Here is a 72089-nt window from a genome sequence, read left to right as displayed (position 1 = left end):
ATAAAAATTCACTCTACCTTCCTCTCCTAATAGTGTTAAAGCCCTCATAATGCAATTTTCCCATCTTCAACTTCACAATGCAGAAAACTTGAAATTCAGTGTACTCTATCTTCTTGTCCAAATTCTTTTTTGTTCCTTATGTAAGTGTGTGTAACTACAAAAACCCCAGTTGATGATGCATGAGCTCTAGATAGCTTCAAAATTGCATTGTTTGAGGCTAAGAAATGGTGTTTTAATACTTTCAAATTTGGTATCCTCCGCTTTCAGACATACATACAGAGCAAATTTAACACGGTGAATGTCCTAGCAGGGGAATTGTTCTATTCTCCAAAGATGGACAGAATGGGGAGAAAGGTAAAGAGGAGTAGCCAGGAGGCTCCCGTTCCTTGGACCATACTCCACAGGGAGAGAATCTTCAAGGCAGTGCTGATCCAACCAGAGACAGCCTTAGTTATTTTCTTAGTTACCACCTGGTAAACAGATGATTGAGTTTAAAAATGCAACATCACAGAGAGAAGATGCCCCTGCAAAGAATAAGGGGCTTTTTTTCAACCAAAGGCACACTGATCAATATAAGTAAAGTACAAGTTTCACAGAAAAATAAGAATGGCTGGAATCTGCCTTGAGTAATTCAAAACCAAAATTTATATTACATAAGACCACAGTCTTTATAAAAGAGTGACCCACAGTGCTTTCTCCATAATATAAAAAGGTAAGCAGTAATTATTTTACCCTGTTTATTTTATGGCACTGTATATGTGTAATTTAAGATTCAAAAGTCATTGGGGCGCCTGGGTGGCTCGGTTGGTTAAGTGTCCGACTTTGGCTCAGGTCATGATCTAACGGTTGGTGGGTTCAAGCTCTGCATCGGGCTCTGTGCAGACAGCTCAGAGCCAGGAGCCTGATTCAGATTTTGTGTCTCTTTCCCTCTTTGTCTTACCCCACTCGTGCTCTGTCTCTTTCTCTTTCTCAAGAACAAATAAACATTAAAAAAAATTTAAATAAAAAGAATCAAAAGTCATGAAGCAAAATACTTTCTTCTAATCAGATCCCTTTATGAGATAAATCTTCTGAATTTGAAATATAATGACAAGAAGAGTTCTAATTATGGAATAAAAATTAAAGCATAGTATCATAAGCGTCAAATTAGTTTATGTAGGAACTATACAATCTATAACTACAAGTAATCAATCCTTCATTTTCATAACAGAAAGTGAGATATAAAATGGACACAAAATCCTCTTGCCATTGTAAAAAGTTTTCTATTTCTTAGTTGTATTTATGTTATTAGAATATTAAATTCAAAACTGTGTTTCCTAGAGAATGTTCTATGAAGCCCATTGAGGGCTTTTTTTCTTTTTTTTGAGTATAGTTGCCATACAAATGCACAATGTTGCATTCGTTTCAAGTGTACAACATAGTGATTCAACAACTCTATACCTTATGCTCTGCTCACCACAAGTGTAGCCACCGTCTGTCACAAGACAATGCTGCAAAGCCCATTCGTTTTGATTAAGAGAATGGACTCTGGCATTATATGGGTGAATTTGAAGTCTGGTTGCATCCTGCCTTCCTGATATTGGGCAAGTTACTTAACCCCTCTATGCCTCTGCCTCTTTAAGCAACGTGTGAACAGTAACAGTGCCTATTTCATTTAGAATGCAATAAAATGAGAGGCACCTGGGTGGCTCAGTCAGTTAAGCATCCCACTTTGACTTAGATCTCACCATTGGTAAGTTCGAGCCCTGCATCAGGATCTCTGCTGTCAGCTCAGAGTCTGCTTTGGATCCTCTGTCTCCCTCCCTCTCTCTCTGCTCCCCCCCAGCATTCTCATGCACTCACTTGCTCTCTCTCTCTCTCTCACAAAAATAATCATTAAAAAATTTATAGAATGCAATAAAATGAAATTACGTGGGGAAAGCCATTAACGGGGTGGTTCGCACATAATAAATGTTCCAAACTTGTTAACAGTAAAAAATAGTTTCAAATAATCAGGACTCTCCACTCTGCATAGCTATACTCATCCCTGCTAAAATAGAAACGTTGGTAAAGGAAGAACTGAACTTCCCATAATAAGACTGCAAAATACCATTACTTGTTGTTGTTTTTTTTAATTTTTTGCTTTATTTATTTTTCAGAAGAGAGAGAGAGAGAGAGAGAGAGAGAGCATGAGCTGGAGTGGGTGGGGGCAGTGCAGAGAAAGAGGGAGGCACAGAATCGGAAGCGGGCTCCAGGCTCTGAGCCATCAGCACAGAGTCCGACCAGGGCTTGAACTCACGAACTATAAGATCATGACCTGAGCTGAAGTCGGACACTTAACCGACTGAGCTACCCAGGCGCCCCTACCATTAATTGTTAATAAAGAGAATATATCAGTTTCAGAAAGGAAAATAATCAAAGGAAGTTATCTCTGAGGATGCTTTCATATATTAAATAGGATTTGAGTTAGACTTTCACATTTAATTTTTCTCCTGTATTTACATACACAAGTCTACTTCTCTTATTAGCTTAAAGTACAGAACCCTGGCACAGATGGGGGAAAAAAACTAAAAATGAAAGCCCATTAAATTAGAATGTTTTTTAAAAATTTTTCCGTAGGTTTTGCTTCTGGTTTAGATCTATACAGCAGGAAGAGTTCACTAATTTCAAACTCAGTTTTTCTGCCAGAACACTACCCTGTACATTCATTCTCTCCCCCATTAGATTAAGAAAAGATTATTTCAGGGCAGGACAGAAGATGAGCGAAGCTCAAAAGAAAAAAAAAAGATGTATGTTAAAATCATAATAATGAATACAATAAGTATGATCATTATCATAAAAATGCTTAATCAAACTATCAGTTATTTTAAGTACAGTGATTAAACTATGTTACTTACTCCACAAACAAACCTTCAAGCTACATGATATCATTACAGCCTATATTTCCAACCAAGGAAAGTTGAGCTCTGATCCTTTAAATAAAAACATATCACCAGACTATATCAAATTTGAATTGTAGGTCACTCAATATCAAGTTCTTTTTTCAGTGAACTTGAATCTAGTTGATTACAGCTTGCTGAAATCAATGGGAAATCATTTTTGCCATTACCTGTGAGGAAGTATTTAAAAACCATTCACCCATGTAAGCCCTTGACTAGCTACTGGAATATGAAACTAAATAAGCACACGAGGGCATTTTGTTCCTAGAGTGTTTTATTTATTTTTTTCTTAAAAGTAAAAATAATGCAATGATTCTATGATACCTCAAAATCTGATGAGCTCTCACATTGGATGTCGCTTCCTTAAGAAATTGTTGGGGCGCCTGGGTGGCTCAGTCGGTTAAGCATCCGACTTCAGCTCAGGTCATGATCTCACGGTTCGTGAGATCGAGCCCCGCATCAGGCTCTGTGCTGACAGCTCAGAGCCTGGAGCCTGCTTTGGATTCTGTGTCTCCCTCTCTCTCTGCCCCTCCCCTGCTCATGCTCTGTCTCTCTCTGTCTCAAAAATAAAAACATGGGCACCTGGGTGTCTTCAGTTGGCTGAGCGTCCAACTTCGGCTCAGGTCATGATCTCGCAGTTCGTGAAATCAAGCCCTGCATCAGTCTCTGGTGCTGACAGCTTGGGGCCTGGAGCCTGCTTCAGATTCTGTGTCCCTCTTTCTTTCCGCCCCACCCCTGCTTGTGCTCTGTCTCTCTCTGTCTTTCAAAAATGAATAAACATAATTTTTTTTTATTTAAAAAATATAAATAAACAAAAACATTAAAAACATTTTTAAGAAATTGTCTTACACTCTCCTAACACCTCGTACTTCTCTCTACATAGATTGCACATTCCCAGGAACACCTGACTGCTGACTTCTGTAGGCTCTGTACAGACGGAAACTGAGCTCATGTTATTTACCATTAGTATCCTCAGTATACTTTGTATTGAATACACTCAGGATTTATTCATAATAAACCACACACACACACACACACACTATATATATATATATATATATATATATATATATATATTTGTTCCTGTACATATTTGTTCCTGTATATATTTGTTCCTATATAATATATGTTCATCAAACATATCTGGGTCACTGAAAATTCAATTCTTTTTCCATTGCAATTTTTTCTGAGGAACTTCTGGAGAAAGAAATATATAGGAAAGATGATATAAAATCATGAAACTTTTGAGAAGATATAAAACGGGGGAGATAACTGCCAAAGTGTGAAAAGAGGAGAAAACAAAGAAAGAGAGATCAGCAAAACAAAGGTAGAGATGATGGCAAGAGAGGATGTGGGGAGCATGTGCTCAGTCCCAGTTTATAGAACATATTATTTGAACCTGAAACGTCCAGGTCCTTGTCCCTCCTCTTGACCGCTCTGAGCCATAAACAGAGAGGAACCAGGAGAGGGCTTTTATCTTCAGGGTATGCCGTGAAAAATTAAAGTCAGAGTAGAGGATTCACTGAACTAAGGAGGGAGGCACTGAGGACGTGTGAAAAGTCAGATAGGCCAAGTATAAATTGTAAATTGCTTCAGTCTTGTGGGATCTGTCCGAGGTGGAAGGAGCCGGCTCTTAAAAGAAGAAAGGGGGGTTGTATTGGAGGAAAAGGAAGGCAAATTTGGAGTCTGAGAAACTGAGGAAGAGACTCAAAACTCATGGCGATACGGGTTTCGGAGTCTGTGACCATCTACGTAAAAGGTCACAGTTTGGCATTAATGAAGGCTAGCTGAAAATCACAAAAAGTGACGCGGTGTCTTTGGATGCAGCGTGGTGGCAGAGAGAGCAAACTTAGGTGGTCTAAAAATGCTTACTTATTGAAGAAGCGGGGTAGAATCCATCTACAGTGCATTTAGTGCTGTGCCTCCCAGTGGTTAGTCAGCTGTAGATATTTAGAAGACAGCTGACCCTTGAATAACAGTTTGAACCGCACGGGTCCACTCGCTCACTGTATGTGGGTTTGTTTTTTTTTTTTGCAGTAGATGCTATAAATGTGTTTTCTTTTTCTTCTGATTTTATTTCTCTAGCTTACTTTATATTTTTTAAAATATTTATTTTTGAGAGACAGACAGAGACGAGTATGCGCGAGGGGGAGAGGCAGAGAGACAGGGAGACAGACTATGATGCAGGCTCCAGGATCTGAGATGTCAGCACAGAGCCCGACGCAGGGTTTGAACTCACAAACCATGAAACCATGGCCTGAGCCAAAGTCAGACGCTCAACCAACTGAGCCACCCAGGCGTCCCTCTCTAGCTTACTTTATTGTATGACTACAGTATATAATACCTATAACATACAAAACATGAGCTAATTGACTGTTTATGTTAGTAACTAAGTTTTGAGGGAGTCAAAAGTTATACCCAGATTTTTGACTGCCTGGGATGGGCTTGGCGCATTTTTCAAGGGTCAACTGTATATATTCATAATACACAGTATTGATTCAAAGTAAGCTATAATATATATTAAAAATATGTATCGATGGATATGTTTATAATTTATATGAAAAGTATATTGTATATTAATTATATATTCAGAAATGCATACTTAGAGGTAAAAGTAAGGTATACAAAAACAGATTTCATATTTTGTCTGGCATTAGATGTGTCAACCCTAAGATCAAATTCCCTCACACCTTTTATTTTCCATTTTCCTTGTTTAATTACTCCATAAAAGCCCTAAACTTATCTGATTATTCCTAAAGTCCTAACATTTGGAATATAAACAGAATTATTAAGATTTTGGAGAGGGGCATGGTAGGGTTAAGGACGTATTACATCAAAATCTTATATAATTTGTTTTACATTCCGAACATATGACTTACTATGTGTGGTACATGATTTCTAACACAACTGTATATGATATGTTAAATGAAGTCTTTTTCTCTGATGGAATCTGGGCAATATTCCCTATTTTCCTGATCAGATTCTAAGTCTCTTTCCCAGTTAGTGAGCAGCCAAGACTGACCTGAGGCAGGGCCTGGCTATGCAGTCCTACTGACCACCTTGCCCTGTGGTTATCTGAGATGGAGTTCACAGAGGAAACGTCAAATCAAACATGAAAGAATCATACAAATTGATTGGAAATTAGAAGGTGCTAGGCATGAACACCTGGGTGGCTCAGTCGGTTAAGCATCCAACTACAGCTCAGGTCACGATCTCGTGGTTTGCAGGTTCTAGCCCCAGATTGGGCCCTCTGCTTTTAACATGGAGACCACTTCAGATTTTCTGTCCCCCTTGCTCTCTGTCCCTCCCCCGTTTATGTGTGTTCTCTCTCTCACTCTCTCTCTCTCAATAATAAACATTAAAAAAAGAAGGTGTTAGGCAGAAAAAAAAAAGACAAATAAAGTACTGTAGATACCAGATCAATCAGGAAAGAGACACATTCCTCATTAGAGAACGTCCTGTATTAATTAGTGCAGTTCTTATCCTAAGAATAGGCTACCTGATGCGTTTTGTTTTTATTTTATTGTTGTTTGTTTTGCTGTGTTATCCATTTATATATGTTATTAATAGCAGCAGGAAGATTAGTGTTTAAGATTACTTTCTGTTTTTGTGTACTGGAATTTGGAGATGTTGGATTTGAAATATATCACCAACAATAGAAAACAAAAAAAAAGAAAAACTGGATATCTATCCTGTGTCAGTGGATTTGAAATCATCTATTTAATATGTCCCATTCTGCAATGGGCCCAGCAGTTGAAGAGAATTCTAAGCCTTGAAATCATTTTCTTTGTAGATGGAATCTAAAGGACAATATCTTCCACGAGGGAATCACACTACATTAATGGATTTCATCCTGCTTGGCTTTTCTGATGTTCCTGACCTCCAAGAGTTTCTTTTTGGGGTGTTTTTGATAATTTATGTGATTATTCTGATGGGAAATAGCCTCATTATCATAATAACGCAGATTGATCCCTCCCTCCGGACTCCCATGTATTTTTTCCTTGGGAACTTTTCTTCCTTGGAAATATGTTATGTGTCAGTCACTGTCCCCAGATTATTAACAGATCTTTGTAGACAAAGTAGAAGTATTTCCTTTCTGGCCTGTGCTACACAAATGTATTTCTTTCTGGTCTTTGGAGCCACCGAGTGCTTTATTTTGACTGCAATGGCTTATGACAGGTATGTCGCCATTTGCAACCCCTTACTCTACCCTCTCATCATGAACAATAGGCTGTGTATCCAATTGGCAGCTGGCTGTTGGATCACTGGAATTCCAGTACACATAGGGTTCACCTACCTAATCTTCTCTCTACCCTTCTGTGGGTCCAATCAGTTGAATCACTTTTTCTGTGACATACCTCCAATACTTAAGCTTGCCTGTGGGGATACTTTTACGATTGAGATATTGGTTTATACAATTGCTGTTCTAGTTGTCACTATTCCTTTTATGTTGATTCTCGGATCTTATGTGAAAATAATCTCAACCATCCTGAAGCTGCCATCAGCCGCTGGGCGAGCCAAGGCATTCTCTACGTGTTCTTCCCACCTTGTGGTTGTGGCTTTATTCTTTGGATCAGGCATCATTTCGTATTTGAGACCAAAGTCCAGCCATTCAACAGGAATGGACAAATTGCTTTCTCTCTTTTACAGCATTGTGACACCAGTGTTTAATCCCATAATATATTGTCTGAGAAACAAAGATGTTTTGGTGGCACTCAAAAAATTCTTACCAAAATGGATTGTAATATGACTCAAAAACATAGCTTTGTAAAATCTATTTTCTTATTTATCACAGTCTCCATCCATTCATGTTGGTTCTTCTCCAACATGACTCTTAATTATTCGATTAAGTGTTGCCATATTCTTATCTCATATTAAGTAAACTCAGCAGTTATTTTTTAATGTTTATTTATTTATTTTGAGAGATAGAGAGAGACAGACAGCATGAGTGGTGGACAGGCAGAGAGAGAGAGGGAAAGAGAGAATCCCAAACAGGCTCTGTGCTGTCAGCCCCAGAGCCTGATGCTGGGTTCAAACTCATGAACCATGAGATCATGACAACCCAAAATCAATAGTTTGACACTTAACCTACTAAGCCAACTAGGTGCCCCACAGTTGTTATTTTTAAACAGTATATTAATACCACATTTAATCCAAAGTATTGAAATATTTAAAACAACACATAGGAGTTATTAAAGGTGCTGTTGCTGCTGCTTTTTGGTAAGATTCCAGAATATGGCCAACATTTTCTGTTTCACAGAAAGATTATTCATTTTTCTATCTCCAGTCCCAACATATTATATGAAAAATATTAGACATCTAGTTAACGTTGTTACATGGAAAGGATGACAAATAATAAAAGTTGAACTACTGATATTTTATCTGCTCATGATTAGTAATCACCTTCTAATCAGGTGAGGTCATGTCAAGAAAGGAAGGATTTGAATCCAATGGTACTAAGTACAGTTGACATGTTACAGATAATTCACATTCAATCTGTTTTTTATTGGTGAATCATCAGCTATTCCCTAAAGCTGAATTCACATATGGAAAAGGGGGCCACATTATCTCCTTTCCAGGATCCAGTTTTCCTCCAGAATGTTAACTAATCTATTTTACTTTTGTCATGTTAATTAGAAGACTTGATGGTAATTTGGACATATAGATTTAAAAGTATAGAAATGATGCAAATGTGGGGAGAAAGAGATAACAGTTTTGGGTAATTGAAATGAGTTTTATATAAAACTATCAAAATGTTAGCTCTGGTGGGGCACCTGGGTGGCTCAGTTGGATAAGCGTTCAACTTCAGCTCTTGTCATGATCTCATGGCTCCAGAGTTCGACCCCCACGTTGGGCTCTGTGCTGACAGCTCAGAGCCTGGACCCTGCTTTGGATTCTGTGTCTCCCTCTCTCTCTGCCCCTCCCTCACTCGTGCTCTGTCTCTGTCTCTCAAAAATAAATAAAAGTTAAAAAAAATGTTAGTTCTGGGCTGTGTGAGTTACATTTCTTATCTCTTCCTCCCTTCTTCAAGTAGAAATCAGCAATTTCCCTTCTTTCTTTTTTTAAAAGAAACTTTCCAGTGTCTTAATGACAAAGAAATAGCTGTGTGGGAAGACAGGAAAGAGTAAATCTGAGCATTAAAGAAGCAAAATTTGATAAAACTCCTATTAGTCAATACTGTTCTTCCCATATCTCTTTCCTCCACACCATCCCGAATTCTGTAAACCTCTGGGCACCAACCATTCCAGGCCCTTGGGTATTCCCAGCAAGCCTTCCATAATATTCCTTTGAAAATACAGAGTACCTTCACTCCCCCTTCACCTTCTCCATCACCATACTGCATTTATCACCAGAGTTTTTTAGAAGGAATAAGAGAGTGTATATAACACAACTTCCCTATGATTCTTCCCTGGCATAAAACTTCAACTTATAGGAAAAAAAGAAAGAAAGAAAAGAAAAGAAAAACAAATGCTAAGAAACAATTATCAAGGTCATCATCGTATAATTTTAGCAAAGCTGGGTCACATTTTGGTAACTCTCACAATATTTCAACCTTTTTAATTATTATTACACTTGTTATGGTGATCTGTGGTCAGCAATCTTTGATGTCTTGGGGTTCCATGACTGCACTCATGTAAGAAGGCAAGTTTAACCAATGAATGTAGTGTGTGTTCTGAAAGCTCCACCGGCTGGTCGTTCACCTGTCTCTCTTCCTCTCCTCAGGCCTCCCTATTCCCTAAGACACAAGAATAGTGAAATTAGGCCTGTTGATAATCCTACAATGGCCTCTAAGTGTTCAAGTGAAAAAAAAGATCACACTTTAAATAGAAAGCTTAGAAATGATTCAGCTTAGTGAAGAAGGTGTGCTTAATGCCAAAAATAGGCTGACAGGCCTCTTGTACCAAACAGCCAAGTTTTTAAATGCAAAAGAGAAGTTCTTAAAGGAAATTAAAAGTGTTTCTCCATTGAACCCAGAAATGATAAGAAAGTGAAACAGCCTTATTGTTGACATGGAGAAAGTTTTAGTTGTCTGGATAGAAGATCAAACCAGCCATGACATTCCCTTATCCCAAAGCTTATCCGAGTGCAAGGCTCTGACTCTCTCCAGTTCTATGAAGGCTGAGAGAGGTAAAACTAGAAAAAAAGTCCGAAGCTAGCAGAGATTGGTTCATGAGGTTAAAGGAAAGAAAACGTCTCCATAACATCAAAGGGCAAGGTAAAGCAACAGAAGCTGATACAGAAGCTTCAGCAAGTTACCAACAAGATCTAGCTAAGATACTAATGAAGGTGGCCTCACTCAACAACAGATTTTTCACCAGAAATGAAACAGCTTTCTACTGGAAGAAGATGCCATCTAGGACTTTCACAGCAGGAGAGGAGAAGTCAATACCTGACTTCAAAACTTCAAAGGACAAGCTGACTCTATCTCATTAGGGGCTAATGCAGCTGCTTGCTTTAAGTTGAAACCAGTCCTCATTTACCATTCTGAAAGTCCTAAGGCCCTTAGGAATTATGCTAATTATGCTAAATCTACTCTGCCTGTGCCCTAGAAATGGGACAACACAGTCTGGATGACAGCACATCTGTTTCCAACGTGGTTACTGACTATTTTACGCCTACAGTTGAGACCTACCACTCAAAAAAAAAAAAAAAAAGATTTCGTTCAAGCTACTACTGCCCATTGACCATGCATCTGATCATCTGAGAGTTTTGATGGAGATGGACAAGATTAGTGTGGTTTCCATGCCTGCTAAGACAATTTAGCAGCTCATGGATCAAGTAATAATTATAACTTCCAAGTTTTATTACCTAAGAAATGCATTTTGTGAAGTGATAGCTGCCATAGATAGGGATCCCTTTGATGGACCTGGGAAAAGTAAACTGAAAAACCTTCTGGAAAGGACTCACCATTCTGCCTTTAGTGGAGGAAGTAGTGGGATTCAAGACTTTAGTGTAGGGGGCCACCCAGATGGCTCAGGCGGTTGAGCGTCCAATTTCAGCTCAGGTCATGATCTCATGGTTCATGGGTTCGAGTCTTGATTCAGGCCCTCTGCTGTGAGTGCAGAACCTGCTTTGGATCCTCTGTTCCCTCTCTCTCTGCCCCTACTCCATTCATACATGTTGCATGCTCTCTCTTCTTCTCTCTCTCTCTCTCTTTCTCTCTTGCTCTCTCTCTCTCTAAAATAAATAAACACTTTAAAAAGAAAAATTTAGGGGCACCTGGGTGGCTCAGTCTGTTAAGCATCTGACTTCAGCTCAGGTCATGGTCTCATGGTTTGTGAGTTCTGGCCCCGTATGTCTCTGCTGACAGCTCAGAGCCTGGAGACTACTTCGCATCCTGTGTCTCCCTCTCTTTCTGCTCCTCCCCCGCTCATGTTCTGTCTCTCAAAAATAAATAAACTTTAAAAAAATTTTAAGAGAAGACTTTGATGAAGGAAGTAACTGCAGATATGGAGGGAATAGAAGAGAGCCAGAATGAGAGGAGGGGCCTGAACGGGTGACTAAATTGCTGCCATCTCATGATCAAACTAACGAATGAGGATATGTTCTTCATGGATGAATAAAGAATGTGTTTTGTTTTGTTTTGTTTTGTTTGAAATGGAAGCTACTCCTGGTGAAGCTTTAAAGATTGTTGGATTGACAACAAAAGATTTAGAACAGTACATAAACATAGGTGATAAAGCTGCAGCAGGTTTTGTGAAGATTGATTCCAATTTGGAAAGTTCTACTGTGGGTAAATGCTAATGAACAGCATCACGTGTGACAGGGAGATCTCTACTGAAAGAGTCTATCGATGCAGCAAATGTCATTGTTGTCTTAATTTAAGAAATTGCCGCAGCCACCCCAGCCTTCAGCACAGCACCCTGATCAGTCAGAAGCCATGAACACTGAGACAAGAATCCACCAGCAAAAAGATTATGACTTGTTGAAAGTTGAGACGATGGTTAGCATTTTTTAGCAATAAAGTATTTTTATTATTATTTTTTAATATTTAGTTTATTTTGCTTTATTGCAATATTCAATTCATTACTGTGTTCTGGAACTGCACCCACAATGTCTCTGAGGTGTCCCTATAATTAACTTTGAAGGAGATCTATCCTTGCAATGCAAATAAAGCCTGCTGAAAGCAGGGCTAAACAGGTGCATGGTAGAGACTCTCTTCTGTACCTTGGATCTTGGGCCTGGGCACTGAGAGGTGGCGGCATCTTCAAGGCCATCACAAGGTGGTAGGAAAACAGAGTCAAAGCTGAGTCTGAACCAAGCCTCTAGGGAAACCTATTAGGATGGGTTGGGGCTTAGTGGTGTAAACAGCCAAATCTGCCAGCTGGCTGTATCTTATCCTGAATGGTGCCTGTCTTTTGTCATTCTTGAGTTTAGGTATAATTTTGATTAATGCTAGTGTCTGCTCTCCATGTTCTATAAGGAAGCAAAAGTAGATTTATGTCCATGCTCTGCATGACGTACTAAAAGGGGGAGAAATGCATCCTCACACACAGCATGGTAGTGCCACCAGGGATTTGAACACATTAGCTGTGGTCCTGGAATCATAGGCTGGGATTAGATTGCCACCAATGGACAGATTTAAGGTTAGATCAGTGTGCTTGATCTGGACTCAGATGCAAATGAATCCTTGAAAAGCAGATTGGGATTATGCAAGCCGTGGTTTTGCTATGAATAAGGCGGCATTTGCTCAAGCTTGTCAGACAGAAGTATAATGTTTGCTTATAACTAAAACTATGACAGATTATCCAATTTGCATTATAGGGAGAAGGAAGATAATATTATACAATTTAGTGTAAAGATACACATACATGGGATTCCATGAGTGTGCACGTGTATGTATGTGTGTAAATAAACCCAATATTTGTATGTTGAAATCTTTTCTCCTAATACTTCAGAAGGTAACTGTACATGGAGACAGGATCTTTGAGGAGGTAATTAACTTAAAATGACGTTGTATTGCCTATGACTGTTAATCTTACAGGAAGAGATTAAGACACTGACATGAGAAAAAAAAATCACCGAGACAATGAATGAATGAAAACTGTCCACCTACAAATGTAGGAGGGAGGCTTCAGGAGAAGTCAACCCTGGCATCACCTTGGCCTTAGGCTTCTCATGTCTGGAGCTGTGAGAAAATTATATATATATATATATATATATATATATATATATATATATATATATATAGTTTAAGCAACCTGTCTGTGGTACTTTGCAATGCAGCCCTAACAAAACAATACAACCAATATGGCATATATACATGTGTTTACATGCACGTATGTGTTTTTCTGTGGATATATATGTTTAAACATAGTGTAATATATATATGTATAATTTTATTAAGAAGTGCTAAACTTAAAAATAAAACAGTCAATTATTTTAGTTGCAAAATGGGTTTATTCAATGTAGCAGAGAATTGTACTTTGGGCCATGCAAGCTATGGTAAAAAAACATTGGCAAGTCCAGAGAAAGAGGAGAAGGACAACTCTTTTATAAAAGACAGAGAGAGTTGGGAAAGGCTCTTGTAAACAAAAGTCTTTAGGAGTAAGTTGAGAGTTCAAGTATAGTGGTTTTGCATTGCGTGAGTTGTGACAGTCCTTGGCTGGCTGGGCTGTAGTCAGGGGAGGAGGAAACCTTTCTTCCTCTTGCTGGGGTAGTAAAGTCTGGAATTCATCCTTTTGGGAATACAAGATACATCTCTTCCTTTTGGTTCTGTTGACCACAAGTGGAAGGACGTAAGTGCTCTCCCTGCTGGCCTCTTGATTCCCATCGTAAATGAGTTTCCCTTTATTCAATTTCACAGAAGCAAATGGATGACAGTTTCTGCTTGTGTAAAAACTGCTTTGGTGGTGAGTTGACTAGGATCTTTATTTACAAATGTCCCAAAATAACAGAAATACACCAATTAATGAAAACAAATCACTTGAATCATAGCTTTTTGTCTGAAGACAGTTCCATTAATTTTCATTTCTTTCAATTTAACGTTTAGTGTGAAAAGTATACTTTATTGGCAAACCAGCTTTTACCAAACATTCTTTTCATTGCATCTTTCACATCTTTGTTCCTCAAACTATAGATGATGGGATTCAGCATAGGAATCACAATCGTGTAAAATACTGACACTATCATATCATGATCCAAAGCATAGCTGGAATTAGGTCTCACATACATGAAGAGAACCGTACCGTGAAAAATTGATACTCCAGTTAGGTGAGAGCCACACGTGGACAAGACCTTCCGCCTCCCTTCAGCGGAATGCATCCTCAGAATGGCCAACAGAATAAAACCATAGGAGACCAGGACTATGAGGATAGTGGATATCTCAATAGATCCCGCAAAGTAAAAGACTAGCAGTTGGTTGATGTGAGTGTCAGAACAAGAAATAGCGAGGAGAGGAGGGATGTCGCAAAAGACGTGTTTAATTTCATTGGATGCGCAGAAGGATAGACTAAAAGTAGCCACGGTGTGTAAAGTAGCATGCAGAAAGCCACCAACATAGCAGGAAATTATGAGCGGCACGTAGACTCTGGGTGACATTCTAACTGAATACAGGAGAGGGTTGTAGATTGCTACATAGCGATCATAAGCCATTGCAGCTAAGATAAAACATTCCGTGGTTCCGAAAGTAACAAAGAGAAACATCTGTGCTGCACATCCAAGGAATGAGATGGCTTTATTCTCTGACAAGAAATTGACTAACATTTTTGGGGTGACAGCTGAAGAGTAGCAGGCATCCAGGAATGATAAGACACTCAGAAAATAGTACATAGGGTTGTGGAGCCGAGAATCCCCAATGACCAATAAAACCATTCCCAAGTTTCCCAACATCGTAAAAAGATAGATTGCTAGAAATAGGAAAAATAGGAAAACTTGCAGCTTAAAATCATTTGTGAAGCCCATCAATATAAATGTCGTGACTTCAGTCACATTTTCCATCTGAATCCTGTATAAATCTAAATCTGATGGCACTGCTGACATTTCAGATTTTATTTATAGGTTTTAAAGACAATACGTCTTTTTTTTTTCTTGGAAAATGCAATCTACTCAATCATAGCCTCATGTCTATTTCTTAGAAGGACATATTGATACCTTTGGCAGTCAAGGAATAGGCAGCAATGAAGAAGTTGGGTCCAAGTGGATGCATCACCCTGTTCAAACAAATTAAATAAATTATTTCATTTCATTGTTGGCTACACTTGCCATGTGAAAAATAGTGGCACTTCTTGTGCTTTGATTCCTAGTTTATTTTCTGCTAAATTTAATGCCCCTTAGTTTCATATTACATCATCTTAAAATTCAGAAAGATAAATAAATATAGGAATTTTGAATACAAAAAATATTATAAGACGAAGCACAGAGCTGAGTACTCTGAGTACTGATCCCAGATATTCTACGACATGCATGCAATGCCTTTGCTTAATGTGCACAGTTGGTAAAATGGGAGCAAATACACTTACATCACAAGATTGGATTGGGTTTGAATGACAAAACCAATGGCAAAATGTTTCCAGATTACCAGAAAATGGGATAAGTTGGACTTATCCAATTTGTTAGATGAGGCAGCCTTTTCCAAATAACTATTTGATGTTCTGTTTTCTAACTGTTATCTCATTTCATTAGTATTTCTAGAACAGTAGTGAACAGAATGGAAGATCTAATGGAGCTACATGCACTTTGTTTGCAAACAAAACCAGAGTCATGTTGTTGTTGTTTCCTTGTTTGTTTACAGCTTTGTTTCTTGAAACACCTGACGGGAAGTTGCCCAGGTTTGGCTTCCATAGTTTATTTTACTGTTATTGTTTTTCAAATTTTAACTTAATATCAATTCAAGACTTTTCTGGACACGTATAGTTATTATCCCTGCAAAGTCCTGGAGTTGTGTTTTGAGACACATTCCTATGAAAACTAATTCATGGCCATTCCTTTACCATGTTATAGTTGCTTACCTGGAGTCTCTATATTTACTCTAAAATAAATATCAACTGATAATAGATAATAAAATTGTTTATTGAAGCTATTGCTAAGAGAATACAATCACCATGTAAGCCAAAATCTTGTGTTTTATTCCTGCTCTATTTTTCTATGCTGTCAAACTGTTTCTCATTCAGTGAAGTATGAAGAAAGGAAAGTGTAGAACAAACAAAATGTTGAAGAGTCATCAGTATCTGGACTGAAAACCTCCATCACTGAAGCAAAATGAAATAGTGCATCTACCATATTTAGGAGCAAGATTTCAGGATGGTGACTGCTGTTTTTCCTCAGCAAAATTGATAAAGGAGTGAAAAATCTGTGGTGCAAAGGACTAGGTTGAATTCAGTGACCTACAAATGATCTATATTCCTAACATAAAACACACTATATTTTTGTTATGTTGAGACTATATTATATATGATTATATATTATATCAAGAATATATACTGTATAGTATATACAATATACTATATTATATCAAGTAGAGAATGATAAAATTAAAAGTATCATCAGAAGGAAAAGAAATCTAGATTTCTTTATTTTCCCTAAAGAAATTCCTCCCAGATTCATGTGGAAAAATTGCTTAGTACATAGAATGAACAGCTTTTTAAGTGTGGAATTACCAGGGCTGCCTGGGTGGTTCAGTTGATTAAGCATCCGACTTCGGCTCAGGTCATGATCTCATGGTTCATGGGTTCAAGCCCCACATCAGGTTCTGTGCTGACAGCTCAGAGTCTGGAGCCTGCTTCAGATTCTGTGTCTACTCTCTCTGCTCCTCCCCTGTTCATGCTCTGTCTCTCTATCAAAACTAAATATTAAAAAAAATTAATAAATGTGGGTTTACCAGACCAAATATATATATACACACATATATATACACATACATATAGACATATATATATACATATATATATGTCTATATGTATGTGTATATATATGTATATATATATATATATATGTACTTGATCCTTAGAGAAATAAAGAGCAAAACAATGTAATTAAGTTAAATATTGACCTCTGTGTTAATTCATACAACTCATATATTACTCATGAAAAAACACATATGTAGGAATTAAGCAGATAGAAGCATGGTGAAAAGAAATTAAAATACGCAACCAAATTTAAAAAAATGTACGAATAGGTGGTCTAGTAAAAGAATCTATTAAAAAATACATGTTGACCTGACGTACATATGGGAAATTCCAACTTTACTACAATTCTAACCTTTACCTATGTGTCTGAAATACCACACTTATGGAAGGTAGAGAACATTATATTTGCTTGGACTCTAAAACCCTGAATTAAAATCTCAGATTTAACACCTAGTAAGACCTTAGACAAATAACTTTATCCTCCTGCCCGAAGAATAACTAAGATTGACCAAAATTTCTGTGGCTGTCTTGTTCAACTACATGAACATGATGTGATTGCAGAGTGCTTATGTATAAGATGCACTAAGATATATTTTATTAAATTCAAGTGTTTGTTATACGTGAGAGATGCATACATATGAAATATGACTTCTAAATTTTATTTAACTACAGAAAAATAGAGTTATAAAACCATTTTTTTTTGCATTTATTTAGTTTTGAGAAACAAAGTGAGACAAAGCGTGAGTGAGGGAGGGAGAGAGAGAGAGAGTAGAGACACAGAATCTGAAGCGGGCTCCAGCCTCCGAGCTGTCAGCATAGAGCCCGATGCGGGCTCGAACTCACAGACCGTGAGATCATGACCTGAGCCGAAGTTGGACGCTCAACCGACTGAGCCACCCAAGTGCCCCTATAAAATCATTTTTTATCAAAGCATTGAGCAATGAAAGGATCCTGAGTATTTCTTCTTTTCTTAGGCATATATGTGTTATATGACACTTACATATTAAAATACCATCTCAGGGACGCCTGGGTGGCTCAGTCGGTTGAGTGTCTGACTTCGGCTCAGGTCATGATCTCACAGTTTGCGGGTTCGAGCACCGCGTCAGGCTCTGTGCTGACAGCTCAGAGACTGGAGCCTGCTTCAGATTCTGTGTCTTCTCCTCTCTCTGTCCCTCCCATGCTCATGCTCTATCTCTCTCTGTCTCTCAATAATAAATAAACGTTCAGAAAAAAAAATTAAATACCATTCTCATAAGTCTAACCCCAATGAATGCCAATATTCTATGGTATCAGACATCTTAAAATGCATCTCTGCCACTACATTGTTTTTGTTTGTTTGTTTCTTTTAAAGTTTATTTATTTTTGAGAGACAGAGAGCACAAGCAAGGGAAGGGCAGAGAGAGAGGGGGAGACACAGAATCTGAAGCAGGCTCCCCACTCAGAGCTGTCAGCACAGAGCTCCACATGGGGCTCAAATCCATGAAGCATAAGATCATGACCTGAGCCTAAGTCAGACACTTAACCAATGAGCCACCCGGGTGCCACTCTGCCACTGCATTCTGACTTTGAGCATATCAGCAAGATAATTGTATGCTGACAATAAATCCCCCTCCTAATTTTGTCCATAATAATTTTCCATAACTCTTGATATCTGATCACATGTGTAGGACAAGTAGGTAGTTTATGAATGAAGTTATATTTTACTCCAAATAATCCTCCATTAGAGCAATTATGTACTTCACTGTAGGGAGCTGGAAGAATGATGGGCAAAAAAATACGAGGTGCATTTATTTCATCCAAGATGGCTCTTCATCAAACAGGCCTTCTGTCAACTATTATTTAAGGAAATAAGAACTGATTGTTTTTACATTTAGCCGATTTCACTTTGAGAGATAGAAGCTTAAAAGACGAAAATATTGGTCCCAAATTAAAAAAAAAAAAAAAGTCAATCTGGGCAACTAAAATCATGCCATGATCTCACTGTTCATGAGATAGAGCCTCAGGTCCAGCTCTGCACGAACAGCACAGAGCTTGCTTGGGATTCTCTCTCTCCCTCTCCCTCCACCGCTCCCCTGCTCATGCTCTCCCTCAATCTTGCTCTCTCACAGTGAATAAATAAACTTAAAAATTGCAGAATCTGGTTTGAGATTTGAGTTCATACCTTCTAAAATATTTTGCAAGTGACGAAAAACTTTTCCTCTTACCTGAGCCGCTCACACAGTTAAGGTATACTATAAATATCAAGCCTTTGGATTTGTATACCCGGTTCTTAAGCCTTTCTTGAAGTCCACGGTGATGCCCTAAGGACAAAACACACTAATTCTCTTCTGGGACAGAAAAGTAACAAGATGACTTAATTTTTTTCCATAATGAACAAGTGAATACTTTTGGAGTAATTAACTACATGAGAAAGATGATTATATGAATGCACTTTGGCCTCTGGTAAACATCATCCTCAGTGGGGGGAAAAAAAAATACGCCTAGAACTGGAAAGGAAATCAAATACTACAGGATGTAATCCTGGCTCTGATACTAAATAGCTATGTGCCATTGCGTGGATGACTTACATTCTCTGAATTCCAGTTTCCTTTTTCGGGGAATAACACCTATTTATTTCTCTCAAAATTCTGTAATATGTGCACAATGAACTGATAGGAAGGCACAACCTATAAGAGACTTCGAAATCATTTAATAAAGTTTACTATACTTATTTAATTTTAAATGGTATACTTCTAAGTGGTACGAGAGATATACATGAATAGAAAGTAATTACAAAACATATGGTGGAGTGTGCAGACAGACATCATCTTTTACACAGTATAACATTAGAATATTAGAGATCTGACAGAGATACATGTCGAATTTCTTGCGTTGTTTAATATAACGGTCTTGCATTGTATTGGGGATCCCATATACTAATCTATATATTAGGACCTAGTTCTTTACTTAAAATTTTCTAATTGTAAACAATATATGGATGCCTGAACTGCACACTCAGAGGTTCTAAATTAGTAGTTAATGAATGTTGGCCATGGAATCTGGGTGAGAGAAGGAAAGAAAGAAAGAAGAAAAGAAAGAGAAAGAAAGAAAGAAAGAAAGAAAGAAAGAAAGAAAGAAAAAGAAAGGGAAAGATGAAGAAAGAAAAGAAGGGAGGGAGTGAGGAAGGAAGGGGGGGAGGAAGGAGGAAGAATTTGTAGGCATTCCAATGGGAAAGATGGTATTTGTAGCCAGCCCAGTTATGAACAAAGGATCTATTAAGTAAATGCGATTCCAAAATATCCACACATTCAATGTAACTCTAATTAAAATGAAAAAGGCATTTTTGCAGAAATGTACAGGGTAATTCTACAATTTACACAAAAAGGCCAAGGAAATCAGGTAGTCAAAACAATTTTGAAAAAGAACAATAGTGTTGGATAGATCAAGATTTATCAAGAAGCCAAACTAATAGACTGTGGTGCTGGTGAAAAGAGAGACATACCCTTGTCTCAAAATAGATCTTAGACCTTAATCTAAAATCTAATACAACATTTGTAGAGAGAGCATAAGACATTTGTGTGACCTGTGTTAGTCACCAATCTGTATATAAAACACGAAATTCATGAACTGTAAGAATGAAAAATGATAAACCGTTCACTACAATTAAATTTTCTGCTTAGTGGAAGACACTGTTGAGGGAATGAACCAGCCACAGACGTGTACAAAATATTCGCTAGACAGCTACCCAAGAAAGGATGTATATCCAGAATATGTAAAGAAGCCTAAAAAGCCAATAATTTGAAAACAAAAGAAAAATAAACAATAAAAAGGATATAAACTTAAACACATCATCATAGAAGATATATAGATGTCAACTGAGTGTATGAAAAACTGTTCAACAGCATTTGAGATTAGGGAAATATAATTTAAAACCACAATGTCATCTCATACACCTACTAAAATGACTCTAAATTTTTAGAATGATTAGAATTTTTAAAGTGTCAAAAGAAATGACAAGGGCAAGTACTTACAAGGATACAGAGAAAGTGGAGCTCTTATCCATTGTTAGTAAGAAACAAAATGGAAACAATCTTACAATTTCCAATGAAGTGAAATATACACTTATCATATACCCTGGAAATCTCACTCTGTGTTATTCACCCAAGACCAAAGAAAACATATGGACACACAGAGCCTTATTGCAATATTTATAACAGCTTTATTCACTCTATTCCAATAGTAGAAATAATCCAAATGGCCATCAGCTAGTGAATGGATAAACTGTGTACATCCATTATCCTTACTCATTTCTGAGTTTCTTGTTTTATGCTGGACTTTCTGATATATCCACAGTGGTTCTGTTGCCAATAACAAATGATTTTTTTATCAAATCTCATATTTAGTGAACTAGTCTACTTCCCCCAACAAATTCACTGGTGCGTAGGGACTGTTGTACTGAACAATAAAGTCTCTCTTGTTTGATAGTTAAGGTCCCCATACTATTTCCCTAAAAAATTCTTGTGAATATCCATGTTCCTTTCCTCCTTTACTTAGCTATCATGTACTTTTTATTCGTTTCAAAAAGACATCAGCTATTAAAGAATATTGTATGGTAAGCCTTTGGAGAATAACCTCTGAATGATTCTAGCTTATATTTTTACAAGTTCTACCATTCCGTAAATGGATGTTGCCTCTTTCTGCAGTCAAATGCTGTCTCCCTGAACTATACCCCCAGGAAGATGTTACCTCTTTTTGATTTAAAATTTAACTTGTAATTAATCTAAGAATAGATTAACAATAGAATCTTCACAAAAAGATATTGTAGAGGTTTTTCAGTGTGGTGATGTATCTTTTAAGTTTTCCACCCCCTAAGACTTTAAAGTAGCTGAGATGGATGGCCCATAGGAAAAATTGGAACTAGTTACCTGAGCAAGTTCAGGATTTTTTTTTTTGCATCTCTTTCTTCTGTTTCTGCTTCTCTTTAGCCTTGTTTTCTGTTTATAGAAATGGTTTGACTATACGGCTGAGTCATATTAGTGACATCCCCAGAGATTTATACCTTATTCTGTACTAATGCAAAAAAAATATGGGTGCATCCTTGCTTTTGCAGATAAATAATATGAAGAGAATTTAGTTATATTGCTCAAATATGGAATCACCTGTTCTCTAAGATTTCTTGACTTAACTATTAATTCTTTTGGTGCAGGATATTAATAGAAATTAAAATGAATGTGCTAGAAACTTTCATTGCCTTCATTTTGCCAGCTCTTCCGGGTTAAGAAAGATGATACTTGAAAAAAGAATCGTTATGGTGTCTAAGCAAATAGCAAGACGTTACGGTTAAGAAAACCAAGTTTAGTTTATTTCTTTGACTGATTGTATTCCTTCAAATGTTTCCCAGTAAATACCGGCTACTCATTTTGATCCATTTTCAATAGTACTGGATTAAGTGATGAGTACTTATTTGAACTAGTTATTTTTGACACACCTTAATTTATCCATCTGGGTCTTTTAAAATCTAAATAGGTATGATTCTAGAAATACCATCTTACAAAAACAACATAAATGAGTGAAGACAATAATTTAAGAGCTCAGAATGTTAAAAGATAGTAACTGATTGTCAAATGTCTATACATGGTGCCAATGTATAATGGAAATGTAATTTACAATGTAAATGGAAATAATGGAAGAAAAGCTACCAAGAAAGTGGGTTGGGCGTCCAGCTCTTTATTTCTGCTCAGGTCGATTCCAGAGTCCTCAGATCGAGCCCCACACCTGGCTCCATGCTGAGCATGGGGCTCAAGTTCATCTGATGTGGGGCTTGAAGTCACCAACCGTGAGACCACGACCAGAGCCAAAGTCAGATGCTTAACCAATTGAGTCACCCACGCACACCTCAAGCCAGGATTCTTAAACAACCTCAGTTTTGGAAACCATTGTCTTTTCCAGAATGAAAGCCTAAAAGACACCAACTCTCTTCCTGGCATCTTTCCCACTCCCTCAGTTAGAAAGTTTAAATAATTTATTATCCTACAACATGTTTGGTAGTGTTCCCGCTTAAAAGTGGGTTCACACTTGAAAAGGAATTAGGGAAAGATGTCAAAATGTTGTACTAAAAAGATATTCCCCCTATCAATACTCATATTGGTTCCAAAATTAATTTTTTAAACCAGGTGTAATACAGCCAACATCTAGCTCTCAGCCTGCCTTGGTGCTCATGAAAAAAAGTCAATAAATTATCAGTGTTATATGTTAAAATATTATTTGTCATCAGGACATTTATGATTATTACATAGGCAGAACACTGAATATAGATGAAAGGATCTACTACAGCCAAGAGTCTTAAAAAATGGTTCCAAAAAAAAGTGATGGGAGCTAGTTTAATAGAAACAGAAGCTCAGTATGGAGTGTTCCTAGTAGAGTAGGAGTTGGCTGTGTGTCAATTTTGGATGATCCCAAATGATATTGCTCAGCACCGTGTTCATAGGTAAGAAATAAGATTTGTTACACACTCTATTCCATAGAGAGGCTGAAGAGAAAGTGTTTTGGGTAGGGTGAGAGTTTTTGGAAAAAATAAATGTAGTAAATCACAGAATGCCAAAGTGATGCTATTAACTAAAACTTTAAGCGTGTCTGCTTGGAGAGATCCAACAGGGTAAACACAACTTTTATTTAAGGAGCATTTTATTTCAGAAAGAACAGAACAATTGAAAGGTAGTTGAATGTCTTTGATGGAATAAGTGATTTCACCTAAAGTAATATAAATATTGAAAACCCTCTACAGTGAGAAAAAAAATCAGCATCATCCTAAATGAGAAAGGTAAATATGTGCAATTTCATATTTTTATAAGTTTTAGTTCATAATATGCTCAAATTTAAAAACCTAATATTTAATATATGATAGCAAATGTGTCATATTAAAACAACTATTATATAGATTATATAGTTCTGATATTAAATATAATTTACAGTTGAATAATAATATTAAATAGTAATATTAAAACTCTGAAATACTGAAAACTTCAATAACTAATATGTAAGTATGGTAAATAAATAATAGAGAAAACTTCATTTTGAACCAAGAGCTAGTAAGGAGTACACATTTATTCTTTAAGTTTGGTCTTGGGAATATTTTAATAAGACTTAAAATAAAACAATCCAAGGGCATCTGGGTAGCTAAGTCAATTTCCATACTGACAGCATGGAGCCTGCTTGGGATTCTCTCTCTCCTTCTCTCTCTCTCTGCCCTTCCCCTACTTATGCACACATTCTCTCAACCCCACAAAATAAAATAACCATTTAAAATAAATAAATAAATTGGGGCATCCAGGTCACTCAGTCGGTTAAGCGTCTGACTTCGGTTCAAGTCATGATCTCGCGGTTCATGAGTTCGAGCCCCGCATCGGGCTCTGTGTTGACAGCCCGGAGCCTGGAGCCTGCTTCGGATTCTGTGTCTCCCTCTCCCTCTGCCACACTGAGCTTGAGCTCTGTCTCCGTCTCTCAAAAATGAATAAATGTTAAAAAAAAATTAAATAAATAAATAAGTAAAACAATCCAGTTAATAAAATTACAACTTTAGAGGAATCCAATGAATATTTTACTCTTTAAAATAAAGAAACATAAATGTTTTTAAAATTAATTACAAGGTTTAAGCTGCTAATTAATATTAAATATACAAACATAACTTAAGAAGGTATGAAAATTTTGATATGACCAATATCAAACTGATTTAGAATAATATCACCCAGTCTCTCAATCATTTGGATTTTTCCAGGGAACAGAGGCTTGAGTTTTTAAAAAAATAGCTGTATTAGAACATTAAGTTTTATTTTTCTTGTGTAAATCCTTAAATATTTACAAGAAAGAAGAATAATATAGATAATTTTGTGAGAGCACACAGAGTGAAAATTTGCTCTTTCTACTTTGTTCCTTTATGAGAATAACATGAGCAAATCCTACATGTTTCATCTTTTACCTTGATGACTGTCAAAAAGTTGGGTTTGTTCAACTAGAAATTATGTTTTATTCAGCACCGGAGGGTGTGACCTTAAAGTCATTAGAGTGAAATTATTTAAACTAAATACTGTCATTCTTCAAAGTGATGCATAAACCTTAGACTCTTTTGGTCTTTCTTGTACTAATTCTCCCTACCGCTCCCCCCACCTTTAAAACTGATTGTTCTATTTAGAATCAGTTCATTGTCGAATCAAATGATGAGACCTATGTTAGGTATATTGTATTTTTGTTAGATCGATATGGATCCCAAGTAAGAAAATAATTACAGCCCTTACTGCTCACATAATTTAGTGTCAGTGAAGGAAAGAAAACGAAAGGAATTTAGCAAATTACATAAGAGAGACATTAAGTCTTGAACAGTGATGTGTCCTGTAGGTAAAAATAACAGCACAAAAAAATATGTATTGGCAGAGAATTCACGGAGCGTTTACAACTTGAGTGTTGAATGGTTTGGGATTTTTATAATATTTGATGACTGCTTTAAAATCTCATCGTGTTTGTATAATAATTGTGTGATAACAGAGAAGGTATTCACAAGGTATTTCTTCAAGTTGTGCAGAACTCAGAGTAAAATTCAGTAGAATAAAACTTCGTTTTTAATTATAAAAATCGTCACTAGCACTTGTGTAAACTTGTATAAATGCCAAAAACTTGTATAAATGTATAAATGTGTAAACTTGTATAAAACTGCTTAAAGTTTTTACATATATGAAATGATTTGATTCGCATAACCTGAAGCATTGGGACAGCAACCGCCTCACTTTTAGCTGAGAGAACTGAGAAACTGGCCTGAGGTCACACAAGTAACTTCAATCCCTTCCATCTGCGGAGGACTGTACTCCTTACCTACATCACTCCCCTGATGCTAAATTTGGTAGGTAATGTCCAGTCCCATTAGGATGGAGACATGAGAACGGGCTGGGTGGGACTTGTGGTGAGCCAACGGACATGGGGGTACGATATCCAAGGAGACATTCACATGAGATATATCTATACAAGCTCAGGGTCATACCTGAGTATGATGGATCCCCTCTTAAATTCACTCTCTAGAGCCTCCTTCTCTTCACTAGTCCTGGCTCCAATGAAAGAGAAGAATGGACAAAAGTGACCACCAACAAAGGGACACAATAACGCTATTACACATCATTTTGCTAGGCAATGCACTATAACCCTGGAGAGTACAAAGAACAAAATATAATCATAATTGTAATCATTTAATCCTAGCTAATAAGTGATCAGTGTGAGTTGATAGGTAATAACGTTATCAATATTGTCCCATTCATTTCTTTAAAAATGAAGCAGCAAATATTAGAAAGTTTAAATAATTGTTTAACATCACGCAGATAATAAGTCATGGAGGGCACCTGGGTGGCTCAGTTGGTTAAGCATCTGACTCTTGATTTGTGCTCCGGTCAAGATCTCAGTCCCTGAGATGAAGCCCCATGTCAGGCTCTGTACTGAAAGCATGGATCCTGCTTGGGAGTCTCTCTCTCTCTCTCTCTCTCTCTCTCTCTCTCTCTCTCTCCTGCTCTCAAATAAATAAACTTTAAAAAGTTTCATGAAAATAGCATTCAGACATAAAAAAAATTGCTAGCTTGCAATCACAAACATTTGTGCAATTGGTCAACTATCTACCTTTTCTGAGATTTGATAGCCTTATCGTTAAAGAATCGTGAGTTTAAAAACAGTGATTGGAGAGTATGTTTTGGAGGAACAACAAAGAGAGTGGAGGGTAAAACTAGACAGACCCAACATCTTTTCTCTCTGTGCCCACACACCTTGCATACTACAGGTAACGAACACACTCTTGGTTGTTCCAATTTCCCAGAGTCAACCTGCTTTAAAGTTTTGTTTTGTTTTGTTTTGTTAATCTGAGTCAATGTTCTCAAGTTAATTTTTCTGAATAAAATCCTCTCACGTTTTCCACGTAGTAGCCTTCTAAAGGATATTCTTATGGGCACGATAACAATTCTAACATATCTTTAAAAACCATTTAGTGATTTTGGACTGAATAATAGGGACATTTATGCTCAAAATCAGCAAATAAGGACAGAGGAGTGAAAACCTGAAGTAGGTAGCTGAAAATATATGTGAAAAGACGCTTTAAGATAAAGTGCTACTGCATGGAGAATTCGTGGAATATACAATAGGGTTGTGAAGAAGTGCAGTTAAGTAGAAAACCAAATATCAGAGTAATAGGTCTGTCCTCAGTGTAGTCAATGTTCCAGAGCCTGTGCTGAGTAGGGTATAATTTGTTTATCCCCGGCTGTGTTCAGAAAGTATCATGGAATGGCTCTGAAGCAAATTTCAAGGGAGTTTGACAGTGATAAGCCACAGGATCTAAACTGGAAGCATGGGACACATATAAATGGTAGCATCCTTAAATTGATAACAACGGCAATGATCACGAAAGCCCATCTGGACATTCTGAGTCAGTCTAAAGAACAAACAATGTCAAGGCAGGTACAGTAAAAAGCACAGGCTAGATTTCTCCTTCCACAGGTGAAACACCAGGAAAAATGCCCAGACCAAAAATCTAACCAAATTAATGGAATGTGTTCTCTTGGATTTTGCAGCTATCCCCATCTCCAGTGGTTTCTATTTGGATTGTACTTGGTTGTCTATATCATTATGCTGATGGGCAATGTCACCTTAGTTCTGACAGAATTGGACCCTGATCTCAACTCCCATGTAGCCTTATATTTGCTTGGCAGTTTTTCCTTCTTGGAAATCTGCTACACAGTGTTATCTATTACCTTCCCCAAATGCTTATGAATCTTAGGACCCAAATAGAACTTTTTTTTATAGTTTAGTCATGCAAATCTTTGATCCTAAGTACCTCCATCTATAATATACCATGAAGAAATCAACACTCAATTCAAGAAGATTATTTTAGACTAAATGAGAAATCTTATTGCAAGCACTTGATCAACACAATGATAATTTAGTTAAAATCATTTTTGTCTTTTGTTTTTCCAGACATTGTGTAATGGTATAATTGTCTTTTTTTGTTTAAATTTCTATATTGTCCACCTATATCTCAATACATGAATAGATAATTGAGTCTCTGTAGGTCTCATTAATTCCTCATGATCACAATGTACTTGCTCACTTCTCTGCCTTTGATGTTTCTGGAAACTGTCTAACAATGATATTTTATAATAGTCTATAGTGTTCTATTATGATTTTTGTTTTTCAGTTCCGACATATTATTAAAATAAGAATTTTTCAATGAAAGTGACCAATGGCAGTGAGCAAGTCATTTGAGGATAAATTTGCTAGGCAGAGTTTCGGAAATCATATTATCCATGTAATTCCTTCAATATTGCCATTGTTAATAAGGAATAGTTCAGAAAGCATTTATCAAATATCTACTACATGTTCGGACAAGATAAAGAAAAGATCTTGCATTATAACATCTGATGACCATGTTGTTTATTTTATATTGATAAATAAATGAAACCAGAATGGTTTCAAATAAAGTGCATACACAAACAGTAAGAGCTACAGCTGTGAGGTATGGAATGGAAGGCAAGCTTGTACTTATAAAAAGCTACATGGGGGCATCTAAGTGGCTCAGTTAGTTAAGCGACTTACTCTTGACTTTGCCTCGGGTCATGATCTCACAGTCTTGAGATAGAGCCCTGCCTGGGTCTCCACATTGGGGCATGGAGCCCACTTAAGATTCTCTTTCTCTTTCCCTTGGCCCCTCCCTGCTCATGCTCTTTCTCTCTCTCTCTCCCTCTCTCTCTCTCTCTCTCTAAAAAAAAAAAAAGGGCTTCCTGGAAGAATTGAGAAGTAACAAAAAATATATCTCAAAATTTGGTGGTAACATACCACAAGGAAAAAGTGATATAAAGGTTTCTGTCTCAGGATTCTGTTTGTCAACATATAAGGGATAAAATGGATTAATTTGCTCTGCACACAAACATACAAAAATTGAAAATTAATGATTCTACAACACATCACTGTCAGTCAAACTCTAACCTTGTATTACATATTAACTATGTTGATATATTTCGAATTTCTCCATTAGTTGTGCTCTTTATGCCCAGGATATAAAAAGCTGGAAATTATTAAACAATAGAAATTTTATGTACTAATTTCCCCTAAGTTCCTTTGGTCCATAAAATTAGAAAACAGCCCCCAAAAGATAACTAATTTCACTATTTTCACAGATGGAGAAAAAAACAGCAGAAGTAAATCTCACTTCAGTGATGGAATTTGTTCTTTTGGGATTTTCTGATATTCCCAATCTTCAAATGTTTCTTTTTGTAATATTTTTCTTTGTCTATGTGGTAATTCTGATGGGAAATGGCATCATTGTTCTCATAGCCAGGGTTGACCAGGCTCTTCAGACGCCCATGTATTTTTTCCTTAGTAATTTTTCCTTCTTGGAAATCTGTTTTGTATCTGTCACTCTCCCCAGAATGCTCACAAACCTTTGGACTCAGAAAAGAAATATTTCTTTGTTTGCCTGTGCAACACAAATGAGTTTTGTCCTTACGCTTGGAAACATAGAGTGCCTCCTTCTGACAGTGATGGCCTATGACCGCTACGTGGCCATTTGTAACCCGCTGCACTATTCTTTAGTTATGAACCACAAGGTCTGTGTCCAGATGGTAGTGGCCTGCTGGATCACTGGAGTTCCAGTGGAGACAGGGCAGACATACCAAATTTTCTCTCTGCCATTTTGTGGGTCTAACCAAATCAATCACTTCTTCTGTGACATCCCTCCACTACTCAAGTTGGCCTGTGGGGACACATTCCTGAATGAGATGTTAGTCTTTACAGTCGCTGTGCTGTTTGTTATGATCCCCTTTCTGTTGATACTTGGATCCTACATCAAAATCATCTCCACCATTCTGAGGTTGCCATCAGCAACAGGACGAACCAAAGCTTTCTCCACCTGCTCGTCTCATATCACAGTTGTGGCGATGTTCTTTGGATCTGCAATCATCACATATTTACGGCCCAAATCTAAACATTCTTCCAGAGCAGACAAGTTTCTCTCTCTTTTCTATACCATTGTCACCCCAATGTTTAATCCTATGATATACACTCTGAGAAATAAGGATGCCATGATGGCCTTGAGAAAATTGTTACCTTAATGTTTAATGTATTAGCTTCTGATTTGAGCTCATTTTCTGTTTTCTTATTTAAGTCTGCCATATTGTAATCGAAAATTAATGTTCAGTTTGCTTTCCTACATTACTATACATTGATTATGTTTACTCATTGCTGAGTTTGTTTTATGCTGGACTCTCTGATATCGGGATTGTATCCACATGGTTGCCCTGCTGATAAGAAATTAAGAAGCTAAGTATCCATCCAGCCAATCCCACCAGGCACCACTTTACTTCTCCCCCAAAGTTACTAGTGATAGCACTTTATATTTTTCTATAGCTGACTTGAGCAGTAGTTATAGGATGTTTGCTTTGTAAGGACTCACATGGATGATAATTTATAAATTTTTCTGCAGGCATAAGATTTAAATCAAACACAACTATGTTTAAAAAGATGGAAGAAATACATCAAAATGTTCACACATGAGAGACAGTTTTGTTGTTTTAGTTTTTTTCCTCTTTTGTCTAAATTTTCTTTAGTGAACACATTTTGCTGGTAATGAAAGCAAAAAAAAAATACTGCTCTTTATTCTTTTAATGTCATCCTTCTGTTTTAACCTGAAACCAAGCCAGTAAAATCAATCGCCCTTTGCTTCAAAAAATCATAATTGACCAAAAATCATGTGATCCAACACTGGAGATACCACTGAATTGTTTTGGATAAATGACTCAAACAAGTATAATGGACATAATTAAAACACAGTCACATATGATTTCCAACACTTAAAACAAATAAAAAATAATCTCCATTTCTGGTGATAATGTACATGGTCACAGCAAACCCATTTTCCTGATGAAACCACTAAAAAAATTTGGGTAAACTGTAAAAGTCCTCTTTGGAATGCATCAAATAGCTGTGGAAGGAAAAAAGAATAGATGACAATATCAAAATGAAGGCTCATTAAGTCAGAGTGAGATAACCCACATGATCCCATTTAGTTGGCTTTCTTTTGCAAGTACAATGGTGTTATCAAATTAAAAACTGCCTAAACTCAGGGCACCTGGGTGGCTCAGTCAGTTAGGTGTCTGCCCTGTCCCAGTTTATGATCTCAGAGTTGGTGGGTTTGAGCCCCACATTGGGCTCTGTGCAGAAAGCTGGAAGCCTGCCTGGGATTCTCTGTCTCTCTGTCTCTGTCTCTCTCTCTCTCTCTCTGCCCCTCCCCTGCTTGCACTCTGTCTCTCTCTGTCTCTCTCTCTCAAAACTAAAATAAACATTATTTTTTTTTAAACTGTATAAGCTCATACACATACAAGCTGGTTTGATTCACCATGAACACAACTGAGTTAGGGGTCAATGGCTGGTTCCTGTCCACAGGACTTGTGCATTTCACCTGTACAATCAGTGTAAATAATGTGTTGTCCTAATTGCATAAAACTGTCAAAAGATTTTTTTAATAAACTGAATCTCTACAGTTTAGTTTTTTTTTTTCCTTTTTCATAAACAAATTTGACCACCTTCTTATATGGTTAGAAGACGTTTCTTCATCTAGTTGGCCCATTTTTTCTTTTCTGCTGTTTTTTTGTTTTTTGTTTTTTTTTACTTCTTGATATTTGAAATACTGAAAACTTAAATACTTGATGAATTTTTGTCAAATAGTAAATAACGAAAGAGGAAAACTTCATTCGGAGCCAAGATTGTAACAAATAAGCATGATATTTATTCATTTTCCTCTTAATGATATTTCAAGAAGAGATCTAAAATGAAACAATCCAGGGGTGCCTCAGTGGCTCAGTCGGTCTGGCTCTTAGTTTTGACTCAGATCATAATCCCAGGGTCATGGTCTCAAGCCCCATGATGGACTCTGCACTGAGCATGGAGTCTGCTTAAGATTCTTTCTCTCCCTCTGCCCCTCTCCTTTGCTTGGGATCTTTCTCTGTCTCTGTCTAAAATAAAAAAAACAAATTAATCAAAATAAAATAAAATAAAACAATCCAGCTAATAAAATCACCAACTCTTAAGAAATCCAAGAAGCATTTATAAAAAGAAAATAAAATATTTTATGAAGTTAAAGTTGTGTAAAATAGCGAAAGTGATTTTTCAGTGTAATGTTGGTTTTGAAATAAATTCCAAGGTTTCAGTAGCTAATTTATATTAAGTATACATCTTCATGGCTGAAGATTAGGTCCAGATGTGGATAGTGACTAGTATCTAACTGATTTAGAATATTGTTACACATTCTGTTAATTATTTGAGTTTTCCCAGTAATTGATGCTTGAATTTAAAATAGAAATATTAGCTTACTAAATTTTATTTTCCTAGATTAATAAGGACTTCAACTTTCAAAAGAAAGAATAGTAATATAGAAAACTTTGTGGCAGCACTCAGGATAAGTTTGCTTTTTCTACCTCATCTTCATGTGGAGAAAAAAATACACAAATCTTATGTATTTCATGTCATACATTAATAATTTGATTAACAAAATCTGGATACAATTACATTTCATTTAAAGATTTTTTTCTCTCTCTCTTAGAGAGAGTGAGAGAGAGAGCAAGCAGGCAGAGGGGCAGAGGGAGAGGGGGAGATAGAATCTCAAGTAGGCTTCATGCTATCACCAGAGCCCAAACTGGGGCTCAATCCCACGAACCGTGAGATCATGACCTGAGCTGAAATTAAGAGCCAGATGATTAGCTGACTAAGCCACCCAGACACCCCACAATTACATATTATTTAGCATCAAGCACTATTTTATTTAATTAATGAGTGAAACTATTTATCTTAAATGCTACCATTCTTAAACGTGATCCATCAAGACGATTTTTTCTTTTGAATATTAATTTTTTCCCTTTTAAGAACCAGGATTATCAATTTAAGAGACTTTTATTTTAATTCACTTCAGAATCAACGTGAGCATTGTATTAGGTGAAAACATTCACCATATGTACTTTTGACAAGGAATTTGTATCCATAACACATAAAGAATACTTGCTATCCAATAATACTGACAACCAAGGAGCGGGGAGAAGAGCAAATGGACTGAATGAGCACTTCATCAAAGAAAACATACAAACAGTCAATAAGAACATAAAAATAGGCACATACTTAGTCACAAGAGAAATGCAAATCAAAACCATAACGAAAGACCACAACCCATCCATTAGTATGGCAAAAAGTGAAAACTTTAATGATGCCAAATGTTGGGGAAGGTCAAGCTATTATCCTTCCCCCACACTGCTGGTGGAAGTGCAAAATGTTGTAACCATTTTGGAAAATATTTTTACAGTTTCTTAAAAGACAACATCACACCTACAACCCAACCCAACAATTTCACTCCTATTTATCCCAAATGGAAATATATGCCCTACTCCAAACTTGTTCAGAAATATGCACAACTCTCTATGCGATAGAAACAACTAAAATCCCATCCCCAGATGAATGGATGAACACACTGAAGTGTATTTACCCAAGGGGAATTGAATTCTGCAGTGAAAATCAATGTGGTATATACAACACAGATGAATTGAATCTTAAAGTTTTACACTAAGCAGACTCCAGTAAAAAACAGAGGACATTCTAATTGATTATGAATGATATAAAGCTACAGAAATCTGATCAGTGGTTCCCTGGAGTTGGAGGTGGAAGGAAAACAGATTGTGAAGCTGCACAATGGAATGTTTCAAGATGATGTGAATGTTCTGTATCTTGATCGTGGTAAGAGTTTCACAAGAGTATATGCTCATCAGATTTCATCAAATTTCAAATTTCATTGAATGTATTTTAGAAGTTGTACTTTATTTTATGTAAACTATGCCTCAATAATGTTGCTAATTTAAGAATAAAATTGGGGTGCTGGGGTAGATCAGTTGATTAAGCATCTGACTTATGATTTTGGCTCTGATCATGATCCCATGGTTCCTGAGATTGAACATTGAGTCTGTTTGGGATTCTTTCCCTCCCTCTTCCTGTAACCCTCCTCCACACTTTCTCTCTCTTTCTCTAACTCACTCATTATCAAAATAAATGAATAAATGTTGGAAACAAAGAATAAAATAATATTATATTGGATTAGACATAAAATATATCTTTTTAAAAAGGTAAAATATAGATATGTACCATCAATAATTACTGTTGTGTAAATGTCATGCTAGAACTTCAGTCTAAAGGCTTACATATGGAGGTATCTGGGTGGTTCAGTTGGTTAAGCATCAGACTCTTGATTTTTAGCTCATGTCATGATCTCAGGGTTGTGAGATCAAGCCACACTTTGGGCTCCACACTGAGTGTGGAACCTGTTTAAAATTCTGTCCCTCTCCCTCTGCCTCTCACCCCTGACTTGCATGTGTGCACTCTCTCTCTCTCCCTAAAATAAAAAAAAAAAAAAAAAGATTAAAGGTTTACAAGTTATAGCATGATATAGCACATTGTTAGTGTGAACACTGTGGCAGAGCCTGGCTTATTGCTTTCCAAATATATTCCCATTTCTTTGATATATGATAAACAGTATTCCCTAGCCCTCTCATATCTACATTAGACCATGTGATTAGTTTCTACAATAGCACAAGGAGAGAAGTGATGCGATTATTCTGTGTTGAGACTCTTAAGAGTTTATTTGTTTCCTTATTTTCTGTATATCTTTAATTCTCAGCTGTGTGAATACTGAAGATCCAATAGGGAACTCCAAAGATAAACAAATTAGGGGGAAATGGGATTCTTAGATAAAAGGAACCAGCTTCTTCTTTTTATTTTAAGCGTATTTATTTTGAGGGAGAGAGAGAGAGAGAGAGAGAGAGAGCAAGTGCATGAACAGGGGAGAGGCAGAGAGAGAGGGAGACAGAAAATCTCAAGCAGACTCCATGCTGTCAGTACAGAGCCCAATGTGGGGCTCAACCTCAGGAACCATGAGATCATGACATGAGCTGAAATCAAGAATCACATGATTAACCAACTGAACCACCCAGGTGCCCTGAGGAACCAGAGTTCCTTAATTCCTGACCACAAAATTGTACTGTGGTAAGAGTGGAAGATGCTTCTTTATTTTTTTTAAGCCACTGACATATCTAAGGCATTGTATCAGTTTCAAATTAATTTTTTTGTGTGTGTGATGATGGTATTTAGTTGAATAAAGAAGCCCTCAATTCTCTGTCTTAAGAATAAGACAGGATAGGGATTAAACTGGTCTACTCCAATAGGAGACACAGATTCAATTTGTCCCAGCCTATAAGTAACTGACATCTTATTTGAGGCAAATCATGAATGGACGTCCTATTTGTATATAAACATGAAGTCCCTCAGCTATACCAAATCAGTTACAATAATAGGTACAGAGATCTTAGCATGTATAAGAAGCATGCCATAGTGAAGATAAGCAGGCTTAAAATACAGAAACGAAATGCAGTTTTGGAAATGTACTATTTTGACAAATAGAAAAGCACTATTTTGACACGTAGTCAAAAAGCTCCGAAAAGGAAGAAACAAACATAATTGCAAGTGCAAGTAGATATTGGATTTGCAACTTTATGCACGATAATTTTATTGTCATACCTACCTAGAAGTAGGTAAAATAAGAAAATGATTTTGACAGGAAATTTTGATTTGTTTCTCTTTCTTTCCTAAATAATTTTGTTGAAAAAGATTATTTTTGAGGTGGATCCCATTTGGAAGTAGCTAGATACTTTCCCTGATGTCTGAGTGGACACCTTAATATGAATCGAACCATCTAGATTTTTGTCAGCAGACAGGACATGCTTCAGTTTCCACAAAACTTAATCCAGGAACCGAGCTCTCCACTCCTGAGAAGGGATCGCACCACGTAATGTATTTAAGAACCAAGCACACCATGGTCACGTGATAAAATATATGACAGATTTTTCTAAGGCGGGGGATGATCCAGGTTTGAGTGAGTTATGGGAATAAAGGTAAGAAAAGCAAATCCACACCAATTATGAAGGATCTGAAATGCAATAGATAGAAAGATTTTTTAACTTTTTTTTTTCCTGAAAGTAATACTAAACAAGTAAGTGGAATTTTTCCACCAGGGGACTCCCCCTTAGCGAGGGAGCTTTGTGCCAAGAAGGGTTATCTACAGAGAAGGAAAGAGAAGAAAGGGTTATCTGCAGAGAAAGTTAAAAAAAAAAAAAAAAGAACTATAATGACCGCAAAGCAGAAGCAGTCTCCTAGAAATCAAAATGATACAGGAGAGATGTCCCCCAGGATGAGCATGACTGCTTCCTATTTAAAAGCACCTAATGTTGGAAGGTAGCAAGAGTACTGGAGAATTACAGCCACTTTCTGGCACAAAAGAAGAGCTGAAAACATTTACGGTTTACAAAACACCTAGAGTCACATAAATAGCCTCATGAAAATCCATAAAGGTAAGCTATAATTGTGCTACTAGACTCTTTTATTTAAGGATGCTTCTATTTTTTTTTTTGACATTTACTTATTATTGAGAGACAGAGTGTGAGCAGGGGAGGGGCTGAGAGAGAGGAAGACACAGAATGTGAAGCAGGCTCCAGGCTCTGAGCTGTCAGCACAGAGCCAATGTGGGGCTCGAACTCACAAACCACGAGATCATGACCTGAAAGGAAGTGGGAGGCTTAACCGACTGAGCCACCCAGGTGCCCCATTAAGGATCTTTCTAAAGTTGAGGCTCAAGATACAAAGAAAAAAAATAGAAAAGCATAAAATTCTGAGATTTTTATCTGAAAATCAGCTAACTGCTCTTGGAGAGGAAATATCTTCTGTACCCTTCAAGATTCTCCTGGCTGGTCTAAGCATTAAATTAACACGACACAGATTGAGAGAAGAAAATGAAGTTCAATTATGTGTGCACAGAGGCCCGATAAAAAAAATTAAGACTCAAAAAAAAAAAAAAAAAAACATAGTCACGTTACTTTTATACATTTTTAAAAATGTTTTACTTTTATTTATTTTAAGAGAGAGAGTGCACACAAGTTGGGGAGGGAGAGAGAGAAAGAGAGGGAGAGAGAGAATCCAAAACAGGCTCCATGCTATCAATGTGGAGCTGGATACGGGTCTTGATCCCACAAAGTATGAGATCATGATCGGAGCTATAATCAAGAGTCAGTCACTTAACAAACTGAGCCACTCAGTTGCCCCATTTTTATACATTTTAGACAAAGGAATTGCAAACAGTATTTGGGCTGGGGTAGTGAATTGCCAAGTGTAACAAGGTTTGTTCAGATAGATTCACTGCGCCCTGAATTTCCTATTTCTGAAGACAGGAATGTCTCTCTAACTTTTTGTGCAAGGAGGGTAGCTTTCACATCAGAAATGTATTTCCTGATGTCTAGAGACAAAAATAGGGGATTTCAGCCAAACTATTAAGGCAAAACATCAGCCAACAAGGATATAAGATGGAGATGGGAGTAGTAGATTTGATGAAGTAGGAAAACACATCATATTTGTTTTCAAAAGTTGGAGAACAAATATCAATAATATGTAACACAATTGTTAAGCAACGTTGACTGCCTGATGTTAGATGACATATTAAGTGAAGTAAGGCTGTGTGTGCATATGTGGTGTGTGTGTGTGTGTGTGTGTGTGTGTCCCATTATTGTACTCTAGCCATTTGCATGCCCTGAATAAAAAATAATTAGGTTTAACCAAGGTTGCACTTTAATATGTAAAATTAAGAAAATAATATAAAGAAAGGGAATTGCAATTGACTGCAATGCAATTAATGACAGTGGATCATAGACTCTTACTTAGATAAAAAGGAATATATGAAAAATACTGTGAGGAATGGGGGTTACTTCTCTTGATTGATTTAAAGGTTAAGTGATACTTATCATGCATTGCATAGGATGTCTTAATAGGGAAAGTTATGGATGGGATGGGATTAATGCTTTCAGTATTTAGCAGTATTTAATGGGAAAGGTACATAAAGGAGAACAATAACATCACATATATTTGTTCCCACAGGAACAAAGGATTGGTTTAACTAATTGATTCTCATTAGAATAAAAATGGGAAGACTTAACACTCATTTTGAATAAGAATTAAACAACCTTTTAAGGGGAAAGGCTTGAATTGAAAGAAGATGGAACAACCCAACCAACACAGGGAAAAAAAAAAATGAATCCAGTCAAAAACAATAGAAAAAGCCTGTCTCATAATTCTACTCATAATAGGGGTGCAATAATACATATTATTTCTGCATGACATACTAAAGAATCAATGCATATTTCTCATTATCTCTATTATTACGTGCAAGTATAAAACATATACATTAGGATTTTCCTTCTTGGATTGATTTTAAGTGCACATCAATTCATTTTTGAGATTTCACATCTCATTTTCTGGAAACAGAGTCAAGAAATAATTTAAGAGATTGCATAAATACATTAATGCATCTACTGCAGTTAACGGGAAGGAAAATGTGGTTGGAAAATGTTAATGGACTAACCCTCTTTCATTTACTATGTCTATAGATGGAGAATCGATTAAAAACAGGAATTTCAAATGTTACTACACTGGTGGAATTTGTTCTCTTGGGGTTTTCTGATATTCCCAATCTCCACTGGACTCTTTTTGGGATATTTTTAGTCATCTACCTAACTATCCTGATGTGCAATAGCATCATAATATTGGTAACAAGAATTGACTCTGCTCTCCAGACCCCCATGTATTTTTTTCTTGGCAATCTCTCCTTCTTAGAAATCTGTTATGTAACAGTCACTATCCCCAGAATGCTCATGGACTTATTGACTCAGAAAGGAAATATTTCTTTCTTTGCCTGTGCTGCACAAATGTGTTTTGTCCTTATGTTTGGAGGCTCAGAGTGTCTTCTCCTGACAGTGATGGCCTATGACCGCTACGTGGCCATTTGTAACCCTCTGCACTACCCTCTAATCATGAACCACAAGGTCTGTGTCCAACTGGTGACTGTCTCCTGGATCAGTGTATTTCCATTTGTAATTGGGCAAACATGCCAGATTTTCTCTCTGCCCTTTTGTGGGTCTAACACAATTAATCATTTCTTCTGTGACCTCCCCCCAGTACTCCAGCTAGCTTGTGGGGACACATTTGTGAATGAGATAGCAGTCTACGTAGTTGCAGTGATATTTGTCATGGCTCCATTTCTGTTGATTGTTGTCTCCTATGGCAAAATTATCTCCAGCATTCTGAAATTGTCGTCAGCCAAAGGGAGGGCTAAAGCCTTCTCCACCTGTTCTTCTCACCTGATAGTTGTCGTCTTATTCTATGGAACGGCTACCATCACGTACTTACAACCCAAACCAAATCAATCTGAAGGAGTTGGGAAATTGATCTCTCTTTTCTACACCGTTTTGATCCCAACTTTGAATCCCATTATATATACTCTGAGGAACAAAGACATCACAGTGGCACTGAGAAAATTACTAACGAAGATTTTAATATGACTCAAACACTTGAAATTGTGGAAAGAACTTGCTTATATGCTTGTCATGCAGAGACAACAGAAACATGTCTTCTAGTTTTATTCCTCAATAATGTTCATTAATAACATCAATGGAACCTCACACTATGTTAAGGAATCTTAGTTTCATAGGATTAACTTAAGGACTTTTGTACAAATTACAAATTATTCCAACTGCAGCAATCCAATCTGAAGATCCATCTTTCCTCTACTGTGAACTAGTGAGTTAAGAGATTGCCTGAGCAATACGATGATAGTTAACTCGGTGTATCTTATAAACAGGGATTAGAGCCATGTGTTGCGATCAGTTTTTTTACCTTCCCATTTCTCCAGATATATTTGCCGCCCTTCTTTGTACCTATGTTTGAATTTAGCCAATGACAAACACCAACAGCAGGCAAGATGGAGGAAGCAGGAGTATCTTCATGTTTTCTTTGCATTACTGTTTCTTTCTATCATTTGTCACTGGTCATGCTGCTTTAAGACTACAAGTCCTGAGAATCTCCCCTTTACCATCCCAGTACCCACTGTTTTCTGGTGACATCATTCCCTCCCCTGGTAGCATCAGGTTTTGCTCTGTTAATATCCATTCAGTATTACATTTGTCTGGAATTTTCACTGTAAACTATCAACATTAATGTGTAGCAGGTTGAATGTGGGTCCATCTAAAACATATGGCCGTTTAGAATCTGCAAACGTGTCTTCTTTGGAAAAAAAAAAGACTTTGTAGATGTAATTAAATTAAGGAAATGAGATCATCCTGGTGTAATGTGGGCACTGTATCCTCTGAGCAGTGTCCTTATGAGACAGAATGCTAAGAGGACGTTTAAAAAATAGATAAAGACACTGAAAATAACATCTTTTAAAGGTGGAGACAGAGGGGTGCCTGGGTGGCTCAGTCAGTTGAGCTTCCGACTTTGGCTCAGGTCATGATCTCACTGTCTGTGAGTTCGAGCCCCGCATCGGGCTCTGTGCTGACAGCTCAGAGCCTGGAGCCTGTTTCAGATTCTGTGTCTCCCTCTCTCTCTGACCCTCTCCCATTCATGCTCTGCCTCCCTCTGTCTCAAAAATAAATAAACATTAAAAAAAAAAAAAAAGGTGGAGACAGAGACAGGAATGATACAACCAAGAACAAAGAAAGGTCAAGAGCCATTCAACACTGGAAGAAGCAAAGAATGATTCTCAGAGGCCGGAGTGAAGAGAGGCTGACAACATTGTGACTTTAGACTCTGGATTCTAGAGCTGCGAGAGATTCCGTTTCTGTTGTTTTAAGCCACTCAACTTGTGCTATTTTGTCACAGCTGATCGAGGAGGATAATGCACCACGTAAATAGTCTTTTCATTGAAGTGCTTCTATTTGAATCCTCTGGAAGAAATTGTCCTTCTCAGGCAGTAAAATGGGAAGGCGCTGTCAGTCGGAACATATTAAGACAACGGGACGCATCAACACCATATAATGCAGCACAGCCACTCAAGACGATGTTTTAGAGCCCCTTCACTGACGAAATTCCAAGCTCTCCAGACATGTGAGAGAGAAAGTAAATCTATGTATAAAATGTAGCTAGGCTTAGAAAAGAAATTTTGGCTTCCTGACGGTGTTAGGGTTTCAAATGATTTCAGATTTTTAATTATTTTTTTGTAGTTTGGATTTATTACAAAAAGAATGTATCACGTAAATTACAAGAAATAATAACTTCTTAGGCAGAAAACATAAATGTTCCCAGTAAAGAACATTCTTGAATCACTCCCTTTCTTATTGTTACCTGATGTCAAACAGAATATGTATCAGCCAGCAGAGAAAGTTCAATATCTGCCAAATCATCTTTTATTTTTGATATGTACGTGATGCATCGCTAAATTCTATTGCTGAAACTAGTAGTACACTGTACGTTAACTAACTGGAATTTAAATGAAACATGAAACAAAAAAGAAAAGAAAGAAAGAAAGAAAGAAAGAAAGAAAGAAAGAAAGAAAGAAAGAATAGATTTTTTGCTATGAACTAAAAGGAATCGGGAGGGGCGCTTGGGTGGCTCAATTGTTTGAAAGTCTGACTTGGGCTCAGGTCATGATCTCAGTGCTCCTGGGTTTGGGGTCTGTGCTCACAGCTCAGATCCTTTGGCATGCTTAGGATTGTGTCTTCCTCTCTCTCTACCCCTCCCCCTGCTCATGGTCTGTCTCTCTCTACCTCAAAATTAAATAAACATTAAAAAGAATAAAAATAAAAGGATTCAGGATATATAATATTTAGAGTAATTTCTTTATAAAACTAACTAAAAGGCCTTGGGACACCTGGGTGGATCACTGGGTTGTTTCCGATTCTAGATTTTGGCTCAGGTCAGGATCTCATGGTTTCTGAGTTTGAGCCCCATGTTGGTCTCCATGCTGATAGTGTGGAGCCTGCTTGGGAGTGTATCTCTCTCTCTCTCTCTCTCTCTCTCTCTCACCCTCCCCTGGTGTCTCTTTTTCTCAAAGTAAGTAAATACACTTTTAAAAAAAAAAACTTATTAAAAATAACTAAAAGGCCTTCAACAATAGACACAAAAATGGATAAATTTAAGATTATAAAAGTGGACATAGTTAAAATGAATGCCTGTCAGTGATTATTGAATGATGATAATCTTCAAAAGCAAAAAGGAAGGAAAGAGAAAAATGTCAATGAGTGTAGAATTAATGAATGGATTCTAGGATTTGACAAATCAGAAAGATAATATAGAATATAAAAAATATGCAAATATTGATGAATAGGATTTTTTTTGGATTTTTACAAATTCAGTTAAAAAAGGAATATGCATGATTATCAGATTTATGTAAATGGTAAATTTATAAATTGGGCATGTCTCTCTTTCAATTCCAAAAAATATGTATAAAGGTGCTTTTACTTACTTGCTGACAATACTAATCTACAAATTAAAAAATAACAGAATAAAAAAGCAAAAATTTAAACACTTTAAAAAAACACAGAAAATGTTGGAAATTAAATCCCATTAAGTAAGGCTTACATGAAATAAATGAAGATAAATCCAAAGGTAACTGTACTAAAATAAATAAGTTAATATTCGAAATCTCACCATATTGATCCAATTAAGAAAATATGTATGTCTGAATAGGCCAAATCATTAATCAACTATTTTCTACCTATTAAAAATGTTATTATTAACCCTAAAAGAAAATAAACCCATTTGCATTGTTTTCTCCAGTTTCATTTTGGAAAAATTGATCAGACGCCACAGAATGTGCTTCCACAAGGATTTTATTTAAGGCAACTTAACACAAGTTTATTATTTCACAGTCTCTATTTTTTTGTTTATTTATTTATTTTTGAGAGACAGAGAGAGAGAGAGAGAGAGAGAGTTGAGGAGGGGAAGAGAGAGAGGGAGAGACAGAAAATACCAAGTGGGCTCCACACTGTCAGCATGGAGCCCATCGTGGGGCTCAAACTCACAAACCCTGAGATCATGACCTGAGCTGAAATCAAGAGTCAGAAGCTTAACCGACTAAGCCACCCAGGCGCCCCTCCCAGTTTCTCTAGGTCAGAAACCCAGCATGGTGTGGCTTGTTTTCTCTGCTGAGAGTCTCAGAGGCTGAAATTCAGGTACGACCTGGGTGACATTCTTGTCTGGAGCCTCCAGAGAAAAATATTTGATTCTAAACTCTATTAGGTTACTGGAAAAATCCAGCTTTGGACATTGTGAGTCTCAGGTCCATCTCTCCTTACTGCGTGTCAGCTAGGAACAACTGTCGGTTCCCAGAAGCCAAAGGCAGTCCACACTCTCTTCCTTCTTCCACTTCACTCACCTCGAATCTCTGATATTTTTTTTCTGTCTCTGGCTGGTCTACGTACATGTATATGTACATGATTTATGTCATTAGGTCAGGCCCAGCTGAGCAACCTCCCTAATTTAAGGTCAAGTAATATTCAACCCCTAATTATATCTGCAAAATGCCTTTACAGTTATTTTAGGGTCTTGATTAGTTTCTTGCAATAATAACACAAAGAAATAGGCAAAAGATTTTATTGAAAAATATTGAAAGTTGGTTGAAACTATATCTTGCTTTCATTTCAAATCTTAGAAACTAGGGGTGCCTGAGTGGCTCAGTCGGTTAAGCGACCGTCTTCGGCTCAGGTCATGATCTCAGGGTTTGTGAGTTTGAGCCCCGTGTCGGGCTCTGTGCTGACAGCTCGGAGCCTGGAGCCTGCTTTGTATTCTGTGTGTGTCTCTCTCTCTCTGCCCCTCCCTGCTCACACTCTATCCCTGTCCCTCAAAACAAATAAACGTTAAAAAAACATATTAAAGTCTTAGAAACTGAGGCAAGCCTGGGGAGTTAGCGAGAGAGTGAGCAATGGGGAAAAAAAAAAAAAAAGAAAAGGATCAGTGAACCAAACATTTCATTGCAAATCAGAGTGTGATACAGGGGTAAGTTTGCACATCTCAGTTATAGCTACCAAACAATTTTCACAGGGATTAGGGAAGTAGACTGGAAACAATAGCAGGCACTGTAGGGTTTTCTAATTCCAGTCTGATATATTTCCCTTGTAAAATATTTATTTTGAACATAGATTTGAGGTATTACTTGCAATTGATCCCATTTTGTCTGATGGCAATTAAAAAATTAATTAATATTCCTTTCAGGATTGTGTTAGTGTTAAAAATTAAAAAAGAAAAAGGAAAATAAGCAGATCGCAATAAAGAAAGCCTGCACGTGTAATGATGATAGACGTCTAGGGTTGCTACATTCAAAGTCCCAGGTGGAAGATAGGAGAGAAATCTTAAGGAAAGTGGAGATAGGAAAGGGTCCCACGTGCACTATTTTCTGTTTGGATTTTCTCCAGTAACATTGGTAGACAATGATTGCTGCTTTCTCAAGAGCATTCTTGCTTCCTGTCCAGATCTGATGTGGGAGGGGGGTGAGGTGGATGACCAGGGGACTTGAATTCCATAGGGTGATTGTCCTCAAAGATGTTCCAGAATGTCTGGAAAAACACATAAGAATGAGTGGCAAACAGAAGCATAAAGTTGAGGTGATACATGAAAAAGAAACAAAACCAGTAGAATCAGGGGGATATCTTCATTTGAAGGGAGCTTGCTATTTTTAAAGCATATATTTTGAAATAAATATGACTTTCCATTATGAAAAAATATCAACTTATTTTCTTTTCTCAATGTTTATTTATTCTCAGAGAGAGAAACAGAGACAGAACATGAGTGGGGGAGGGGCAGAGAGAGAGGGAGACACAGAATTGGAAACAGGTTACAGGCTCTAAGCTGTCAGCACAGAGCCCAACGCGGGGCTCAAACCCACGAACATGAGATCATGACTCGAGCCGAAGTCGGATGTTTAATCGACCTGAGCCACCCAGCCCCTCAATCTCTTATTAAAACAAAAGTTTCTTGCACATATGATTATATAATCATTGTATATAGAAATATATGCATATTTATTGTACATAAGCACTTGTACTTACACTGTTCTACTGAGGGAGAAAAAACAGCTATAACACAACCCAGAAGAGAACGCATGAATTATTTTATGTTAATATGATTTTGTGTTAATATTCTTCACTTATTTTAGAACACTGTAAAATTCTCAGAACCAAGATTTGAGCAATAGTCAACATGTACTGAAGAATTTTTTAAGCACAAAATTTGCACTCCTATCAAAGCCTAGAATTTGTATTTGTCACTTTCATTATGATAGAGAAAATTGAAGCAAAATTGGTAGTAAAATACTTTGGAGATCACAGAACACTACATAAGTACAGCATGTTTATGATAATAATCCATGAGATAAATAACTGAAGTATATTGAAAATAAATCCTTTTTAATAAGCAAAGTACTGGTTTATCTTAATATATATGCTTCTATGACTCACTGTAGAAAAAGATGTATGCTCTGTTAAGGGAGATTAAATTTATAATTTTTCCTTAAAGCATATAATTTCTTAGAACTGATTTTCTCATTAAGAATGGTAGAATTAAGATAATAATCTTCAAACATGAGACTTCCCACGTTGAGTTATTAAAAAAGTATTTTTCTCCTCATAAGATGGTTCTTTACATCTTAAAAGGAGAACTAAAACTATTCTTTTTTATTTTTATTATTTATTTATTTTTGAGAGCGAGACCTCTCTGACCTGAACTGGGGCAGGTCAGAGAAAGGGACAGAGGATCCCAAGTGTGCTCTGTGCTAACAGCAGAGACCCTGATGCAGGGCTGGAACTCACGAACCGTGAGATCATGACCTGAGCAGAAGTCAGACACTCAACCAGCTGAGCCACCCAGGCAGCCCAGAGAACTAACAACTTTAAGCTAAAACCTCACCATCTGCTGTTTTGGGTCAGTGTCTAATAGTTATATTTTACAATAATTTAGGCTATGAAATTTCCATAAGCTTCATTCCAGATATATTATTAAAATAAGAATTTTTAAATGAGAACAACAAATCACAAATCACAGATAGCAAGACACTTTGAGTTATATGAGGTAGACAGAGTTCCAGAGAGCATATTATCTATACAATTTATTTCATAAAGACATCTTTAATTAACCAACCAATGGTTTGGAAAACATGAATCATGTATCTGTTGTATGGTGGGTTATGGTAAATGAAAGATCTTGAAAGATCTGGTAATACTGATTTTGATTTTGATAGATCAATTAAACAGGAATAAATTTCAAAGCAATGGAACACACACACACGTACTCAACCAGAAGCAAATTTCACTTCAATGATGAAGTTGAAAGTTTCAGAATGTTCTCATATTTCCAATATCTGAATGTTTTTTTTTTGTGATATTTCTCTTGTCTGTGATAGTCTTTACTGGAAATGTCATCATTGCTCTCATAACTAGAGTTGAGCAGGCTCTTCAGACACCCATGTGTTTTTTCCTTAGTAATTTTTCCTTCCTGAAAATCTGTTATGTATTTGTATTCTTTCTAGCATACTCCTAAACTTTTGGACTCAGAAAAGAAACATTTATTCTTCTACCTGTGCTACAAAAATATTTCTTTCTCTTTATGCTTGCAAACAGAGACGATTTTCTCCTGACAGTGATGGCCTATGATCACCACATGGCCATTTGTCATGTTCTGCATTGTCCTCTAGTTATGATACTTGGATCCTACAGTAAAATTGTCTCTGCCATCTTGAAGTTGCCATTGGCAACAGGACCAGCCAAAGCTGTATCCACCTGCTCATCTCACATCATAGTTGAAGCTTGATTCTGCAGATCCAAAATCATTACATATTTTTCACCCAAATCCAAACATACTTTTCAGAACAAATTTATTTCTCTTCCTTTACCAGTGTCATTCTGTTGTTTAACCCCATGGTATACAATCTGAAGAATAAGGATATCATGATGGTCTTGAGAAACTGGCTACCTGAAAGTTTACTGCATTAGCCACTGATTTGAACTCATCTCTTTTTCCACTTAATTCTGCTGTTGTCTAATCTGAGGTTGTTTTGCAGTTTACTTTCCTGCTTGAATATGAGTTGATTATCTTTACTTATTCATTAACTTTCCATTTTATGCTGGACTTTCTGGTATCAGGATTATATCCTGAGTGACTGTATTTAAAACAAGAGAGTGGAGTACCTGGGTGGCTCAATCAGTTGAGCATCAAACTCTTGATTTCAACTCAGGTCATGATCTCAGTGTTTGCGATATTGAGCACAGAGTTTACTTCAGATCCTCTCCCACTCTCTCTGCCCCTCCCCACCTCTCTGAATAAATAAATAAAATTTTTAAACAAACAAACAAAAAACAATAAAATAATATATTCCACCAGACATAAATGTATCTTTTTAAAAAAAGCTAAAATATAGACATGTACCACAAATAATTACTGTTATGTAAATGTCATGCTACATCTCCAGTCTAAAGGTTTACATGTTGGGGCATCTGGGTGGTTCAGTCCTTTAGTGTCAGGGTCTTGATTTTGACTCAGATCATGACATCAGGGTCATGAGATCAAGCCCCAAGTTGGGCTCCACATGGGCATGTGGCCTGTTTAAGATTCTCTCTCTCTCTCTCTCTCTCTCTCTCTCTCTCTCTCTCTCTCTCTCTCTCTCTCCCCCTCTGAAATCAAAAAGAAGATAAAGATTTACATGTTATAGCATGCTATAAAACACTCTAGTGACTGAAAATGAGCTCTGTGGCAGAGTCTGGCTAGTTGCTCTCTGAATATATTTCCATTTCTTAGACATATGGTAAACAAAATTCCCTAGCACTCTCATATCCACATTAAACCATGTGATTAGTTTCTACAATAGCACAAGGATAGAAGTGATGTGCCTATTCTGTGTTGAGGCTCTTAAGATTGATTTTTTCCCCTTATTTTCTATCTCTAATTCTCAGCTGTCTGAATACTGAAGGTCTGATAGGGAACTAGAAAGATGAACAAACTAGGGGAAAATGGAATTCTTAGATGAAAGGAACCAATTTCTTCTTCTTTTTCTTTAAGTTTATTTTCAGAGAAAGAGAGAGAGAGCATGAGCAGGGGAGGGGAAGAGAGAAGGGGAGAAAAGAAATCCCAAGAAGGCTCCATGCTGTCAGTGCAGAGCCCAATGTGGGGCTCAGTCTCAGGAACCGTGAGATCATGACCTGAGCTGAAATCAAGAGTTAGATGGTAAACCAACTGAGCCACCCAGGTGCCCTGAGGAACCAGAGTTCCTTAATTCCTGACCACAAAATCGTACTGTAGTAAGAGTTGAAGATGCTTCTTTATTTTGTTAAGCCACTTATATATCTAGAGCATTGTTTCATTTTAAAATTAAATTTGGCTGGGGGGAGGGGGCACCTGGTGGCTCAGTCAGTTAATTGTCAGACTTCAGCTCAGGTCATGATCTCACAGTTTGTGGGTTCGAGCCCTGAGTTGGGCTCTGTACTGACAGCTCAGAGCCTGAAGCTTGCTTCGAATTCTGTGTAGCCATCTCTCTCTGCCCCTACCCCACTTGTGCTCTCTCTCTCTCGCTCTCTCTCTCTCTCTCTCTCTCTGTCTCCAAAAATAAATAAATGTAAAAAAAATTTAATTAAATTTGGTTTGGTGATGGTGATATTTAATTAAATAAAGAAGCACTCAATTCTCTGAATTAGGGAGAGGATAGGGTTTCAATCAGTCTACTCCAACGGGAGGTGGACATTCAATTTGTCCCAGCCTATAAGTAACCAACATCTTATTTGAGGCAAATCATGAGTAAAGTTCCCATTTGTATATAAACATGAAGGAAGACCCTCAGCAATACCAAATTAGTTACAATAATGATTAGAGGGCCAATTTATAAGAAGCATGCTATAGTGAAGATAAGCAGCCTTAAAATACAGAAATGAAATGCAGTTTTGGACACATACTATTTTGACAAATAGAAAAGCACTATTCTCACAAATGGTCAGAGAACTCCAAAGAGAAAGAAGCAAATGTAATTGTAAGTACAAGTAGATACTGGGTTGGCAACTTTATGCCTGATAATTTTATTGCCATACCTACCTAGCAGTAGTTGAAATAGGAAAAAGGATTTCGACAGGAAACCTTCCTTTTCCTTTCTTTCCTAAATAATTTTGTGGCAAATGCTTATTGTTCGAAGTGGTTTACATTTGGAATCAGCTCGATACTTGCCTTGATGCCTGAGTTGACCCCATAACATGAACAAAACCGTCTAGTTACTTGTCAGCACACAGGACATGCTTCAGTTTCCACAAAATTTAATCTAGGAACCCAGCTCTCCACTTCTGAAAAGGGATCTCACCACCTAATGGGTTAAGAACAAAGCATACCATATTCATGTGATAAAATATAGGGCAGATTTTTCTAAGGCTGTGGATGATCTAGATTTGAGTGAGTTATGAGAATAAAAATAAGAAAAGCAAATTGATGCTAATTATGAAGGATCGGGAATGCAATAGAAAGATTTTTTTAACTTTTTTTTCCTGGTAGTAATACGGAACAATTAAGTGTGATTTCTCCACCAGAGGACACCCTCCCACCCCAAGTGCCAAGAAGGGTCTAAAGAGAGGGAACGTTTATCTACAGAGAAAGTTTTTGAAAAAAAGAACTGTAATGACTGCAAAGCAGAAGCAGTCTCTTAGAAATCAAAATGATGCACGAGAGATGTCCCCCAGGACGAGCATGACTATTTCCTATTTAAAAGCACCTAATGTTGGAAGCTAGCAAGAGTATTGGAGAATTACAGCCACTTACTGGCACAGAAGAAGAGCTTAAAACATTGACAGTTTACAAAACATCTACAGTCCCATAAACAGCCTCAGGCAAATCCATAAAGGTAAGCTATAATTGTGCTACCAGACTCTTTTATGTAAGGATACTGTAAATTTGGGGCTAAAGATACAAAGGACAAAATAGAAAAACATAGAATTCTGAGATCTTTATATCAAAACCCGTTAACTATTCTTGGAGAGGAAATATTTTTCTCTACCCTTCAAGATTCTTCTGGCTGGTCTAAGCATTAAATTAACATGAGACAGACTAATGGTAGAAAATAAAGTTTAATTTTATGTGCACAGAGGTCCGATAAAAAAAAAATTGAGACTCAAAGAAAACATGGTCACGTTGCTTTTACATATTTTTTAATTGTTTTATTTTTATATATTTTGAAAGAGAAAGAGTGAGAGAGAGGGAGCACACACACACAAGCATCAGAGGGACCAAACAGAGAGAGAGAGAGAAAGAGAGAGAATCCCAAGCAGGCTCCACACGGAAAGAAGTTCACAACAAAACATGAGATCATGACCTGAGCTGAAACCAAGAGCTGGTTGCTTAACCAACTGAGCAACACAGGCACCCTGCTTTTACACATTTTGGACAGAGGAATTCCAAATAGAATTTGGGCTGGGGTAGTAAAATAGCAAAAGGTGCAAGGTTTGTTCAAACAGGTTTATTCCACCCCGAATTCTCTATTTCTGAAGATAAGAATGTCTCTCTCTCTTGTGGTACAGGGAGGGTCACTTTCGCACTGGTAATTTATTTCCTGTTTCCAGAGACAAAAGGAGGAAGTGTCAGAGGGTTCTTCTTGCACTGGCTGGTTCTTTTTTTTTTTTTTTTTTTTTAATATAACTTATTGTTAAGTTGGCAAACATACAGTGTACACAGGGTGCTCTTGGTTTTGGGGGAGATTCCTGCGATTCATCGTGTAAATGCAATACCCAAAGCTCATCCCAACAAGTGCCCTCCTCAATACCCATCACCCATTTTCCCGTCTCCCCCGCCCCACCCCCACCACCATCAAGCTTAAGTTCCTTCTCTGCACTGAATAGTCTCTCATGGTTTGCCTCCTTCCCTCTCTGTTTGTAACTATTTTTCCCCTTCCCTTCCCTTCCGTGGTCTTTCTGTTAAGTTTCTCAAGTTGCACATACGAATGAAAATATATGATATCTTTCTCTGCCTGACTTATTTCATTTAGCATAATACCCTCCAGTTTGGTGCACATTGCTGCAAATGGCAAGATTTCATTCTTTCTCATAGCCAATTAGTATTCCATTGTATATATAAACCACATCTTCTTTATCCATTCATCAGTTGATGGACATTTAGGTTCTTTCCATAATTTGGCTATTGTTGAAAGCACTGCTGTAAACATTGGGAAACATGTGCCCCTACGTGTCAACACTCCTGTGGCCTTTGGATAAATTCCTAGTAGTGCTATCGCTGGGTCGTAGGGTAGTTCTATTTTTAGTTTTTGAGGAAGCTCTACACTGTTTCCCAGAGTGGCTGCATCAGTTTGCATTCCCACTGATAGTGCAAGAGAGTTCCTGTTTTTCTACATCCTCACCAACATCTGTTGTTTCCTGAGTTGTTAATTTTAATCACTCTGACTAGTGTGAGGTGATATCTCAATGTGGTTTTGATTTGTATTTCCTTAACGATGAGTGATATTGAGCATCTTTTCATGTGTCTGTTGGCCATCTGGATGTCTTCTTTGGAAATGTGTCTATTCATGCCTTCTGCCCATTTCTTCACTGGATTATTTGGTTTTCATGTGTTGAGTTTGGTAAGTTCTTTATAGATTTTGTATACTAACCCTGTATCCAATATATCATTTGCAAATATCTTTTCCCATTCCATCAGTTGACCTTTAGTTTTGTCGATTGTTTCCTTTGCAGTGCAGAAGCTTTGTATTTTCATGCAGTCCCAACAGTTCATTTTTGCTTTTATTTCCCTTGCCTTTGGAGAAGTGTCGAGTAAGAAGTTGCTGTGACTGAGGTCAAAGAGTTGTTACCTGTTTTCTCCTCAAGGTTTTTGATGGTTTTCTGTCTCACATTTAAGTCTTTCAACCATTTTGATTTTATTTTTGTGTATGGTTTAAGAAAGTAGTCCAGTCTCATTCTTCTGCATGTTGCTGTCCAGTTTGCCCATTTGCTAAAGAGACTGTCTTTTTTCCATTGGAGACTCTTTCTTGCTTTGTCAAAGATTAGTTGGCCATACATTTGTGGGTCTAATTCTGGGTTCTCTATTCTATCCCATTGGTCCGTTTGTCTGTTTCTGTGCCAATACCATACTGTCTTGATGACTATAGCTTTGTAGTAGAGGCTAAAGTCTGGGGTTGTGATGCCTCCCACTTTGGTTTTCTTTTTCAACATTAGACTATTCCAGGTCTTTTGTGGTTCCATACAAATCATTCTTTAGGAACTTTAATACAAAATCATCATTTTACCATTGTGGCATGTTTTGAGGCAGCCTGCACTGAACCCTTGCCGTACTGAACATAATCCATATAGTTCTTGCCTTTCTTAATGATAAAGTAAAGTAAAATTAGACATATGTCAAATAACAATAATATTGATACTTATAATAAAATGATTCACTTAATGTCATTTTGAAAACTATTTCTATTATTAGATTTGATGAAGTAGGAAAACATAATATTTTAGGGGGAAATCTGGAGACCAAACATCTATAAAGTATAGTAGAATTGTTAAGTATTGTTAATTGCCTGATGTTAGACAACAATATTAAATTATATGACAGTGGATCATAAAATCTTACATAGATAAAAAGGATTATATGGAAAGCAGTGTGATGAATGGTTTATTTTTCTAGATTGAATTAAAGGTTAATTGATATTCGTCATGCATTGCATAGGATGTGTTAATAGGGAAGGTTATGGATGGGATAGGATTAATGCTTTCAGTATTTAGCAGGAGTGATGGGAGAGGTACATAAAGTCGAATAATAATACATATATTTATTCCCACAGGAACAAAGGGTTGGTTTAAGTAATTGATTCTCATTGAAATATAAATGGGAAGACTTAAAACTCATCTGAATGAGAATTAGACAACATCTTAAAGGAAAAGATTTGATTTGAAACAAGATGGAATACACACACACACACAAATGAACCCAGACAAAAACAATAGAAAAAAGCCTGTATCATAATTCAGTCATAAGAGGGGTTCAATAACTACATATTGTTCCTGCACAATATGCTATAAGTCTCAATGCATACTTCTCATTGTCTCTAGGATTCGTACATGCAACTATAAAATATGTATGTTTGGATTTTCTTTCTTGAATTGATTTTAAGAGATTATATGTTCATTTTTGAGATTTCACATATCATCTCCTAGAAACAGAGCAAAGCAATGGCAGAAATAACTTAAGAGATTACATAAATACATTAATGTATCTACTGAAATTAACAGGAAGGAGAATGTGGTTGGAAAATGTTAATGGACTAACTCTCTTTCATTTACTATGTCTGCAGATGGAGAATCAATTAAAAACAGGAATTTCAAATATTACTACACTGATGGAATTTGTTCTCTTGGGGTTTTCTGATATTCCCAATCTCCACTGGACTCTTTTTGGGATATTTTTAGTCATCTACCTAACTATCCTGATGTGCAATAGCATCATAATATTGGTAACAAGAATTGACTCTGCTCTCCAGACCCCCATGTATTTTTTTCTTGGCAATCTCTCCTTCTTAGAAATCTGTTATGTAACAGTCACAATGCCCAGAATGCTCATGGACCTATTGACCCAGAAAGGAAATATTTCTTTCTTTGCCTGCGCTGCACAAATGTTTTTTTTCCTCACATTTGGAAGCTCAGAGTGTCTTCTCCTGACAGTGATGGCCTATGACCGCTACATGGCCATTTGTGACCCTCTGCACTACCCTCTAATCATGAACCACAAGGTCTGTGTCCAGCTGGTGACTGTCTCCTGGATCAGTGTATTTCCATTTGTAATTGGGCAAACATGCCAGATTTTCTCTCTGCCCTTTTGTGGGTCTAACACAATTAACCATTTCTTCTGTGACATCCCCCCAGTACTCCAGCTAGCTTGTGGGGACACACTTGTGAATGAATTTGTGGTCTATGTAATTGCAGTGGCAATTGTCATGGTTCCATTTCTGTTGATTGTTGTCTCCTATGGCAAAATTATCTCCAGCATTCTGAAATTGTCGTCAGCCAAAGGGAGGGCTAAAGCCTTCTCCACCTCTTCTTCTCACCTGATAGTTGTCGTCTTATTCTATGGAACGGCTACTATCAATTATACACAACTGAAATCAAATCAATCTGAAAGAGTTGGGAAATTGATCTCTCTTTTCTTCACCGTTTTGATCCCAACTTTGAATCCCATTATATATACTCTGAGGAACAAAGACATCACGGTAGCACTAAGAAAACTACTAACGAAGATTTTAATATGATTCAAATACTTGCAACTGCAGAAAGAATTTGCTTATATGCTTGTCATGTAGAGACAACAGAGAAAAGTGTCTCCTAATTTTATTCCCTAATAACGTTCATTAATATCATCATAGCAACCTCACATCGTCTCAAGTAAACTTCTTTTCCAATGATTGAGAGCTTCTGACAAATCGAAGCGCAAATTATTTCAATTGCGACAATCTCATTTATAATATTTAATTTGTAATTTATAATCTGATACCTGTGTTTGTTTACGAATTTTGAGAAAACAGGTTTCTTCAGACGTGTTTCTTAAAGGTTTCTTCACAGTGCAAAAGAAAGCCGGAAGCAATGGGAAGGCGCTGTCAGTCAACACCATACAATACAACACAGCCTCTCTAGACCATGTTTTAGAGCCCCTTCACTGAAGAAATTCCAAACTTTCCTGACATGTGAGAGAGAAAGTAAATGTATGTATAAAATATAACTATTTTTGAAAAACAGAGAAGGTAAGCATTTCGTAATGTCATACAACAGTTTGCATGTGCCAGTGGTAGTGATTGTGATGCCCATTAGCCCACTTAGTATCCAGGAGGCTGTGGAACAGAAGAAAATATTGGCTTCCTGACAGTGTTAGGATTTCAAATGATTCCTGAGTCTTAATCATTTTTTTGCAGTTTGGATTTATTACAAAGAGAATGTATCATGTAACTTACAAAAAAATAATAACTTTGTAGGCAGAAAACATAAAAGTTCACACAAAGAAAATTCTTGCATTACTCCCTTTCTTATTGTTACCGAATGTCTGATAGAATCCAGAAGAGAAATTTCAATATCTGCCAAATCATCTTTTATTTTTGATATGTAAGTGAGGCATCACTAAATTCTATTGCTGAAACTAATAGTACACTGTATGTTAACTGACTGGAATTTAAATGAAACATGAAACAAAGGAAAAGAAAGAAAGAACAGATTTTTCTTATGAACCAAAAGGAGTCGGGAGGGGTGCCTGGGTGGCTCAATTGTTTGAATGTCTGACTTGGGCTCAGGTCATGATCTCAGTGCTCCTGGGTTTGGGATCTGTGCTCACAGCTCAGAGCCTTTGGCCTGCATAGGATTATGTCTCCTTCTCTACCCCTCCCCTTGCTCAAGGTCTGTCTCTCTCTATCTCAAAATTAAATAAAAATTAAAAAATTAAAAATAGAAGGATTCGGGATATATAATATTTATAGTAATTTCTTATAAAACTAATTAAAAGGCCTTGGGGCACCTGGGTGGCTCACTGGGTTACTTCCGATTCTAGATTTTGGCTCAGGTCAGGATCTCATGGTTTCTGAGTTTGAGCCCCACGTTGGTCTCCATGCTGATAGTGTGGAGCCTGCTTGGGAGTGTTTCTCTCTCTCTCTCTCACCCTCCCCTGCTGTCTCTTCCTCTCAAAGTAAATACACTTAAAAAAAACTTATTAAAAAGGCCTTCAACAATAGACACAAAAATGGATAAATTTAAGATTGTAAAAGTGAACAACGTTAAAATAAATGCCTGTCAGTGATTATTGCATGATGATATCTTCAAAAACAAAACCTGTGTTGGTAGTCAGAGGCAGAGATCAATATGTATTTCTTATTCATATCATAATATCACAATGATACACTCATCAAAAAGACAAAAAAAAAAGACTAATCCTATCCCATGTGTAAAATATCTGGAGCCATGGGACCTGTCACCCGACGCTCAGATGCGAATGGGTACACTATTTTGGCAGATAGCTAAAGAATCCTTCTTGGAGAATTGTACCCCTAGGTGTGTACCAGCAAAACTCCAACCATATGTGTGCCAGGGAACATCTCCAAGAATGCTCATCTTTGGGGTGCCTGAGTGGCTCAGTCGGTTAAACGTCTGACTTTGGGGCAGGTCATGACGTCACGGTTTGTGGGTTTGAACCCCGCATCAGTGCCTTTAGCAACAGCGTCTGTGCTGTTGGCAAGGAGCCTGGAGCCTGCTTCAGAGTCTGTGTCTCCACCTTCCTCTGCCCCTCCTCCACGTGTGCTCTCACCTTCTCTCTCTCAAAAATAAATAAACTTAAAAAAAAAAAGATGCCCATCTTTGCATCATTCATAGTAGCAAATTCTTATCAAATTAAATTGAGAAGTGATTCTGATTCTTAACACAGAGGTAAACTAGAAAGAGATACAAATGAATAAAACACAATTATATACAATACTGATGAAGGATATTGCGTAAAACCGGTCGTAATCATATTCTACACAACGTTTTAGTTAAGGTTAAAAGACAGTATTTAGGAAGCCCATCATTGTTTTTAATGTTTTTTTAAAGTTTATTTATTTGTTTATTTATTTTTAAATGCAATTTATTGTCAATTTAGCTATCATAAAGGGTATACTGTGTGGGCTTGGTTTTGGTGGTACATCCCCGTGATTCATCGCTTACATACAATACCCAGACAACAAGTGCCCTCTTCAGGGCCCATCACCATTTTCCCCTCTCCTACACACCCCCCCCATCAACCCTCAGTTTGTTCTCTGTGTTAAGAGCCTCTCATGCTTTGACTCCCTCTCTGTTTGTAACTAATTTTCCCCTTTCCTTCCCCCATCATTGTCTGTTAAGTTTCTCAAGTTCCACATATGAATGAAAGCATATGATATCTGTCTTTCTTTGACTGACTTATTTCACATGGCATAATACCCTCCAGTTCCATTCACATTGTTGCAAATGGCAAGATTTCCTTCTTTCTCATTGCCAGGCGGTATTCCATTGTATATATAAGTCACATCTTTATCCATTCATCTGTTGATAAACATTTGGGCTCTCTCCATGAGTGGCTATTGTTGAAAGCACTGCCGTAAACATTGGGGTACACTTTCCCTTATGAATCAGAATTCCTCTGTCATTTGGGTAAATTCCTACTAGTGCTATTGCTGGGTCATAGGGTAGTTCCATTTTTAATTTTTCAGGAACCCCCACACTGTTTTCCATAGTGGCTCTAACATTGTGCATTGCCACCAACAGTGCAAGGGGTTCCCGTTTCTCCACATCCTCACCAACATCTGTTGTTTCCTGAGTTGTTAATTTTAACCACTCTGACTTGTGTGAGGTGGTATCTCGATGTGGTTTTGATTTGTATTTCTCGGATGATGAGTGATGTTGAGCATCTTTTAATGTGTCTGTTGGCCATCTGGATATCTTCTTTGGAAACGTGTCTATTCATGCCTTCTGCCGATTTCTTCACTGGATTATTTGTTTTTCATGTGTTGAGTTTGGTAAGTTCTTTATAGATTTTGTATACTAACCCTGTATCCTATATGTCATTTGCAAATATCTTTTCCTATTTGTCAGTTGGCTTTTAGTTTTGTCGATTGTTTCCTTTGTTGTGCAGAAGGTTTCTATCTTAATAAGTCCTCAATAGTTCATTTTTGCTTTTATTTCCCTTGCCTTCGGAGATGTGTTGAGTAGAAAGTTGGTGAAGCTAAGGTCAAAGAGATTGTTGCCTGTTTTCTTCTCTAGGGTTTTGATGGTTTCCTGTCTCACATTTAGGTCTTTCAATCATTTTGAGTTTATTTTGTGTATGGTTTAAGAAAGTAGTCCAGTTTCATTCTTCTGCATGTTGCTGCCCAGTTCTCCCAGCACCATTTGCTAAAGAGACTGTCTTTTTTCCATTGGAGACTCTTTTCTGCTTTGTCAAAGATTAGTTGGCCATAACATTTGTGGGTCTAATTCTGGGTTCTCCATTCTAGTCCATTGGTCTGTGTGTCTGTTTTTGTGCCAATACCATACTGTCTTGATGATTACAGCTTTGTAGTAGAGGCTAAAGTCTGGGATTGTGATGCCTCCCACTTTGGTTTTCTTTTTCAACATTACTTTGGCTATTCCAGGTCTTTTGTGGTTCCATACAAATTGTAGTATTGTTTGTTTTAGCTCTGCGAAGAATGCGGACGCAATTTTCATTGGGATTTCATTGCATGCGTAGATCGCTTTGAATAAAGTATTTGTCCTTCCAATCCATGAGCATGGAAAGTTTTTCCATTTTTTTGTGTCTTCTTCAATTTCTTTCATAAGGTTTTTTTATATAAATTTAAGCACACAAATCTTTTACGTCTTTTGTTATGCATATTTCCTGGTATTTTATGGGTATTGGTGCAATTGTAAATGGGATAGATTTCTTGATTTCTCTTTCTGTTGCTTCATCTTGGTGTATAGAAATGCAACCGATTTCTGTACATTGAATTTATATCCTGTGACTTTGCTGAATTCATGTAGCAGTTCTCACAGGTTTTTGGTGGAATCTTTTGGGTTTTCTATGTTGAGTATCATGTCCTCTGCAAAAAGTGAAAGTTTGCCTTCTTTGCCTATTTGGATGCCTTTTATTTCATTTTGTTGTCTGATTGCTGAGGCTAGGATTTCCATCGCTAAGTTAAACAACAGTGGTGATAGTGGACATCCCTGTTGTGTTCCTGATCACAGGGAAAGCTCTCAGTCTTTCCCCATTGAGGATGATATTAGCTGTGGGCCTTTCATATATAATTTTTATGATGGTAAGATATGTTCCTTCTATCCCGACTGTCTTGACGGTTTTTATTAAGAAAGGAGGCTGTATTTGGCCAAATGCTTCATCTACATCTATTGACAGGATCATGTGGTTCTTTTCCTATCTTCTATCAATGTGATGTATCACATTGATTGATTTGTGAATATTGAACCAGCCCTGTAGCCTAGGAACTAAGAAATAGTCACGAGTAATTAAGAAATAATGTAAATGAGATGCAAAATAAAATGAGGTGCAGTGACATCAAGGATGGAGGAAGCAGAGGGGAGAATAAGTGAAATAGAAGATAAAATTATGGAAAATGATGAAATAGAGATAAGAAAATAGAGAAGAAAGAAGAAGAAGAAAAATAGAGATAAGAAAATACTAGAACACGAGGGAAGAATTAAAGAACTAAGTGATTCAATAAAACATAATATTCATAGGGGCGCCTGGGTGGCGCAGTCGGTTAAGCGTCCGACTTCAGCCAGGTCACGATCTCACGGTCCGTGAGTTCGAGCCCCGCGTCAGGCTCTGGGCTGATGGCTCGGAGCCTGGAGCCTGTTTCCGATTCTGTGTCTCCCTCTCTCTCTGACCCTCCCCCGTTCATGCTCTGTCTCTCTCTGTCCCAAAAATAAATAAAAAACAATAAATGTTAAAAAAAACATAATATTCATATAATAGGAATGCCAATAGAAGAGAGTGAGAAAAGAACAAAAGTTTTACCTGAACAAATTATAACTGTGAACTTCCCTAATCTGAGGAAGAAGCAGACATCCAAATCCCCAAGCCACAGAGAACTCTATTCAGAATCAACAAGAATAGGTCTCCGCAGTATCTCATAGTGAAACTGGCAAAATACAAAGATAAAGAGAGAATTCTGAAAGCAGCTAGGGAAACAAGGGTCTTAAACTACAAGGGTAGACACATAAGGGTAGTAGCAGAACTATCTACTGAAACTTGGAAGCCAGAAGGGAGTGACAGGAAATAGTCTATGTGCTGAATAGGAAAAATATGCAGCCCAGAATCCTTTATCCAGCAAGGCTGTCATTCAGAATAGAAGGAGAGATAAAGGCTTTCCCAGACAAACAAAAACTGAAGGAGTTCATGACCACTCATCCAGCCCTGTAGATCCTAAAGTGGCTCTGTGGGTGGAATGCTGCAAAGACTGGAAAAGCCTAGAGGTATCACCACAACCTCTATACCTACAGATAACACAATGACATTAAGTCTGTATCTTTCAAGAATCACTCTGAATGTAAAAGGACTAAGTGTCCCAGTAAAAAGTCATAGAGTATCAGAATGGATAAAAAAAACAAACAAACAAGATCCGGGGCACCTGGGTGGCTTGGTCAGTTGAGCATCTGACTTCAGCTCAGGTCATGACCTTGTAGTCCATGAGCCTGCTTCAAACTCTGTGTCTCCCTCTCTCTCTGCCTGCCCCCCCCCCCCAGCTTGTGCTATGTCTCTCTCTGTCTCAAAAATAAGTAAATATTAAAAAAACCCAAGATCCAAGTATATGCTGTCTGCAAAAGACTCATTTTAGACCTGAGAATACCTTCAAATTGAAAGTGAGAGGGTGGAGAACCACCTATCATGCCACTTGAAGTCAAAGAAAGGTAGAGTAGCCATACTTATATCAGACAAATGAGATTTTAAACTGAAGATTGTAACAAGAGATGAAGAAGAACATTATATCATAATTAAGGCATATATCCATCAAGTAGAGCTAACAACTGTAAATGTTATATATTTAGGGAGCACCCAAATATATAAATCAAGTAATCATATCATACACATACAATGACCATGGTAATTGTAGGTGACTTACAATTACTCCGCTTACAGTGGAGTGACTTACTCCACTTACAACAATGAACAGATCATCTGTGCAGAAAATCATAAAGGAACAGTGGCCTTGAATGATACACTGGACCAGACGGACTTGACAGATATATTCACAATTTTTCATCCAAAAGCAGCAGAATACACATTCCTCTTTAGTGCACATGGAACATTCTCCAAGATAGATCACATACCGCGTCACAAAAAAGTCCTCAATAAATATCAAAGAATTGAGATCATACCATGCATATTTTCAGATCCCAATGCTATGAACCTTGAAAACAACCACAAGGAAAAAACTTTGGAAAGTCTCCAAATGCATGGAGGTTAAAGAACATCCTACTAAAGAATGATTGGGTCACCCAGGAAATTAATGAAGAAATTTTAAAATATACAGAAGCAAATGAAAATGAAAGCACAACAGTCCAAAGCCTTTGGGATGCAGAAAAGGCAGTCCTAAGAGGAAAATACGTTGCAATCCAGGACTATCTAAAGAAACAAGAAAAATCCCAAATACAAAACCTAACCTCACACCTAAAGGAGCTAGAAGCACACCAGCAAAGAAACTGCAAAAACAGCAGGAGAAAATTGTGAACATTAGAGCAGAAGTAAATAATATAGAATCCAAAAGAACAGTAGAACAGGTCAATGAATCAAAGAACTTATTTTTTAAAAGAATAACAAAATCGATAAGCCCCTAGCCAGACTTCTCAAAAAGAGAAAAGAGAGACCCAAATAGATAAAATCACGAATGAAAGAGGGGAGATCACAACCAACACCACAGAAATACAAACAATTATCAGAGAATACTGTGAGAAATTATATGCCAACAAACTGGACAACCTGGAAAATGTGGACAAATTCCTAGACACCCACACACTACCAAAACTCAAATGGGAAGAAATAGAAAATTTGTAGAGAGCCATACCAGTGAGTACATCGAATCAGTTATCAAAAATCCCCCCAAAAATAAGAGTCCTGGGCCAGATGGCTTCCCAGGGGAATTCTACCAGACATTTAAAGCAGAGTTAATATATATTCTTCTTGAGCTGTTCCAAAAAATAGAAATGGGAAGAAAGCTTCTGGACTCATTCTATAAAGCCAGCATTACCTTGATTCCCAAACCAGCCAGAGACCCCACTAAAAAGGAGAACTACAGGCAAATACCTCCAATGAACAGGAATGCAAAACTTCTCAACTACATAATGTCAAATTGAATTCAATAGTATATTAAAAGAATTATTCACCATGATTGAGTGGGATTCATTCCTCAGTCAACACTTCTATAAATAGAAAACCAAGCCACGTATAATTTCAAATGCCGAAATCAAATAAATAATTTCCATTCCTGTTTAAGATGTGATGGGTCACAGCAGGCCAGTCTTGTTGCAAGCCCTGGAAAAAAATGGATACATTATAAAATTCGTATTTTAGATGCATCATAGAGTTGTGAGAGAAAAAACTAGAGGAAAATATCAAAATTAAGTCTCCTTAAACAGAGGATAATAACTCAGAGAATTATTCACACCTAGGTGGCTTACAGTCTTTTGCAAGTACACAATTGTTGCAATGTCATGCTATTGTGTGACTCCATGTATGTACATATATTGTTGATTGATACAAAAAAGAAACACAGTCATGTTGTGGGTCCATGGTACCCATTTCCTCTCCATAGATCAATGCATAGGGAGATGTCTCTAATTTTTTAAACTAAATCATTATTTAAATTAATTTTTTTCATAAATGAATATATATACTTGCTTAAGGCATGTTTTTTTTTTCCTTTCTTTATTACTTCATCTGTTTAGTATAGTTTTCTAATTGTATTTTGGACTTTTTTTATTGATATTTAAGAACAAAACAAGAGCACTTCATTTGAGACATCATGTGTAATTATTTTTCTCATTGTATAAATTCTATCTGACTTTGGGCTCTTGTTTCTTTTATCATGCAGAGTTATTTATTTTGATAGAGGATTTTTTCTATTTTTGTGTCCTGCATTTTAAAGTTTGAGTCGTGAACTTTCCATTACTCCAAAACATGAGACCTTCTTCTCAGAATGCTCACCTCACTTCACTCTCTTAAGTACTTGAACCTGGGATAGCATTGGGAGTTTTCCTGCTGTAATGTGCTTTTGACAAAAGTTAAACTTTTTTTTCCTCTATGCTGCCCAACTGTTCCAAGAGCATTTATATGCCCATATTTGGCCAATTCAGTAGACTATCTTTACTGAAAGACAAATTATCATTTGCATTTGAGTATTTTTTTTCCTCAAGATTCTACTTAATGGCATCAGATCTCTACCCATGCCTAGTACTCCACCTTACTGATGAGGAGGGTTTGAAGTCCTCAGCAGATGCTTCTTGGATGCACATCCTCAGAAACTCCAGCCTGGACCACCTCTCACTCCCTTGCTGAGCTCTGTCACATCTGGCTCCCCTATACATTCTCTTCCATGACCTTGGGCACCTGCTCCTGATATATCGTAATTATCTTTCCTAATCACTCCCTGTTATCACATTGCTGTAGGAGTTTCTTATCTCAGAAATATTTTGTCTTCCTAGTCATCAACCCCTAGTAATCACTATTTGCTAAATAACTGGAAGCAATATCCTCTTTTTGACATAAGAAATTGATCCCAAGCCAAGACTCTTAAACAGTCCTTTGGGGATGGGAGAATGCCTTTCCCAAAATTGGAGCCTAGAATTCACAGGCCATTTGCTCAGAGTCTTTCCCATTATCTCAGCTGAACTTATTTCAGATTCTTATTTTATCCGAAGTAAAGCTTGAAAATATTCACACTTTGAAAATGTGACATGAAATTGGGAAAAGACAGTGAGGGATATGCTGCAAAAGAAACAGTTCCCCCAGTTCAGATTAACCTTGGGCTAAAATTTTAATTTTTGAACCATGTGTAATGCATTCAACTGCTAAATCTCGGGTTGCAAAGGTGGCCATGAAGAAGGCAATAGTATAGTAGTTTTGTATGTAATTATAACACTTGTCATCAGAACACTTAATACAATGGTCACATAGGCCAGCCTCTAAGTAGTGACCAAGGAACTTATTCTACAGGAGAACACAAGATAAACAGTTCAAGATCTCAATCTAATAGGAACAGAGGCTCCATACAGAGCATTTATAATAGATCAAGTGAGAATTGGATATGTGTCGATTTTGGGTGGTCTCAGGTGTAATGCTCAGCACCCTGTTCATGTCTAAGAAATCAGATTTGCTCTGCACACTGTTCCAAGGAGCTGTTGAAAAGAAGGTATTCTGGGTAGACTAAGAGCTTTGTGGAAAAAAATAAATATAACAAATCAGAGAATGCCAAAGTGATTCTTCTAATTAGAAATGTAAGTTTTCCAGGTGGAAGAGATCCCTGGGGTAGAGATAACTACTTTTATTTAAAGAGAGTTTGCATTTAGAAAGCACAGAATATTATAAAGGTGGCTTGAGTATCTTTGATGAAACAAGTGATTTTCAACCACAGCAATCGAGTTGAATCATTAAACCCTCTACAGTGAGAAAAGTCAACATCCCAAATAAGAAAGGTAAATGTAAACTAATTTATACTGATATTAGGCTTTAGAACCTACTTTTAAATGTAAAATTAGTATTAAAGTAGCAAATATGTCATTTTATTAGAGTGACTCTTCTATATTTCTAATTCTATTAAATAAAATTTATAATGAAATGATGATAATAAATAATGGTATTCAGTCACTTTGACACACTGAAAACTGTAATAATTGAAGTATTTTCTAGGTACAGATAATATTATAGGAAAATTCATTTTGAGCAAACACATTGTAACAAATAATTTTCACATTTACATATTCAACCTGATTTTGTAATCAGAAATGTGAAGCAAAACAATCTATGAAACAATGTTATAACCACTGGGGAATCCAAAGAACATTTATTTTAAGGAAAAAAATGATAAAATTAAGGATTAGTAAAATAATGAAAAAGAGTTTTAAATTCAATATTGTTTTTAAATTAATTTAAGGTTTAAGTTGCTAATTTATATCAAATACATAAATATAGCTGAGACTTGGTCAGCTCCCAATATTTAAATGACCTAGAATGTTGTTATACATTTCTTTAATCATTTGGAGTTTTTCAGAGAGTAGAGGCTTGGATTTAAATAAAACCATATAACTACATTAAGTTGTATTTTCCCTTTATCAATAATAATGTAAACATTTACAAGAAAGGAAGTATATAATTTTATGAGAACACCCAGAGCAAATCTCTGCTTTTTCTACCTTGTTCCACTCTTGAGAAATACATACACAAATCTTACTATTTCATGTTATGCATAGATGATATCATCACAAAAATGCTGGGTTTGAACAATTAGAAATTGTATTTTACTTAGCACTGAAAGTAATTTTATTCTAATAAGAATCATAGGAAAAAAAGAATCATGAAATAATTTCTTTTAAATATATGCCATTTGTAAAAAGTGACACATGAAGATTGGAATTTTTTCTCTAGTATATTAATCTGTTTCTCCCCTTTAAGAGTAAAGACTTTATCTGAAACATGTTTGCTACCTTAGTTAATTTCAGAATCAAATACTCAGCACCACCATAGGTATACAAGCATTTTGTAAGATTTATATTGATCCTAACTGGGAAAATAGTCACAGTTCTTACTTCTCAAGTCAAGAGTATTAATGAAAGAAAATGCATATGAAAGATATTTAGCCAAATTGCGATGCTTTTGGTTGAATGCTGATATGCATTCTTGGCATTAGGTTCACAGAGCAGAGGTAATAATGTAAACATAAATATTGGCAGAGAATTCATGGAGAATTCACACCTTAAGTGCATGACATTTTTATTACATTCTGTTGATTGCTTTAAGATCTCATTCCATTTCCACATTAGTCATGTGATACATAGAGAAAGTAAATTAGAGAATTTTTTACATGCCGCATAAAACAGAGTACAACTTAGAATACATTTTAATTTTCTTTTTTTTTTAACTTTTTTTAACGTTTATTCATGTTTGAGAGACAGAGACAGAGCATGAGTTGGAGAGGGGCAGAGAGAGAGAGAGAGAGAGAGAGAGACAGAATCTGAAGCAGGCTCCTGGCCCTGAGCTGTCAGCCCTATGGTGAGGCTCAAACCCACAAACTGTGAGATCGTGACCTGACCTGAGTGGAAGTTGGACCCGTAACTGACTGAGCCTCCCAGGCATCCCACAGAAGAAATAATTTCAGTGTTTAATAACAGTAATAACTGCAGCCTTTAAAGAGACTTTTACGAGTTCCAGAACTTCAAGTTGTTTGACAGATACGAGATCAATTAATTAATATAAAAATTCTAAGTGTTGGTGCGGTATTTAGCCAATCACAGAGTTGACTGAGCCACAGCGCAAGGAGATGAAGCATCTCTCATGAGGCCACATGGCTCGCAGGTGCTGGAGCCGTAATTTAAATCTGGCCCATCTTGGCAGGACTGTATTTTTTATCCATGACACTATATTACGCTGTGTTTGGTGGACAAAGTCTAGACCCACCAGAATGGAGAGGCGAAAGGCAGGGCCGGGACCCATCTTGAGCCAAGAAGTTCCAAGGACGCAATATCGAAGGAGGCATTCACTTTCTGGATTATGCAGCACAGAATCACCCCTGAGAGTGAGTGAATGCCTCTTAAATTTTGTACCTGAGGAGTCTCACTCACCTTACCTTAGTAGTCCTGACCCTGATGAAAGGAAAGAATGAAAACATAGCAGCGATCACCCACAAGTAACTCAATAATTCTAATGAACACCATTTCTCTAAACAACGTGGTACAGTCCTGGGGACTAAAGACTTAAGAACATAATATATCCATAGCATTTTCATGATTTTAGTTATAAAACCATAACTAATAAACAATCCGAATAAAATTGTTAGGTAATTTTACCAATATTATTTAATTATGATGAATAAGGAAGCAAACCCTAAAAATTTTGAACAGTTGCTTAGTGTCACACAGATAATAAATCACGCAGTCAGGATTCAAACGTAAGCCCAGTAAAAAAAATAGGCAATGATTTGTAATCACAAAACCTATGTGCACATGATCAAATTATCAATCGCTGGTAAATTGCGATGTTCTTGCCTTCAAGAGAAGTGAGTTTAGAAACTGTTGCTTGAAGTGTTTTGTGAGGAACAATAGAGACAGTGGAAATACAAGTAGCACACAGAATCGTTTCTCCCCCTGCCCACTCACATACCCGCAGGTAATGAACACACTTCACGGCCATCTCTACTTTCCTGGGGTTCACCGCTTGGCTGTTTCTCAATCTCTATCTACACTCCCAGGCAACTTTTCCCGAATAACCGCGCCCCGCCCCCTGCTCTTTCCACCTTGTTCCACTCTTAATGTTCCCCACTTAGTATCTTACCAAAAGGTATTTGTTGCATTCCCCTATGTGTGATAAAATATTCCTTTTTGGGGGTAATTTGCCTAATAATGTGAAATGTATAATAAGAAAATGTATGATCAGGATCAACAAGTGTTGTAGGGTAACGACAGTGTTCAAGCAGGCAGTTGAAAATATACAAGGAAGACAAAGTCTGATAGAGTACTATTGAATGGTGGTGGAGAATAATCATAGAGAAAAATAGGACTGTCAAGGAATGAAATGAAAAGTGGGACCAAATGGCAAAGCTGGAGATCTGTCTTCAGTGATTGCCAATTTTTCCACTGTCTGTGCTGAGTAGGGCATAGTTTGGTTTATCCTGGGCTGTATTCACAAAGTATATGGAAGAATCCTCAAGGAGATTTGAAGGGAGTGTATACAGTGATAATCCATAGGACCTAAACTGAGAAAGTGAGAAATACACAAATAGTAACATTATTAAATTAGAAACAATTACAATGGTTAAGAAAATCAATATAGATATCCTAATGCAATTTAGAAAACAGGTATTGATCTGTTAAGGTAAACTAAAAGTAGAAGCTAAATTTGCCCCTTTCACAGATGCAACACAAAGAAAAACCACCAGAAGAAAACCTAACTGAACTGATAGAATTTGTTCTCTTGGACTTTGCTGATGTTCCCCATCTCCGGTGGCTTCTATTTGGATTGTTCTCGGTCATCTATATCGCTATCGTGATGAGTAATGGCATCATATTTCTAATAACAAAATTGGATCCTGCACTTCATGTTCCTATGTACTATTTCCTTGGCAATTTTTCCTTTTTAGAAATCTGCTATGTGTCAGTTACTCTCCCCAGAATGCTTATGAACCTCTGGACCCAGAGAAGAACAATTTCATTAGTTGCCTGTGCCACACAGATGTGCTGTATTCTTGTGTTGGGAGCCACGGAGTGTTTCCTGCTGACAGTGATGGCCTATGACCGCTACGTGGCCATCTGTAACCCTCTGCACTACCCTCTAGTCATGAACCATAAGATCTGTATCCAGCTGGTGGCTGGCTCCTGGATCAGTGGAATTCCAGTCCAGATAGGGCAAACGTTCCAGATTTTCTCTCTGTCCTTTTGTGGCTCCAATTTAATTGACCACTTCTTCTGTGACATCCCCCCAATCCTCAAGCTTGCTTGTGGGGACACATCTGTGAGTGAAATGTTGGTCTACATAGTTGCTATGTTGATTGTCACCATTCCCTTTCTGTTGATACTTATCTCCTATAGCAAAATCATCTCCACAGTCCTTCAATTGCCATCAGCCACAAGTAGGGCCAAAGCCTTCTCCACCTGTTCTTCTCATCTTATTGTCGTGGCATTGTTCTTTGGATCAGCCATTATCACTTACTTAAGACCCAAACACAGTCACTCAGCAGGAATTGACAAAGTACTTTCTCTTTTCTACACAATTGTGACTCCCATGTTTAATCCCATGATATACAGTCTAAGGAACAAGGATGTCATCATGGCATTGAGAAGATTGCTATGTAAATAATTCACTTATTAAAAATGTTATACTTGTAGGAATCAATTTCTTATATATTGGTACTGAATTTTCAACAGATATTTATATCAAACTGTAATATTTGTCTATACGGTGGTAGCTTTTTTCCAAATTAAAAATTACTTGTAATGTGTAATGCATCAAGTCATAATGCATGTATGTGTTATCAAATAAAAAATCATTCTATTGGTAATTTTATAGTTTTATTGTGTTTTATTTTCCTCTCTCAGTAAGAACTCTTGACAAAGATTGATATCATAGGCTTAACTGTAATATAGACACAGTTATATCACTTTTTGGAACCCATGTCATTCATCTATATAGAATTATAGCAGTCATTTTAAGAACCAGGTTGATAATGAATATATATATATATATATATATATATATATATATATATACACACACACACACACACACAGAGAGAGAGGGAGAGAGCAACGACTCTACGAGAAATAATTTCTTAAGGAAAAAGAGCACCTTTCACTGAAAATATAGTTTTATAAATGATTTTGGTGCACTAATACCAGTCAATAGTAAGCATGATATATACTAATATCAGATTAAATATATGTATATAGTATAGTCCTATGATTTGACAAAAGTGAATATTATTATTAAAACATTTGCTTCTAATTAAAAGAGGGGAGAAAGTCATAAGAATGTATTTTTAATATACTTTTCTAGAGATGATAGTGTGATGGGAAAATTAGGGAAATGGAAATAAAGTTTCACAAAATATATGTACTATAAAAACACAGACATTGCACATATAACTAGTATACCACATACACACAGACCTTGCAAATGATCAATAAAAATATGATAACCAGTGTCAACTGTGGATATCTCAGAGAAAAATATTCTATCATTTTCTCCTTCGTTTTACTGACTGTTACAGTTTATTGCAATAAGTTTGTGTTGTTTGTGTAATCATGAAAATTGCATATGTATTCATAAATATGTATTTATTGTGTATCAAGATAATCATTATGATCAGTTGCTTGTGTTGTTTCTCTGTTTGTACTTATACAAATAACTTTATTGATTTTCAATATTTATGCCTATCTAATAAATCCTTTGTAAATGTAGGCAACGGATCTCTAAGGAACCATTACCTGTCAGAAATGCTTCCTTCTAATGAAAAAATATGTGATGAAGCTTGCACCTTCTTAGCCCATAAGTCAAAAAGTCTGTTCTACTCACTTGCATATGAACATGTCAAAACTATAAAAATATAATAGAAAAGAAATGGCAATTTAAAAAAATAGAAACACAGTATCAACAATAAAAAATAATCCCAGGAAAATTTCCAAGCAGAAATCAGATAATTCCTGAAGCTATTATACACAGAATGGAATGAGACAGCTATAAAAAAATTCCCTTCATTTTCATTGTCCCTCCTGCCTAATAGAGAAAAAAAAAAGTTTAGATAAAAGAGATAACTACCAAGAGGAAAAACATGTAAACCTGTTAACATGCCTAATAGATGTCAACTCATCTAACTTTTATAGAATGGGAAATAAGAGATATGTTCTTGGAGCACCGTGATTATTTTTAGCTAGAAAATGATGTTCTAGGGGCACCTGGGTGGCTCAGTCGGTTGAGCCTCCGACTTCGGCTCAGGTCATGATCTCACGGTTCATGAGTTCGAGCCCCGAGTCGGGCTCTGTGCTGACAGCTCAGAGCCTGGAGACTGCTTCAGATTCTGTTGTCTCCCTCTCTCTCCCTGCCCCTCCCCCGTTCATGCTTTGTCTGTCTCTGTCTCAAAAATAAATAAACATTAAAAAAAGAAAGAAAAAAAAAAGAAAATGACGTTCTACACTCCACCCCCAATATCTGTGAAAAGTATTAACAATCATATTTTCACATATGAGTCAAGAATCAGTAGGAAAGGAATCATGGCAAATAATAGAGCCACCAAACAGACACACATTTCATTCCGTGATGTATTCCCATTGGCCAGCTTGCTCAATGTGGGGATGTCACCGAAGAAGCGGTTGATTTGATTAGAGCCCAAGAGGAGCAGCGAGAACACCTGGCATGTCTGCCCTATCTCGACTGGAATCCCACCGAGCCAGGCACCAACAGCCAGCTGGAAGCACATGGCACACGGCTAGAGGGTAATGCAGAGGTTACAAAGGGACACAGAGCGGTCATAAGCCATCACTGCCAGAAGAAATGCCTCTGTGCCTCCCAGAACAAGGAAGAAGCACATTTGAGCGGCACAACCCAACAAAGAGATGTTTCTATCCTGAGTACAATGATTAACCAGGATCCTGGGGAGAGTGGCAGACACATAACAGATCCCAGAGAGGAAATATTTGCAAGAAAAAATACATGAGTGTCTGAAGAACACAGTCTACCCTCGCAATCATTATGATAAGACCATTTCCTGTTAAGATGAATAGGTAGATGAGAAAGAAAATTCCAAATGGAAGTCCCTGGAAGTTTGGAAGGTCGGAAAAGCCCAGGAGAACAAATGCCGTGACTGAAGGTAAATTGCCTTCTCCTCTTTGGTCTCCAGGTAACACCTGTGAAAATAAGGTCTTGTTTAGTTTTCGTCGTTTGTTTGTTTGGTTTTTTTTGTAGTAGATACGACTTTCCTCGTAAAATGGTATGAGGAAATCATTTTAAGAAGAGTTTGTGAGGGGGGATGCCTGGGTGGCTCCGTTGGTTGGGCGTCCGACTTCGGCTCAGGTCATGATCCCCCAGTTCATGGGTTCGAGCCCTGTGTCGGGCTCTGTGCTGACAGCTCAGAGCCTCGAGCCTGCTTTGGATTTTGTGCCTCCCACTCTCTCTCTACCCCTCCCCTGCTTGCACTCTCAAAAATAAACAAACATTAAAAAAAAATTTTTAAAGAAGAATTTGTGAGGGATTGGTATTATTATTATCATTACTACTACTACTATTATTATTTTATTATTTTTTTTAATTTGGTAGAGTTCATCAGTGAAGCCATCTGGTCTCTAGCTTTTTGTGCGTGTAGTGGTATTCAAACTGCTAATCCAGTTACTTTAATCATTATAGGTCTGTTTAAATGTTACATTTTATTTTGTGTGTCACCTGGGGTGTTAACTCTTTCTAGAAAGGCTTCCCTCTGTCTCGTCTGCGTCTAATTGGTTGCTATAAGTTGTTCATACCGCCGGTTGTAATTATTTTCCTTTCTTTAGGATTCGTCATGAGCACAAAAATACAGTTTTTAATTATTGTCTTTAACTTTTTTTTAGTTTATTTATTTATTTGGAGAGAGACAGAGACAGCATGAGCAGGGGAGGGGTACAGAGAGAGAAAGAGAGAGGGAGAATCCCAAGCAGACTCCATGCTGTCCGCACAGAGCCCAATGCGGGCCTTGATCTTACAAAACCTGAGCAGAAACCAAGAGTTGATTACTTAACCCACTGAGCCACTCAGGCACCCCTAATTATTGTTTTTAGCCTGTTGTCTTAAAAATTTGTCCCTAAAATATTTGAAAAGGAAGATAGAAAAAAATATATAAATTTGTACTATGTTATACAGTTATCTATGTAATCACTCTACTAGGGCATCTGTTAGATGTTTGCGAATTTGTGTCACTCTATGGAAATCTGTGCCATTGATTTTTGACAAAAATGCAAATGATTTTCAGCGGAAAAAAAAAGGTATGTTTTAACAACACTGGAACAGTTGAACAAACATCTAAAGTACTCGCACCTCAAGTTCATACCTTCTACAATCATTTATTCAAAATGGACCATAGACTTAAATGTAGAATGCTAAACTATATAATTATTATAATAAAATATAAGATAAAATCTTTGTGATCTGGGGCTAAGCAAGAGATCTTAAATATGTCATAAAAAAAAAACCAGAACCCATTAAAAAAAAAGTT

The 72089-nt window shown here is 37.0% G+C and overlaps 6 protein-coding genes and 1 pseudogene across 6 annotated transcripts; 5 read left to right on the top strand and 2 right to left on the bottom strand.

The window, feature by feature from the left end:
- Positions 1-6711: 6711 nt before the first annotated feature.
- LOC122200605 (olfactory receptor 10AG1-like) lies at positions 6712-7668 on the top strand. Its single transcript, XM_042906315.1, has one exon. The coding sequence runs from the start codon at positions 6712-6714 to the stop codon at positions 7666-7668; it is 957 nt and encodes a 318-aa protein (XP_042762249.1).
- Positions 7669-13907: 6239 nt separating this feature from the next.
- On the bottom strand, positions 13908-14915 carry LOC122201315 (olfactory receptor 5T1-like). The gene has a single exon (XM_042907195.1). It carries the CDS (start codon positions 14898-14900, stop codon positions 13908-13910), a length of 993 nt encoding a protein of 330 aa, XP_042763129.1. The 5' UTR covers positions 14901-14915.
- A 14008-nt stretch (positions 14916-28923) lies between these two features.
- On the top strand, positions 28924-29871 carry LOC122200587 (olfactory receptor 10AG1-like). Its single transcript, XM_042906285.1, has one exon. It carries the CDS (start codon positions 28939-28941, stop codon positions 29869-29871), a length of 933 nt encoding a protein of 310 aa, XP_042762219.1. The 5' UTR covers positions 28924-28938.
- Positions 29872-38259: 8388 nt separating this feature from the next.
- On the top strand, positions 38260-39228 carry LOC122200590 (olfactory receptor 10AG1-like). The gene has a single exon (XM_042906288.1). It carries the CDS (start codon positions 38278-38280, stop codon positions 39226-39228), a length of 951 nt encoding a protein of 316 aa, XP_042762222.1. The 5' UTR covers positions 38260-38277.
- A 13721-nt stretch (positions 39229-52949) lies between these two features.
- LOC122200588 (olfactory receptor 10AG1-like) lies at positions 52950-53918 on the top strand. The gene has a single exon (XM_042906286.1). It carries the CDS (start codon positions 52968-52970, stop codon positions 53916-53918), a length of 951 nt encoding a protein of 316 aa, XP_042762220.1. The 5' UTR covers positions 52950-52967.
- Positions 53919-67252: 13334 nt separating this feature from the next.
- Positions 67253-68209, top strand: LOC122200591 (olfactory receptor 10AG1-like). Its single transcript, XM_042906289.1, has one exon. The coding sequence runs from the start codon at positions 67268-67270 to the stop codon at positions 68207-68209; it is 942 nt and encodes a 313-aa protein (XP_042762223.1). The 5' UTR covers positions 67253-67267.
- A 1867-nt stretch (positions 68210-70076) lies between these two features.
- LOC122201314 lies at positions 70077-71243 on the bottom strand (annotated as a pseudogene).
- Positions 71244-72089: the final 846 nt, after the last annotated feature.

Source organism: Panthera leo, chromosome D1, assembly GCF_018350215.1.
Source record: "Panthera leo isolate Ple1 chromosome D1, P.leo_Ple1_pat1.1, whole genome shotgun sequence".
In the NCBI taxonomy this organism is placed as follows: Eukaryota; Metazoa; Chordata; class Mammalia; order Carnivora; family Felidae; genus Panthera; species Panthera leo.
This window is presented reverse-complemented; position numbering and strand designations above follow the sequence as displayed.

What these genes read in the sequence shown, in the direction of transcription:
- LOC122200605 (XM_042906315.1), top strand. Translation starts at nt 6,712, where the DNA reads ATGGAATCTAAAGGACAATATCTTCCACGAGGGAATCACACTACATTA.
- LOC122201315 (XM_042907195.1), bottom strand. Translation starts at nt 14,900, where the DNA reads ATGTCAGCAGTGCCATCAGATTTAGATTTATACAGGATTCAGATGGAA.
- LOC122200587 (XM_042906285.1), top strand. Translation starts at nt 28,939, where the DNA reads ATGGAGAAAAAAACAGCAGAAGTAAATCTCACTTCAGTGATGGAATTT.
- LOC122200590 (XM_042906288.1), top strand. Translation starts at nt 38,278, where the DNA reads ATGGAGAATCGATTAAAAACAGGAATTTCAAATGTTACTACACTGGTG.
- LOC122200588 (XM_042906286.1), top strand. Translation starts at nt 52,968, where the DNA reads ATGGAGAATCAATTAAAAACAGGAATTTCAAATATTACTACACTGATG.
- LOC122200591 (XM_042906289.1), top strand. Translation starts at nt 67,268, where the DNA reads ATGCAACACAAAGAAAAACCACCAGAAGAAAACCTAACTGAACTGATA.